The sequence below is a fragment of the Cotesia glomerata genome, unplaced genomic scaffold (genome assembly GCF_020080835.1).
Source record: "Cotesia glomerata isolate CgM1 unplaced genomic scaffold, MPM_Cglom_v2.3 scaffold_21, whole genome shotgun sequence".
Lineage (NCBI taxonomy): Eukaryota > Metazoa > Arthropoda > Insecta > Hymenoptera > Braconidae > Cotesia > Cotesia glomerata.
The window spans coordinates 4,550-69,389 of NW_025402552.1; the positions used below are offsets into that span (position 1 = coordinate 4,550).

The 64,840-nt window shown below is 32.7% G+C and overlaps 3 protein-coding genes across 4 annotated transcripts; 1 reads left to right on the forward strand and 2 right to left on the reverse strand.

The window, feature by feature from the left end:
- Positions 1-18,409: 18,409 nt before the first annotated feature.
- On the forward strand, positions 18,410-36,553 carry LOC123274066 (rab proteins geranylgeranyltransferase component A 1). 2 transcript variants are annotated; one of them, XM_044741565.1, is made up of 10 exons: positions 18,410-18,695; positions 18,775-18,898; positions 18,984-19,050; positions 19,149-19,340; positions 19,431-19,599; positions 19,676-19,913; positions 19,986-20,415; positions 20,490-20,614; positions 35,582-35,910; positions 35,987-36,553. In XM_044741565.1, the coding sequence occupies exons 2-10, from the start codon at positions 18,850-18,852 to the stop codon at positions 36,143-36,145; spliced, it is 1,758 nt and encodes a 585-aa protein (XP_044597500.1). In that variant the 5' UTR covers positions 18,410-18,695; positions 18,775-18,849; the 3' UTR covers positions 36,146-36,553. The 2 variants fall into 2 exon arrangements, with proteins under 2 accessions (XP_044597500.1, XP_044597498.1); XM_044741563.1 differs by having other exon boundaries at positions 18,781-18,898.
- LOC123274067 lies at positions 32,232-33,178 on the reverse strand. Its single transcript, XM_044741566.1, has 2 exons — positions 32,875-33,178; positions 32,232-32,792 (listed from the first exon to the last, which is right to left on the reverse strand). Exons 1-2 carry the CDS (start codon positions 33,119-33,121, stop codon positions 32,239-32,241), a joined length of 801 nt encoding a protein of 266 aa, XP_044597501.1. The 5' UTR covers positions 33,122-33,178; the 3' UTR covers positions 32,232-32,238.
- A 3,015-nt stretch (positions 36,554-39,568) lies between the features above and the next one.
- Positions 39,569-40,512, reverse strand: LOC123274068 (trafficking protein particle complex subunit 6b). Its single transcript, XM_044741567.1, has 2 exons — positions 40,129-40,512; positions 39,569-40,050 (listed from the first exon to the last, which is right to left on the reverse strand). The coding sequence occupies exons 1-2, from the start codon at positions 40,288-40,290 to the stop codon at positions 39,637-39,639; spliced, it is 576 nt and encodes a 191-aa protein (XP_044597502.1). The 5' UTR covers positions 40,291-40,512; the 3' UTR covers positions 39,569-39,636.
- Between the last annotated feature and the right edge of the window lie 24,328 nt (positions 40,513-64,840).

A 64,840-nucleotide genomic window follows, 5' to 3' on the forward strand; every position in this document is an offset into this window, starting at 1 on the left:
GTAGCGAGGATCAGTTAGAGGTACTAGGCAGCCATGAATGAATTTTTATTTTTATTTAGAATAATTTGAGTAATTTTCAATAAAAAATCGGTAGCGAGGGTTAGTAAGAAAAACTGGGCGGCCATGAATAAATTTTTATTTTGATTTAGAATAATTAAATTAATTTTAATAAAAAACTTAGTGATTAGGGTCACCCAGGTAGGGTTTGCCAATGCTGACAAATGGCCCAGCCTTGGACCATTTGTTACTTTGCCAAGCCTTGGTAAGTTACCAGTGGCCCAGGCCTGGCCCGAGGCTTGGCCCAATGGTTCAATATTTTGGAACCAAGCCTTGGGAGATCACGACTGGCCGAAGCCTGGTCCGAGGCTCAGCCCAATGGTTCGACATTTTCAAGTCGAGCCTTGGGGTACACCACTGGCCCAAGCCTGGCCCGAAGCTTGGCCCAATAGTTCAATATTTTGGAACCAAGCTTTGGGAGATTACAACTGGCCGAGGCCTGCTCCGATGCTTGGCCCAATGTCTCGATACATTTCAACCAAGCCTTGAAAAATCACCACGGACTTAAACCCGGTTCGATACTTGGCCCAATGCTTCGAACACTGATAGAAGAATTTAATAAATGACTTGTCAACAAAAATTTTAATAAATATAGTTATTAATCGTTGACCAATTATTTCTAACTATCATTTCTTTGTTGCTGAAAAATGTATAAAACTCTCGAAGCTGCTCAAAAAATAGTTTTCATGTGAATAAAAAATGATAAATTAAATACTGATACATATTGTGAATATTTTAAAAATGTTTATTTTTCTCCACAAAAAAAATATTGAAAAAAATTGTTAACAAGTAAGTTTGCTTATCACTCTCTTACACATATACAAATTACTTCTAATACAAATATATCTATCAGTGAAACTATAGTTTTGGGAAGTCACTGACACCCGAGGCTTGGCCCGGGTCTAGCTTGAGACTTGGCTCAATGGTTCGATATTTCCAAATTGAGCCTTGGGAAGTTATTACTATCGGACCAAATATAAATTCAGAACTAGCTTGGTGCTTTAATTGAATCATAGAAAAATTTTTTTCAATGATAAAGAATATTAATTTTTTATGAAGAAAATCTAACGCTAAAAAATGCTTCAATTATTCATTATTTATAGTCACATTATCTTAAATAATAGTAAGAACATTTCGTAAAAAAAAATTATTGAATGAAATTATACTAAGTAGTTACTTTTCTATAAATTAAAAGTGACAATTTCTTAATTTAGATGTACTCAATTATGATCATGTATTTATTTTTGGTAATAGAAAATTTAATTATTTCGTTGAAATCAAATGAATTAAAAAAAAAACATTTCATAACTGTATTCTGTCAACAAATTATATTATCTGAACTATACAAAATTTTTAGCAGTTATAAGTTCAATTTTAATTATGGAACATCATGTAATAAAGCAAAATGACTGAGTGATGTTTAACTTAACTAAAACTAATCTGTTAGTGTTACTACGAAGTGCAGCGAAGTCAGTACGGTTCGAGACTTCAACGCGGGTTACCCAGGTTCGATTCCCATCGTGAGCAAAGATTTTTTCAAGGTAATCTGGTGTAATCGCGAGATACGATAATGTAAAGCTGATAATAAACCGTAAAATCGCGAATACAATTAAAATCAAATTTAATTTTTTAATAATGTTTGCATTTTTTTTAGTCCTGGTAAATTAGTTCCCCAAGGCTTGGTCCGAGCCCTGGGCCATTTGTTTCCCAAGACTCGGCCCAAGCCTTGTGTTTTTGTTTCCCAAGGCTTGGAACATGGCCATCATCCAAGGCTCGGACCATTGTCCGCCCAGTGGTCAGCCGAGGCTCACCCTAGCCTCATGCCAAGGCTTGGAACACTGGCATGACGGCTGGCCAAGATCTGGTCCAGGCCTTGCCCAATGGTTCCCTCCAACCAGGGATGCAGAATAAAAAATAATGGAAATTTCTCACCGTGTAGTACTTGGTACCCGAGGTCAAAACGTGTTACGCAGTTACAAACACCGGCGTCCATTTTTGGCGCGCAAATTCCTTGTGAATTTTAGTACGCAGTAAATTGTGAAATTAACAACTGGACCATTATTACAATTTATACAATTGAATTATCATTTATTAATATAATTTATTATTGAAAATTATTTATATTTATATTGTAATAATTTTGGGAACTATTTTATTACTGAAAAATTAATTATTGAGAAATTGCGACGCAATTCGAAATTGAATTACCCGTGAATAATTTTTGGAAGTTATCTTTTACCTCGAGATAAATTATTGTTAATTAATTATCCAGTCGACAATAACAATAATAACAATTATCTAGTCAAAAATTACACGGGTCATTTTGATGAAAATTAATTAAGAACTGTAATTTCATCATCTTGGAAAAATTCCTTAGAATTTAATTAATTACATGGATATTAATTTCGGGAATTTATCATTCGCTAAATCAATGGATGGACTTTTATAATAATATTTTATATAATCAATAATTAAATTTCGAGCAAAAATTGCATTAAATTATGCGTCGAACGTTTTGGAAAATTTGTCAATAACTTAATATCATCATTCCGATAAAATTCTTTGTAAAACTAATTGTCAGTGTGGATTACGTCCGAGAAAATTTAGTTAATTTTATAGAGAATATTCTAAAAATTTATTTAATGTACTGAGTATTAAACTCGTGTTAATTTTAGAAAAAGCTTAGGCGTCGTTTTAATCCGAAGTTATTGAAGGTTCTGTTTTATTAATAGTGGAAATTGTTTATGATTTTAATTGCGAGCTAATGACTGAAAATTAGTAGTAAAAATTAATGTTGTCATTTTTGGAGTAATTTTGTAATCCGGAAAATAAAAGTTAAGTAGAGCCAGTGTGTGTGGGTGAGCGGGTTATGTGTGTGAAGAAGTGTGGGTTAAGTGTGTGTGAGTGTACGCGTTCTCTGCTTGTTGATGAATTGCCGAGTAGAGTAACTCGTACAGTCCTAGAAGCCGTTGTATAGACGCCAAGTGGGGTACAGCGGCAGTAAGTTAGAAACTGCGGTATAGACGCTCCATAAGAGGGTACCGTCAGGATTAGGAATTTTTTTGGACGACCCCTACTTGTTGATGAATTGCCGAGTAGGGTAATCGAGTCTTGGTGCGACGTTTTCTACTTGTTGATGAATTGCCGAGTAAAGGACTAGCACTGAGTTGAGGCGACGGTTTTAGCCCGAAATCCTCCGGTAGTTATAATCGGTAGTGTTAAGTTAGTTGTAAGTGAGTGGTATATGTGCAAGGGCACGAGTTGTTATCATATTTTGTTGTTAAATAAATACCGGTCATTTTTGTTAAATAAAAATTTATTTCTTTCAGATCACCTTCCTCCACTCTCTCTCCCTGTAGATTATAAGCTCAGCTCTGGTTTCTGGTTCCAGGAACCGAGATACAAAATCCTGGTGGCGCCCTTGTTAATTTAGAATCATTTATTTATTATATTGCATTTATTTAGATTAATAAAGGGGCCAATGAGCGGTAAGTAAAAACAACCCGTTACAATGTTTAATTTTCCAAATTACAAAATCATATATCGATGGTTTTCTGACGCAACCTCGTATCTCAAAAATGTCAATTTTAGAGATGAGGTGAAAAATAACTTATAAAAAATTAATATTCATCTAAAAGCAATATTTATCAAATGTATTTTTTAAAAATACTATCCAATTTATTATTAATCTGGTTAATATTTTTTTTTCAGTAACGCGTTTATAATTAATTATTAATTTTTCAGTTGAACCCTTTCATCTTCAAAAATCGTGATACGTGGTTGCATTAGAAAACTCTCGATATATATGATTATTCCAAGAAAATACCATCGATATTATAAAAATCTGTGGTTTGATGATGGTAAAAATTGATGAATTTGTTTTAAGATTAAAGTATTTTTTAAAAGTTTAGATTTACAAGAAATATATATTTATTACTTTTTACTTTTAGAAGCAGAAGATAATGATAATGGAGACGGCATCGGAGTACCCATACAAAAAATGAAGATCGGCCCGATACTGGGCCAAGATTGGTAACCGATCTTTAAGTATCGGCCGAGTATCGTGAAATATCGTTGGGCCAAGACTGGGCGAGCATCGGATGGTAACACCCAGCCGATATAAGCGACTGAGCATCGGCCGAACATAGTAACCAAGCATTGGCCGAGCATCGGCCAAGCATAAGCAAAAAATCAAATTTTAGGTAAAATAATTAAAAAAAATTTTTTTTCGTTGTTTATTTTTGAATTATTATTGTTCTGAGGTGATGGACTACTGGTTGATAGAAATTAATTCTGAAAAAATCCGGATGCGAAGGGATTTGAACCTGGTCCGTCTGCGTGGAAGCCTCGAGCGGTGTCACGGGCGCTGCTAACTGATCTCAGTGTAACGTTCTTAGTTTAATCATTTCAATGTTCAACAATCAATTTTTCTCAGTATAATTGAGTTAACTTGTTTGTTGTTACGAATTTTTCTATTTATTTCATAATTGAACAATTTCTGAATTTTAATAATAAAAAAAAACTTCCTAGTTTTTAAAACTTCATTTTTTAAGCAAGAAGTTCAAAATTAATTAAAAATAAATGATTTATTAGTAAATAAATATATATATTTATATTTGTATATTTTTATTTATATTCATAAATCTATTTGTGAGTAAATAAATCATTCATTAAAAATCATTAGTTTCTTGCTAAAATATTTTTTTTTTAATACTAAAAGAAATAGGTTCAACTGATTGAGTAATGTAAGAATTTATTGAAAAAGTTTTCCAAAAAAATATTCATTAACTTATTAAGTCTGTTTTAGTGAAAAAAAATGTTGATTTAATTTTAATAGAGTTTGTTAAATAATAAAAATGTTAATTAAAAACTAAAAAATGATCAATATAATATTTATAAAAAAAAACATTGTTAATAATTTAAATTGGTGTTTTCTCCTAAAAAAATCTCTTAAGATAATTTTTAAAAAATTGATTTACTAATTTTAAGTACATATTAGTTTATAATTTGGTCAAACGTTAAATTAAAAAAAATTGAAAACAATAATACATCATAGTAATGACTAATACGTATTAATTGTTTTCAAGTGTAATAAAGAATTAGCCAGAGCATCGGCCAAGCAATGGCTGATAATCAAATCACATACCTTTATACTATAATAAATATCGTGCGGTAGCCGATGGCTTACCTAGACTAGGCCAGTACAAATCGCCAATGCTTGGCCGAATATTAAAGCCGATGGTTTACCGAGGCTAGGCCGATACAAAACGCCGATACTTGGCCGAGTATTAGTAGCCGTGCCTTGGCCAATGAACGGAAATTGTTGAGCATCGGCAACTTTGTATGGGTAGTGCCTAGCTAAATTGATATTTTTGTTTCTTTAATAAAATACTTATTTTCTTGAAATAATTATATAAATATAAATATAAATATTTATTCTCTTCAAATAAAATGAGTAGAGGAGTCTATATAACTGTTATAACTTTTTTTTTTTTTTTTAAGGCTGATAATTAATTATGATTAAAAAAAAAATTATGCGCCCTTATGATGATTATAGATGTTGAGATGCGACCTTCCTGCATTAGTAACACGATATAGTAGTCCATTCTTCAAAGGATCTAATCGAGATCTGATAGATAGATTGTTTAAATTTTGTAGACAATATTTGAAAAATTTGTACCATAACGAATAATCAAAGCTACCAAAAATGTTATGTTCTGTGAAATAAAATAAGAAGATAAAAAGATGGTATACATAAATTCGATGGCATTAATATCACCATGTAAAACTACAAAATTGATAATAGAAATAGCATTAACTAAAAGTGTTAAACTTATTTTTCCAGACGTGATTCTACAGCCACCAGAATACTATTAGGTATGCAATGGAAGTTTTTCATGAAATTGATGTAGTGTTTGAATAGTAGAGAATTGTCTGAAAATCTAACTATTGCATTGGTCCTCATGACGAAACTTTTGAAAAATTTGGATATATTTTGACTCAGCTCGTCAACTAATTTAGAAAATAATACATATGTCTTAAAAGTTTATATAAGTATGTATATATATGTTTAAATAAAAATTACATTCTCCTATCTTTTTATTAAATTCGCTGTTGCATTGGTTATTTTTTTCGAAATTATTGAAAATTTTAATTGATTAAGTGTGTGTTCTCTATGCTACAATCAAATGGTCCTGTGACTTTCAACTATTGTGTTCTCACATGAAAATTAAATTAGCCGACATTTAATAATTTTTAAATTTTTGTAACAAATAAATTATGGCAAAAAAAATTAGAAAAAAAAATTGACATCTAGACATTTAAAAAAATTAAAAATGCAATTTTTTTGAATAATTTTTTGTAACAAATTTGTTTGTTAAAAAAAACTTTTTTAATTGTCAAGTGACTGCTAACTTTAAGGTCATTGTTCTCACAACTCAAAGAGGATTTAAGTTTGCTCATCAATATCATTCTGACTTGAATTTTTGTCAAATAAAATTTTTGACGTTTGTACATGACAGTGAGATTTTATAGACGAAACCCTGATAGCCACGCTTTGAGTAAAATAACCTGCACTGGCGGGATTTTAGCCAAGTCGTTTCAAAGTTCACTTAAAGTCACTCACTGCAGAATCCTGTATTGAATCTGTAGTGAAGTTGGTTAGGAAATTCAAATAAACCTACGCCGACATCTGAACTAAAGCTGTTGACAAGTTTTTATTTGCAGAAGGTTAGCTAAAAGTTGTAATGAGATTTGCGTAAAAATAATGTCAAGTTAGACTGTAACATTTTTAACAAATTTTTAGCTGAAGTTGTATAAATTTTAAACTTCAATTTTCATTTAAAATACTAACAAATATGAAGACATATTTAGCAATCAAGTTTTTAACTCAGAAAGTTCAATCTACAACACAACAAATTTTGAGGCAATTATTTCGATATGATTTTTTAAGAAAGATAATGCATAAAATTAAGAACCTACGATTTTCTTAGTCATTTGATGAAGTATTAATTACTTATAACTCATAAATAAGTAACTAAATGAAATTAAATAAAAATTTTTATATTTTAATTGAAAAGGATAAATTTGAAAAAGATAATTTTTTAACCTGATGTTTTTTCCTATCGTTAAAAAACATTTATTCGAAGAAGTTTTTCACCTACGGCAAATATAGCACCAAAGTTATATTTATACGCAAAATAAATATGAAAAATAAATTTACTGTTAATTTTTTTTATTTGATTTTGTACAAATATATAAAATTGATTACATTGGTCTCAGAATTAATATATATTTCTTATAATTTATTAATAATTATAAAAATAGTAAAAATAACAATGATAATAGTGATCGTAATAACAATTATAATTGTAGTTGTAATTTATTAACAATTGGCCATAAGATTGAATTTCTCTGATGGCTATAAGGCTTATACCGACAAACTATCATCAATTTTCGGTAATTTACCGATCGTAGAATGCAAATGGTAAAATTTTTGTACTCTGCCGCATTAACAGACATTGTCTCAAAGTTCAGTGCAGGTTCACTCAAACTCCTGCACTACAAGATGTTTAATGAAACTGTCGTTAGATTCGAGTCGTAGATTTTTCACAACTTGGAGTCCAGTCTAAAGCCAACTTGTATTCTGCATGGCTATCAGGGTATGTTTGTAGATCTCTGTTTTATTCGTTGATCTATCGTAAGTCTACATTATCAACAATCATTAATAATAAATTATGTCGTCTAATATTTGGTGGATCATAAATATTTCAAAATTTTTTTCGAACGATTTGCCATTTAATTAAATATCATTCGTAATATTTTTTTCGGACTTACAATATTATTAATTGGTGAGTGATTCGAAAGCTATTCAATTTTACATTTAATTTATTCTGACAGTTATTTTACGGTAAATTTACTTTTTTCTCTTTTTTATTTTTGTACATATCGTTTTTCATTCTCTCTTCCACTGCAAGACGTCTCTGGCACCCCTACCGATTATGTTTACTGTAAGCAGAACGGTATTTCTAGATTGCAAAATTTTATTTAATTCTACGGTACTTCTTGTTCCTAAATTTTATATTATAACAGTAATTCATGCTTTATTTTACTGATATTAATTAATTATATTTAATTATAATAATTAATCCACTTGAAATTATTAAATTTTATCAGCACAAACTATAGCAAGCTCAAAAATTTCGATTCTGACTTTTTTTCTATGTAAAAAGTGACATGCCACAGACTAAATAATTCGAGAATGCATGGTAATCTTCCAATAGATGGGAAACTACAGTTAAAAAAATACATTTTATAGCTTGCATCTACATCCGCCAGGGTGCGCTGGAATTGTCTTTACATAAACTGTAGCTTCAAGAGGATAGTTTGCTATAAAAAATGCAGCCAACGCGAGATTTAGGTTGGTACCAACTGTAAATTTTTATTATAATTACAAAAAATACTAAAATCCGAACAAAAACAGTTTCACTGTAAAAAAAATCGCGCCGTCCACGTTCATAAGACTATTAAGAAAAAAAAATTTCTTATTTCTTTACAAAAAGATATAAAATAAAAAAATTAAAAAATCCAAGTAAGCGATATAATTGTATTTGATTTTCGGAAATTAAAAAAAATTTTATTGTAAATTTGAAAATTAAAAAAAAAATTTTAGAACGTACTTGGTGTGCGTCATTGTGTATTTCAATTTTTTTAAAGTCCTAGTAAATAGATTTTACGAATTTCATTAAAAGTAAAATATTTTGCAACCACGCACACTAAATACGTTCCAAAATTTTTTTTTAATTTTCAAATTTACAATACAATTTTTGTTAATTTCCGAAAATCAAATACAATTATATCGCTTACTTGGATTTTTTAATTTTTTTATTTTATAATTGAGGTTATAATTGAGGATGGTTTTACTTGTATCACTGTAGAGTGTTTTACAAGGGAGGGTGGGGAATTATTGTCTCTCTACTTTTTTCTCCGCAATATAATCTCTCAACCCCGTCATCATAACTCTCAACCACTTTTTCGTCCCCACCCCCCTGCATGTCGGGATTTTTTCTTTCATGCCCGTGTGGCGGCACGATAAGCTCGGTCACGCCACAGCGACGGGAGTTGCAACTAAACGTGCCTCGACGGCACCTACGACCAGCAGAGAAACTACCTCAGCAACAACAGCGCCAAGACCGATGGTGGCCAAGATATATACTAAATCGCACGCTACAGCTGTAGATGCATATAATACAAAATATCTAAGCAATTATCTAAATGATCTAAGTACATTTGTTAGATATCGTTAAATTATTTAAATATTTAATAAATTATATTAACCTGTCAAAATATACCTTTGTATTATTTATTTATATAGTGGTAGTGTAAAACCCTCCCACAATTGGTGACCCCGACGTGATAGTACAAAAGGGTTATACACGGCATCCCGCCAAAAAAACGCGAAGTAAAAAATACCGGCATCATATCAACAACGACGCAGTTATTAAGACACTGTGACAAATAATCGACAAAATGGGTACCGAGCGCACTCCTGAGAAAAAAACAACCGATGACAACAACATCATACTCGGTTATGATTCCCAAGGTAATCCAATCTACAAAAGAAAAGATTCGCTAGTATTGGACGGCGCGGTTTCCCAAGAAATTCTCAAGGACCTTTTGTCAATGGATCCCTTGCACAACAACAACAACACCAAAACGGGCACAATACCTAAAACACAACAACACACTCCAGGTAATCAAAATACGTCACTTATTCTTGAACAATTACTGGCTGGACTTTCCCGCCAAAACCCACCAGCGGTCGTAAAACCAAAGTTGCCGCCATTCAACAAAACCAGACCGGATTTATGGTTCATCCTGGTCGACGCCGAGTTCACCACGACAAACACTGACGATGATACCACCAGGTACCTCACCGTCATACGAGCGCTGGACCCAGACATCATCGAACAACTCGCAGACGTCGTTCGCCAGGAACCGACAACAGATAAGTACAAAACACTTAAAAATGCAATTATCTCGCGTCTTACTGATTCCAGGCAAAAACAAGTACACAAATTATTGCGGGAAATCACCCTCGCGGGTCGAACCCCGTCTCAACTACTGCGCATAATGCGCGAGCAAGCAGACGGTGCAATTGATGACAGCATTTTGCAGCAGCTATGGTTAGAACGGCTACCTCCAGAGGTTAGACCGCACTTGATCACGACCAGCAAGCTCCCACTGGACACCATCGCGGAATTCGCTGACCGCTTCGTAGAGCTGATACCTAGTACGCAGGTCATGGCAACTTCGGTACGTCCAGCAACACAACAGAGCCAGAACAACCTCGAGCTGAAGATCACCGAACTACAACAAACTCTAGCCACTTGTATGCAGGAAATTATCAACCTAAAAGCAAAACAGGAACAGACATAACAACTGATAAATAATCAATTTATCAGTCAACAACAATTGAAACAACAACAGTCGCAATTTCAGCAAGCAACTGGTCATCCTCAGAAGTATCAACAACGCCGCGGAAGATCTCCAACTCCAACACGCAATGGCATGTGCTTCTTCCACAACAAGTTCGGAACTGAGGCACGAAAATGCATCTTACCATGCACGTTGGCTTCAGACTTCCTTGCAAAGCAAAACCAGGAAAACTAGAGCCGCTGTCAACACTAGGAGCAGTGAGTGACAGCGATCCTCCGTGTCCAAAAGAGCTCCGCCTGCACATCATCGACAATATCACCCACCAGAAATTCCTAATTGATTCCGGGTCGGTGGTATCAATACTGCCAGCAAAAACCTTTCGCAAAAATCGAAAGGCAGAACAATTGACATTATACGCGGCAAATTCCTCACAAATAAGCACATATGGCACAACAACTATCAACCTGGAGCTCAACCTACGCCGAGATTTCTCTTGGTCATTCATCGTAGCTGATGTCGACACTGCAATCATCGGTGCCGACTTTCTCACGCATTACAACTTACTGATAGACTTGAAAAATCAACAGCTGATCGACCCAACGACGCAGCTAACATCAAAAGGTCATACCAGTACTACGCAATTTCACACCATCTCAACGATCAGCGCAGATCTACCGACTAAATATGCTGAACTGTTGAAACAATACGTCGTCATCACGAAGCCCATAAGCAAGCCTCGTATTACGTCGACGGAATTTGCGCACAGAATCATAACACGTGGTGCACCTGCAACAGCACGCGCACGCAAGCTCGGTGGGGAAAAAGCTGCATCCGCAAAACAACAAATACGAGAACTTCTCGACTCCGGCATCCTGCGACCATCGAAAAGCAAATACGCGAGTCCAATCCACATGACTCGTAAAAAAGACAACTCATGGAGGATGTGCGGCGATTACAGAAAATTAAATGAGACCACTGAGCATGACAATTATCCACCACCGCTAATACAGGATCTTTTTCCACGTTTAAAAAACAAAAAAAGATTCACCAAACTTGACATGGAAAAGGCCTACCTGCAGCTGCCAATCCACCCGGACGACATCGCTAAAACTGCCATAATCACACCATGGGGCTTATACGAGTACCTAGGTATGCCTTATGGTCTCAGAAACGCCGGGCAAGCTTACCAGAGATACATGGACGACCTCTTCAGGGACCTCGACTTCGTGTTCGTCTACATAGACGACATCTTGATCTTCTCGGACAACGAGGAAGAACACTTTGAGCATGTCCGCACCGTCTTTGAACTCTTCAAAAAACACAACCTCATCATCAACCTCAAGAAATGTCTTTTCGATCAATCAGAAATAAATTTCCTGGGATTCACGATCAACGAGCACGGCTATGCGCCCACTCAAGAACGTGTTGACGCTATCCTGGGCTTCAATAAGCCAGAAACTGTTTGCGAACTCCGCAGGTTCCTAGGCATGATCAATTACTATCGACGAAACATTCCTCACGCAGCGCAAATCATGCTACCTCTTAACGCCTACCTGAAGAAGTCCATAAAAAATGACAAAACCAAAATCGATTGGACACCAGAGGCCAACGATGCATTCCACGCCTGCAAACGAGAACTAGCAAAAACCACGCTACTCACATTTCCGTCGTCTACTGAACCACTGGCTCTCACCACCGACGCTTCATCCACAGCCATTGGAGCCAAACTTGAACAACTCGAAGGTGATACATGGAAGCCTATAGGATTTTTCTCCAGGAAACTCTCCGAGACCGAGAAAAGATACAGTACTTACGACCGAGAACTACTAGGAATTTTCGCAGCTACAAAATTCTTTCGTCATCTTCTGGAATGTCGCAACTTCATCATAAAAACTGATCACAAGCCATTAACATACGCATTTAAACAGAAATTGGACAAAGCATCGGAACGTCAACTACGACAACTTGACTATATCGCACAACTTTCAACAGACATAGTCTATGTGAAAGGCGAAGACAACATCGTTGCAGACGCTCTATCACGAGTCAACACCATCAACATGCCATCAGTACTCACACCCACAACAATTCACCAAGAGCAAGACAACGATGAAGAACTGGTGAACTTGCTCCAAAATTCAACGTCGTTAAAATTACAAAAATTATCAATTGGAAACTCCGATGTCTATTGCGAAATTTCATCTGGAATTGTTAAACCTTACATTCCTCAGACTCTCCGAAAAGCTGCATTCGACTCAGTGCATAATCCGTCGCATCCTGGACGAAAAACCACGTCGAACAATCTACGAGCTAAATACACATGGCCGGGAATAAGGAAAGACGCAATTAAATGGTCCCGCGAATGCTTAGCTTGTCAGCGAGCCAAAGTACACCGTCATACAAAAATCAAACCAAACCATCTCGAAGCTCCAGATAACAGATTCAACCACATCCACCTAGACATAATCTTCTTACCAAAAGTTGGTGAATACCAATACTGTCTCACCATCATTGACCGCTTCACCCGATGGCCAGTCGCCATTCCCATCAAGGATATGACAGCTGAAACCGTCGTCACCGCGCTCTTCGATCATTGGATTGCTCACTATGGTACTCCCACGCAAATTACTACTGATCAGGGAACCCAATTTGAATCGGCCCTCTTCACAGCACTTGCACAACTTGTCGGAGCCCAGAAAACCCGGACAACACCGTACCATCCGCAATCAAACGGAATCGTCGAACGAATGCACCGGATTTTAAAAGCCGCACTCATGTGCTCTCCAAAACCCTGGACCGAAATTTTGTCAACAGCTCTACTTGGACTACGAACCAGCTTCAAAGAAGATATCCAGGCCACTCCTGCCGACCTTCTATACGGAACATGCCTCCGAGTACCTAGCGAATTCTTCACTTGCGCTGAAATGCCATCCGAGCCTCAAATTTTCGTGGAAAAACATCGCGAGTACATGCGTGGTCTTCGTCCAACAACGACAGCCCACCACAACAAGGCACGCATATTCATCTTAAAAAACCTGGACACATGTTCTCACGTCTTTGTCAGATGCGATAAAGTCAAAGCACCACTGGAAGCTCCACACATCGGACCGTACAAAGTCCTCAACAGAGTCTCTGATCGAGTATACACTCTTGACATTGACGGCGAGGAAAAAAACATATCAATCGAGCGATTGAAGCCGGCATACATTGCCAAAAATGACGACTCTCATCCAGTCACCGACGAAGCATCAACTCCTGCACCGACACAATCGCAGTCGCAATCGCAGTCGCAATCACATCACTGGGGATCAACCATGGACAGATCACAAAAGACTTACACACGAAAAGTCACTTTCAAACTTCCCGCGGAAACTCACTCGGGGGGGAGTGGTTGTGGTGGCACGATAAGCTCGGTCACGCCACAGCGACGGGAGTTGCAACTAAACGTGCCTCGACGGCACCTACGACCAGCAGAGAAACTACCTCAGCAACGACAGCGCCAAGACCGATGGTGGCCAAGATATATACTAAATCGCACGCTACAGCTGTAGATGCATATAATACAAAATATCTAAGCAATTATCTAAATGATCTAAGTACATTTGTTAGATATCGTTAAATTATTTAAATATTTAATAAATTATATTAACCTGCCAAAGTATACCTTTGTATTATTTATTTATGTAGTGGTAGTGTAAAAACCTCCCACACCCGACACACATGTGCTGCGACTGTGGCCGACTTACGCGTTATAATCAGTACCTGCATTTGCATTACGGTCTTAAATAGTGTTGTATAGCCTCAAATTGGCTATAGTAAATTTATTTTGTTCTTTTAATTCGCCCGTGGGAACGCGGTAGGGCGTTCAACTCGCTGTAAATTGATAAAAGCGGGAGAATAGGTTTAAATTTGAATAGGTTAAATCGAACAATATACGTTTAATAAATTTAAAACACTCTGGTTATTTTAGTTTAATTTAGATTTGCTTTGCGCGCGAATCTATTATTTATTATTCAATAGGTTACAAAATAAAAGTACCGACAATAATTTTGGTAGAAGTAAATATTCGCGTGGCGTGCTAAGGTATTGCTTTTTTTTAATTGTGTCCTCCTGTTCCTTGGTTTTGGACTCCCTTGGTTGAGATCTTCGTGCTTTTGGAGTGGGAGAGTCCTAGAGGGTAGTGAGGGTAGTTGCGCGCGCCTCTACAACTCTCGTTTTCAGCTAGCATCCCTTCTCAAGTTCGTAAAAATGGGACCATGCAGTAATGACGTCACGATGACCCTTGACGTTCTCAGGTAATTTGCACCCTGCCCGGATGTCTGGATTTTATGACCTAGTGTTGGTTACTCGAGTAATCCCTTTTTAGTGAACGTTTTGGAAAATAAGCTTCTCAAAAGATTATGACAATAAAAATTAATAAAATAAGGATTCTCTGGGTTTTCTCAGAGTCGTAAAGAATATTCCAAAACGTTCAGTATTTTATTCTAAGTGACCATTACCTTTAACGTAACTTATTTTAACATAGTAATTTTTTTCCGGCATGTCTAGACTAAAAGGACTGTACTAAAAGTTTCGTGAACCTTGCCTTGGGAATTTTCGGTAATTATAATTCGTCTATACCCTAAAATTTATGATAGAAAAATTCCCATATTTAACAATAGAACTTAAAATAGAAAAGGTTTACAATATTTTAGAGATTCTTATTTTTCTTACTGATTCTATTACAAATAAAAATACATATATTTTAAATCTTACTGGGTTTTTCCCGCTATTATTTATTGCAGCTATCTGCTCATATGTAATTCTATATTAATATACAGAGAGCGTTGTGATAAATCCTTTCGGATTCACAACAATAGTATGGAGGTACTTCTATAATGACATTTTACCTCCATAACTATATGGGAAAACCACAGAAAACCTGACCGGTACAGAGGCTGGCAATGAAACGCACATATTCTTAGTTTATAGTCATTGAAAAATATTGGTGCGCGCCGGAATCGAACCCTGGTCCCACTCTTTCGAAATGCAGGTACCGAGCCGATTAGGCTATTGCCAACCTTTTTATTTTATATTTTTTTGTAAAGAAATAAGAAATTTTTTTTTCTTAATAGTCTTAAACTAGTGAAACTGTTTTTGTTCGGTACGTAATATCTTGAACCAGACCTTTTTTTTATATTTTTGTCAAGTCAAAATTAGAAATATGAATTGCGTAAAATAAGACATCCTCGGAGGAATTCAAATAAATTTTTGAGATTAGGTTTCTGTCTGGTGCAGAGGATACCGTGATCAATAATTAATAATATAATTATTACTATTTTAAATTCAAAAATTTGTGTTTTCAATTTTTTATAAGCTATATAATTCAACTTTTCATTAAATTTTTCAGTTTAAATAAATTCATTCTGATTCATTGACCTGAAAAGGCCTAAAATAATGAATTCTTTAAATTTGGCATTTTTTTCGAGTGATCCATTATGCCCCACGTATCACATCATAACTTGATGAAAAATGGAAAAAAACATTTTTACCTAATTTATGAGAGGGGTCGTTATGCCAGGGACTGTTGTGTACCACTCTCCCCTGTATGACTCAATTTTTTGTAAAATTTTTCAGTTCAATTAAATTTTTTCTGATTCATTTTACCACAAATTTATCACAATTTAAAAAAAAAAAAAAATTTTTTTTCGTTACAATTTTTTTTTCGAGTGGTCCATTATGCCCCACATATCACATATTGGCCCAAAATATAAAAACATTACAGAGGTCGTAAGTTGAGGGAAATTAAAAAAAAAATTTTTTCCCTAATTTTTGAGGGAGGCTTTCGTGCCCCAGGTTCCCCTACTTATTTTTTAATTTTTTAATTTATAAATATTGTATTTTTTTTTTTTTATTTTCTTTAATGAGAGATGTCCATATTGAGAGATTTCCGAATTTTCTTGTCCATAATTAGAGATGTTCATTTGTAAAGCTTTTCTATATTCAGAGTTGTTCATTTGTGTATATGTCAAATAAACTTGATGTCTTTTATTCGAATTGTCTGAATTTAGGTTTGTCACTATTTTTTAATTTCCTTTGTTTCTTCTGTTTATATTTCCATTTTTAAAAAATTTTAATTGCTTTAATGGACTATTTTCTAATTTTAGGCCTTTTAAATTTTAATTTTGTATAATGATATGATCTAATATTTTAGTAAATGTCTTTATATTTAGCTATAGTTATTTGATATTGTTTATTTTTTTTATTTTCCAAACATATTATTAATTGAAATTTTTATTGAGAGATGTCCAAATTGAGAATTTTTTATTTTACTCGAATCATTGCCAACCGTTACAAATCAATGACGACGACTGTACTTAGAATAAATATAAAAAAATAAAAATTCACTTATTCTTCTTTAATTTTTTTATTTTACTTACTATAAATTATCTTCATTTTAGTTTATTACTTCGTTTCATATCTGCATAGTTGTGTTTAATTAAGTTTAAAATATATAGTGTTGCCAACATTACAGAAATTGTCCAACCTCACAGTGGTATTGTTATGTCCTGCGAGGTTACTAGATTCGCCGATGATGACACCTCGTGGACAAGTGGGTTGTTTATTGTCACGCGGGATTTTATTTTATAATTTAATTTGAAATATACTTAAAAATGACTGATTGAGATTGTGTGGCAAGGTATGATTTTAAATGATAAGAGTTCAATTGAACTTAATGTTGATGTTTATTTAGAAATCGGAGAGATGGAGTGAATAGTTACAGCTCTCGGGGAGAAGTGAAGTCACAAAGTCTCAACTCTGACTGCTCAGCTTCACGTTCCCCCACTATTGTTACACGTATACACCTATACTATTTCTAGAACTACCCTTATACATAGTGCGTAATATACTATCTTACATGTACTTATATAAACTTATTTATATATAATACTTATTATTTGCGGCTGCGGCCGGCTTACATATTCATGTACCTGTATTTACCTGGCTTTAAATTCAGCACAGCGACCTAGGGAAACCGCAGAAAACCTGTTCGAGGTACAGACAGTAATAATAATATAATATCAGATCGTTGTTAACAATGATTATCCTTATCTATTATTTATTATTATTTAATTAATATATATTCATTAGAATCAATTAACGTGTTATAATTTTAAAAGGCTTTTAAGGTATTATCTGCTCAATAAATTATATCAGATGCGGAATTTACTTTAATATTTGCTAATCATTTCTAAATTCAATTTAATACCATTTACTATTCAATTATTCCAATATGTAATTAAATTTGTCTAAAACCATTGTGACATTAAATCCATACATACATACACATGTTGTAGCGTCTAAATACTCATTTATTTATGTTATTTAGTTACTTAAAATAAAGTGGATAAATAAATTATTATTGATTTATTTTGTTGTTAAATTTAGTTGTAGTGCCTTGTTTTTTAGAGAACAAGAGACCGTTGAGTTTCCACACGTGTCTTTTATGGCTTTTCTTTTAAGGACTTGAAGTTGTCATGTGGCAAGGACACGTTCTGTGTTTACTCAAAGATTTTATGGTTTTTCAGAACCTAATACAATATTCCTTTGTATTATTTTCTCGACATTAAAGTTTCTCTTTCGAAGACACGTGTGCACTCAACGACCAAACTCAGCAATTAAATAAAATATTAAATCAACTAGGAATTCTGAATCTATTTAAAATATAAATATAAATTTAAATTATAAATGTAACTAATTAACACATTTAAATCATGGTTTATCTGACAAGTAGTGTCACCTGCCAGATGCAACCCAAAGCATTATAGTTATTACGACATAACAGTATTTTTTTGGAAAGAGTAAAAAGAGCATGCGCGCAGGTTAAAGTAGTTATTGGGTATACTATACTTATATATAACAATAATTAGGTTATTCTCCGTTTCTACGTTTATGTAGTCTGTGTCTAGCTGTCAACTCTGAGAAAGTGTATGAGAAGGGTTGGATAATTCCTAGAAAAAGTACTTGTATTGTCAATCATCTCTTAATAATTTTTATATTAATAGTCAAATTTTATTATTCTGAAAATTTGATACTGTGAAAGAATCTATTGGTCAATCAAATTTTAATTTATCAAATGTGTATAACATGAATACTTTTAAGTAAAAAAAGAGAAATCGGATCGATGTACTCGTAAAATAGAAAAAAAGTATTCATTATTGGTAAGAATAAACTTTTTCAATAATTAATTGTGTTTGAAATTTATCTAACCAACTCAATTGCTCACTTACTTTCTTGCGGAAGAAGCAGCTGGATTGATTATTTGTATGTATTAGTAATTTAATATATTGTGAGAAATCAGGAATATTATAAATTATGGAAGACGATCTTCCGGCCGAGTATGATGTCGTTGTGGTGGGAACTGGTATTGATTTTTTTATTACAATTATCATTTTAAAATATACTATTTTCATGTAATTTTAATTTTATTTTTGTAAAAATTTTTTTAGGCATGACAGAATCCATTGTCGCTGCTGCTGCCAGTCGTATTGGTAAAAAAGTACTTCATCTGGATAGGTAACATCTATATTTCGATTTTATGTGAATCGTAACTTTAATGTAAAGTTTGAGTAATTTGTTTATTTATATTTTTTTTTTTTTTTTTTTTGTAATAGTAACGAATACTATGGAGGCTTGTGGGCTACATTCAATTTTGATGGATTGCAAAAATGGATGGAAGACTTGAAAACTCTTAAAGATACCAGTAGTGATGTTAACATAAGTCTTCAAGATGGTGAAAAATTTTTAAGAGCAAGTAACCAATATTCCACCGTTGAAAACATAGAAGAAACTTGGTTCATCTCCAGGTAACTATTAATATATTTATTATATTATTTTTAAAATAAAATAACGAGTAAAATAATATTAATTAATTGGACTGGTTATAAAAATTTCAGTGACGCTGATTTGCCGCAGCTTTCTTCAAAAGATACTCAAACTGAAGGTACTGAAGAAAATAAAGAAAATGATGCTGATCCAAGTAATCATAAAGAGCATGTTCAACGTTGGTCTAAAGATCGAATCAAAAAAGAATACAGGAGATTTAATATTGATTTAGCACCAAAAGTAAATAATTAAACTATTAATTTTAATTTATTGGTTAAATTTTTAGATAATTATTTTAATTTTTCTGTATTTTTAGTTGCTCTTTGCCCGAGGAGAATTAGTAGAACTTTTAATATCTAGTAATATTGCACGTTACGCCGAGTTTCGAGCTGTTTCTCGAGTTGCTACATACATGGATGGAAAATTGATACAAGTACCTTGTTCAAGAGCTGACGTATTTGCTAACAAAACTGTCAGTGTTATTGAAAAAAGAATGTTGATGCAGTTATTAGTTTCTTGCATGGAACAAGGCGCTGAGAGTTCGGAATTTGATGGTTTGAAATAATCAAATAAATAAATAAATGATTTTTTATAATTTTTTGTACAACTAATGATTTGTGTTTTAGGATACCGCGATAAAACATTTATTGAATATTTAAATACGAAAAATTTAACACCTATTGTAAAACATTATGTAATGCAAGCCATAGCGATGGCTACTGACAAGACTTCATGTCGTGATGGTGTAAATCGTACAAAACATTTTCTAAATAGTCTTGGTCGATATGGAAATACACCATTTTTGTGGCCTATGTATGGGAGTGGTGAATTACCTCAATGTTTTTGTCGACTATGTGCAGTATTTGGTGGAGTATACTGTTTAAAACGTCAGTTTGACGGAGTAGTAGTTGAAGGAGATAGATGCAAATATATTGTAACTGGAAAACAAAAACTAGCTCTCGAACATTTGGTTGTTGGACAAGGTCACTTACCTCCTGAAATCGTTGATTCTGCTGGAGAAATGAAAATTTCTCGTGGAATTTTCATCACAGACAGGTAGTAATTTATTTTATAAGTGATTATATTATTAAAGATTAATCATTTTTTTAATTATCTTATGATTATATTAGATCTATCATGCAAGGAGAAAAAGAAAATTTGACTTTACTTTATTATCCACCTGAAGGGCCTGATCAAGAGCCAGTTACTTTGATTGAATTAGGACCATCTACTAATGCTTGTCCTCAAGGCCTTTGTAAGTTATAGCTCTATTTCGATTATTATTTGTTTACTAGAAACCTGCAGTCACTATGTGACTGCCAAGATTTGTAGATTATGAATAAGAAAACTTTGGCTTAATGATTTTTTGATATTTACAATCACAGTATATATAGTTTGGGTACTTTTGAAATCAATTTTGAAAATAATAGTGCTATCACAAGATCAATTAAAATTAATTTAATGGATAAATGTGACGGAACAAATTTATAGAATCAACAAACTGTTTAAAATTACTCCAAAATCTTAACATAAGAAATTTACAAATGAAATATACAAATACACCAATTCTTATCAAGACCTTTCTGATCATACCAAATTTAACTATAAAAATTCCTTTAAAAATAATAATATGCTCGTCATAAAATTTTCCTTACTCTCTCAATATTTCCTTACTCTCAATACAAAATTTTTCTTAGTCTCTTAGGGCCAGTTCTTCAATCCGGGATAAAATTTTATCCGAGATAAAAGTACCGCCAATAAAATAAAATAAAAAAAAAAATTAGGAAAACGGTTAACCCTGAAGGCCATCCCTGCAACTTCCCGCTAATTCCATACTTAGGCGCTTAAAATTGCACCAATGGCGTTTTTGAGCTCTTCGAGCTCAAAAATACAATTTATGGGTTATTTTGAGCTCTCCAAGCTCAAAGAGATTGTTTTCCTATGCTTTTGAGCTCTTCGAGCTCAAAAGTCTGATAGGGATTTGATGACACTATTTTTTGAATTTTTAAACCGCAATAACTTTTGAATGAATAAATCGATTTTCACGCGGTTGGTAGCATTCGACACAGTTTTTTAAGCCTCACAAAGAATCTTAAATTTTGAATTGATCGCGCTAGAAATTTCGGAGTTATTCCGAAAAAACACTTTTTTCGGTTTTCTTTCGTTCACGATATCTCTCGAACGAATCAACCGATTTTGACCGGACTGATGGCGATCGACGTGGTTTTTTGAGGTTAAGAGCTGATTAGTTTTTGGAATTGAACCATCAAGCCGTTTAAAAGTTATTCCAAAAAAACCACATTTGAAAAAATTTTTTTTTTCAGTTTTTTGAAGATTTCTCAAAATCTATTGATCTGAATCGGTCCAAGTAGTTTTCAAAATCTAAGTTTGGTCAAGCCCTTTCGAATGGCACCAACCACGATGAAATCGGTCAAGCCATTCAAAAGTTATAAGCGGTTCACATACTTTCACACACACACACACACACATACACACACACACACATACATACAGACGCCGTGACAACCTCGCGGGGATAGTCAGGGAAGCTTCCTGTGACCTTCAAACGTCGAGATCTGATGAAAACTCGGTTTTTGCATAACGGGGTGAAAACAATAACTTCCCGATTTTTAAAAATCTTCGATTTTCGTAGCGGGAAGTTAAAAATAATTCAGCGACGTGATATTGCTCTCAATTAGTTCTCCATGAATTTGGTCGTTTATTTAAATAAAAATAAATAAATATATCATAAAAATAATAATAACCTCTTATTGTGTCATTTAAATTATTTTAAATTGATTAACACAATTATAAATTAATAATATATATGTCAAACGCAAGATATGAACTCGAAGGGCTCAAAAGCATAGAACAGCTACCTCTTTAAGCTCATATACTCAAAATAATACATAAATTGTAATTTGGAGCTTGAAGAGCTCAACAACATTATAAGTGCAATTTCAAGCGCTTAAGTATGGAATTAGCGGGAAGTTACAGGGATCTCCTTCCGGGTCATCCGTTTTCCTAATTTTTATTTTATTTATTTACAATCAGGAAGTTGTCACAGTTGGAGGTGAATATTTCTGTGACATGTGGCTAATGTTTATTTATTTTAATTCAAAATAAGTTACTGAATTCAAGGAGAATTACTCGTAGGCAATATCACTGTGCTGAATTATTTATTTTTTTATCATAATGGCAGTACTTATATCTCGGATAAAATTTTATCCCGGATCGAAAAACTGGCCCTTAATTATATAAATTAATCTTTGACCTATATATAACCACATTCACATGTATGTACAAGACAAAATAAATAAATAAACAACCCGAGTCGAAATTTAGAGCCTATATAGAACCCTTTAGCCCGAAATAGATCCGACTGAGAGCCCTGTAGTCCCATAGCTCCGATTTTGAACCCACAGATCCGAAAATTCACCGAGAGGTCCGGTTTTGAACCCTCAACTCCGACAACATTAGCCTCTTCATAAATTTTTATTAACTACAATTAAATTATTCATGACATAAAAAATTTAAAATTAAAAATAAAAAAGTAAAATAATATGAATTAACCCATGTACACAGAAAGAAAAATTTCTTGACTGGAGAACAAAATTCTTGGCTCAAGAAAATTTTCGGGTGCCTGAAGGAAGGCCGAAGTTGTATTCGCCGAAGTATTGGCCGAAGTAAAAATTTTTCTTGAAATTCTATTCTTGGTGGAAGTCATTTGTTCTTAATTCAAATTATCATAAATACTCGTTACAATAAGTTTTTGTATTTGATCAAGATTTTTAGATACTATAGGGAAGCAGCGCCACTTACTTCAGCTGAGAAAAAAATTTTCTCACCTTGAGAAAATTTTTCTCTTGAATATTTGATACCCATTTTATATTATTTTAGCGTGCAATTATACATATTAAATGGAAACAAATGATGCAATATTATTTGATCTTCCCATTTGACATGTTAATCAATAAAAATATTAATAAAAATTTACTTCTATCTTTATATTTAATTTTTTGGAGTAAGAGAGAAATTTTCTCAAGACTAGAAAATTTACTTCTATCAAGAACTAAATTTTTTGGAGCAAGAGACCGAATTTTCTTAAAACAACACGATTTTCTTGACTTAAATAAATTTTCTTGGATCAAGATACGTATTTTTTAAAGCAAGACAATGAATTTTGTTGGAATAAGTGAAATTTCTTGTGTTGAAAAAAAATTTTTTTTTCGCTTAAGAGAATAATTAGGAAGAAAAATATTTTCTTGGCTCAAGTGAACCTTTTTTTCTGTGTAGGAGTCCCCAGAGTTGAACGACGGGGCCAAGCTTGCGCCAAGACTGAACAACTCAGTCTCGGCCGTTCCTTTGGTGAACCAGACTTGAACCAAGACCCTTGTAGCAATTTGGTAAAAGCCTTGTGCCAGCATGGATCAAGATACTTTAGAAAGATTTTAGATCAAGAATTGTACAAGAATTGGTTCAGATTCTTGACCAAGATTATTGGTCAAGACTTGAGAGACTGTGGTCAGAATTTGTCAAGAATTTGACCAGAAATCTGGGGCCATCTATTGCTAAAGTTTGGGACTATACTATAGAGTAAAAGTTCTCATTCTGTTAAAAAATATTTTACTATTTCTTGCGATAATTTAATTTTTTTACATATCGTAGCAAGCTAAATTAATTTTTTAAACTTGTTGACTAAACTATAAGTAAAAACCACTGCAATACTATACTTTTCACATTCAAGTGGAAAGGAGGGAAATAGGTGCGCGCTCGTCGTTTTTTGCGTTTCTCGCGCAAGTCTATGTCAGGACTCTGGGCCAAGAATCTGGGCACAGACTGTCCCAAGTCTGTCACCAGTCTGGATAAAGAATTTTGATCAAGTGTCTTGGTCGAGAATTGTCCAATTCTTTACAAAGTGCTTCTCCAAGTATCTTGCCAAAGAATCTTGCTCAATTCTATTGCTACTAGGGGACTGGCTCATCTAGCTCTGGCTATTTAATGGTGTGTTAGGCTTGGGTCAAGACTGAATAACTTAGCCTTGGCCATTCAATGGAAAATCTAAAGTTAATTAATCATTAAGTAAGAGAAGGGGGAGGGGGCAAAACGGACCTATTAAGACAAAAATGTTGAAATCCTTAATGTTTTTCTCTGATTTGACGTTTTTTTTAGTGTCCTTTGCCAAGTATTTGACATTAATTTGTTCTGTTTATTGAAAATAAAAAATTGAAAATGTGGGGCAAAATGGGCCACCTTCAGAAAATATTATCATATGAGTTTTTCAACTTGTCTTACTATTTTTGGCCTTTCACTGAGTTTATGGTATTAATTTTTTTGTGTCTATCGAAATTAAAAAATTGAGAAAAGTGAGAAATCTCAAAAAAATTAAAAAAAAAATTTTTTCAAATTTGGTTTTTTTGGAATAACTTTTAAACGGATTTACCGATCGATTCTAAAAACTAATCAGCTCTTAATAAAAAAAACCACGTTGATCGCAGCCAGCCCGGTCAAAATCAGTCGATTCGTTAGTTAGTTATCGTTGTCGAAAGAAAACCAAAAAAAGTATTTTTTCGGAATTACTTCGAAATTCCTAGTTCGATCAATTTAAACTGAGATTATTTGTGAGGCTTCAAAAACTGCGTCGAATGCCGCCAACCGTGTAGAAATCGGTTCATTCATTCAAAAGTTATTGCAGTTTAAAAATTCAAAAGATAGTGTTTTATTAAACTTCTATCAGATTTTTGAGCTGGGAGAACTCAAAATGACACGAAAATTATATTTATTAAAAATTGATTTTTCTATCAATTATTTAATTAAAATTTCCATCAATAATTAAAAAATTAAATTTATTATTATTAACTAAAAAAATTTTTCTTCTTGATCTGAAGAGAAAAATTCTTAAACTAAGAAATTTATATTGGTTTAAGTGAATTTTATTTGATTCAAGAATTTTTCGTCTTGATTCAACACAATGAATTTATTTAAAATTATTGTAAAAATTTATTGTTTAACGAATATTTGTTAGCAAATGCTAAAATTTAAAATTTATTATTCAAGCAAAACAATTACATATTGTCAAAATTGATACACTGTAAAAAATCCGGAGTGAATTTCATTCCCATTTCACTCCCATCACTCGGAGTTCCGGAGTGAACTAATTAATCACTCCGCGTAGGGAGTGAATCCGGAGTTTTTATTTGCGGAGTGATTTCGGAGTGATTTCGAATTTCACTCCGAAAAACATCCGCGATCGGAGTTTTTAAAATAGATAAAATAAGGATGAATTTTCGTTCTACAAAAAAAATCTCAAAATTAATCTTTATTCTTTATATATATTAGGGTGGCTCAAAAAAACCGACTATTTTTTTTTTTTAGTCCCGAGTGAAAAAATGTTAGTTTTTGATGTTTTAAGAGCCCTCTCCAAGAGACAGCTTAAAAAAAAATTTTTCAGAGGTCACTCCAAATTTTTTAAAATTTCAAAAATCGTCAAAAATCGAACTTTTTTTTTTTTTTAATTTTTTTTTCTCGTTACGGTATAATTTTATAGACTAAAAAGAAATGAGATTCTGAAAATTTCAGTTCAAAATTTAAATTTCGAAAGGTCGCTCATAATTTTTTTATTTTTCTTTAATTAGTCATATCGCCGACTTTAACTGTTGGGAGTGGTACGGTGGGGTTTTTGGTTTGTAAAAATCTCAACCTACGCGGCAAGGGTCAAATCTCAACCAAGCTGGTTTCTAAGACCAGCTTGGGATTCGAATTCACGGTTGGAAGTTTATTAAATAAAATTATTAAATTAAAAAAAATTATTTTTCTATATTGTGCTTGATTTTTTAGTTCATCTCGTGATGTATTTTTATTGATTATGGTACTAAATAAAAAAAAATTCATGGAATTTTAATTTAAATAGTAAAAGGTCGCTCGAAAAATCTAAACTAATGTACTAATAAATTGAAAAAATTATGAGCAACCTTTCAAAATTTAAATTTTGAACTGAAATTTTCAGAATCTCATTTTTTTAGTCTATAAAATTATACCGTTACGAGAAAAAATTAAAAAAAAAAAATTCGATTTTGACGATTTTTGAAATTTTAAAAATTTAGAGTGACCTCGTAAAAATTTTTTTTGAGCTGTCTTTGGAGAGGGCTCTTAAAACATCAAAACTAACATTTTTCACTCGAGACTCAAAAATAGTCGGTTTTGGGCCACCCTAATATATATATATATATATATATATATATATATATATATATATATACTGCTATATATATATATATATATATATATATATATATTTCTTCTGTGCGTGTGTTTGTCACTGAACTTCTCCTAAACGGCTGGACCGATTTTAATGAAATTTTTTGTGTGTCTTCCGGTGGATTCCAGAATGGTTTAGATTCACAATTCAGTCCACGAGAAAATGTTTATTTAATAGATTTTTTATTTATAAATTGTTGTTGATCTTGACTACCCACATACACTTTTCATATATTTTATAAATATCATATATATAAGATATATGAAAAAATTCATGTGGGTACTCAAATGAAAGGTCTCGATGAGTATAAAATCATAATGGACTTATATTTATGAAAATGTTAATAATTAACGAATGATAATGTATTTTGTTAACTAATGATGTTTTTAACGATATAAGCTCATTCCGATGTTACACTCATCAAGAGCTTTCATTTGAGTAGCCACATGCATTTTTGATATATTTTTCATATATACATATATATAATATATATAAATATTGATGTGGGTACTCAAGTGAAAGGTCTTGATGAGTGTAACATCGGTATGAGCTTATTTCTTTAAAAATATCATTAGTTGACAAGATACAATGTCATTTCTTAATTATTGAAGTTTTGAAAGATATAAGCTCATCCCGATGTTACACTCATCGAGTTCTTTCATTTGAGTACCCACATAACATTTTTTATATATTTTATATATATGTTATTTATGAAATATATAAATATATAAAATATATCAAAAATGCATGTGGGTACTCAAATGAAAGCTCTTGATGAGTATAAAATCAGAATGGGCTTATATTTACGAAAATGTTAATTATTGAAGAATGCCCATTGCATATTGTTAACTTATGATGTTTTTAACTATACAAACTCATTCCTAAAATTTCTAAATTTAAGACGTGTGTACATGACAACGTCTGTCGGGTCCGCTAGTATATATATATATATATATATATATGTCTACATATTTTTTTTGTCAATTTTTAATTATAATTAATTTATAAAAAAAAATAAATAAAAAAATTATAATAATCATTAAAATAAAATATTATTAAAAATAATAAATTAAATTTTTAATAATTAAATATAAAAAGGGTTTATAAAAATATTTTCTTTACAAAAATTTATTTATTTCTAAATTCATTTATTTTGGGAGTGAATGCGGAGTGGATTTTATTAGTAATAAAAATTAACTCCTTCTCGGAGTAAATATCACTCCCGTTGGGAGTGAATCAATTAAAAATCATTCACTCTTCATTCACTCCGCGTTCACTCCGCAAATTTTTTACAGTAAGATTGATAATTTTAAATATTAAAATTTATAATAAAATATTGAAAATCCACAGAATGGTGTACAAAGTCTAAAGTAATATAAGGACTTGACTTTTGCATTTTTTTAAATTAATAACCATGTGTAAAAAATAGTTCATTTTCATCAAAACACAATATTAAATAACATAAATTATATAAATATTAAACCGTCACATTTCATCATTATATAGATTTAGCTTATAAGAATGATGAGATGTGTAGCAGCTCATCGGTCGTATAGCGTAGGGGTTAGGTATCGGTCTAACAAGCGCGCGGCTCGGGTTCGAATCTCTGATAGAACGGATGCGATTTTCACTTTATTTTTATGATTAGCGAAAGTTAGGTTTAAATAAGAGTCAAACAGTCTGAATTTTCGTTGGCCTCTGCATCTAAAATCAAATAGTAAAAAATTAATTTTTTTATTATTTCTTATCAAATAGCATGAGGCAGACTTGAAAATTGACTACTGTACAGTCCTGGTAACCAGGCATGGGCCAGTCGTGGCAACTAAGGGAAATAAAAATTAATTAATAAAAAAATAATAATAAAAGAGGACTCAGGGGTTCAAAATTGGATCTAATTTTTATTTTCATCCGGTCCGATTTTGAGCCCTAAAGCGCCGAAAACGGAAATTTGTAGCGCTTGTGGGACCAAAACCGGACCTACTTAAACATGGAAACAGGCTCTAGTTTGAGCCCCTAAGTCCGAAATAGATCCGATTTTACACGGAAAAAATGAAACACGACTGGTTACTGTGCTACACAAGAATGAGCGATAAGTGTATAAAAAAAGTTCTTAGCACATTACTAGATCATGTGATAATAAGAATGAGTCGTTTTTACATATGACTGAGTATTGTTCAGCACAGTAACCATTCCTATGTTACACATTACACTGAAAACACGAGTGATTCTCATGTTCACAGTCGCTGTTAGCTTTTAGGACAATACAGATTCCCGTGAGCAGAAGAACCCTTACTATATAAAATAAGTATGAGTACTGCGCAAGCGTACGAACCAGTCACCTGACAAACGTTTCTCATTCTCGTGCAGCACAGTAACCATTCCTGTGCTAAATGAGAACTGTTGCTTTGGATCACACGACTAGCTACAGCCAACTAAATGAGTTGCCGCTTATTCTAACCTTAAAATTAAAAAAAGTTTAAATATGTAACTATTTTTTGTTTATTTATTTATATTTTTTCTATTAATTTAACTTATTGTATTGTACTATTGTGAAAAATGTATATATAAAGATGTACTATAATTTTAAATGATTAATTCCATAAGAATATATATATATATATATAACGTTCTTAAGTTATATATATATATATATATTTTTATATATATATATATATATATATATATATATAATTTAAGAACGTTATTGATAAATATTTAAGTTTTCTTTTCCACAAAAATTGAAAAGTTATTTTCGATTGCTAAAAATGTAAATAATACAACTGTGAAATTTCTATTTTTGAAATGTCGATTTAAAAATTGACATCAGTTTATGCACTTTTTATCTGGTCTATTTAATCTATCATATGCAGAATTCGAAATAAATTTTATTTATTTTTTTTTTTTTTTTAAGTCACTGATGACAATTCAGAAACATACAACCGTATTAAATCTTAATATATTTAAAAAAAATTAAAGAATTATTATTATTTATAATAATAAATTAATTTTATTATATTATGATTTCTATTTGTAAACCATACTAAATATAATTATAAAAATATGAGTTAATATTACAAATATTTACAAATGAAATAAATTTCGTTTTTTTTTACTATTATTACAATGTGATCCACAGCAACAGTTCTCATTTAGCACAGGAATGGTTACTGTGCTGCACGAGAATGAGAAACGTTTGTCAGGTGACTGGTTCGTACGCTTGCGCAGTACTCATACTTATTTTATATAGTAAGGGTTCTTCTGCTCACGGGAATCTGTATTGTCCTAAAAGCTAACAGCGACTGTGAACATGAGAATCACTCGTGTTTTCAGTGTAATGTGTAACATAGGAATGGTTACTGTGCTGAACAATACTCAGTCATATGTAAAAACGACTCATTCTTATTATCACATGATCTAGTAATGTGCTAAGAACTTTTTTTATACACTTATCGCTCATTCTTGTGTAGCACAGTAACCAGTCGTGTTTCATTTTTTCCGTGTAGAGGGTTCTAAATGGGCTCTAAATTTCGACTCGGGAAGTGACGTTTATCTTGAAATTCGAATCTATTTATAACTACTTCGAAAATTTATCATAATATTAAATCAATTATTGTTAAAAAGCAAATGAAACATTGAAAAAGCACAAATTCAGGTCAAGACCTTTCCATTGATCCTGAATTTAATTAAAAAAACTCATTTTATCATATAAGGTAAAAGCCCCAATTATTGACGGGGATCTAAATATTGACACCCTAAATTATTTTTAAATATATTAAATTATCTGTAATAAGAATAACGATAAAATAAATTTTTATTAAATTCTAGTTAATTAAAAAATTGAAAAAAATCACATTCAGTTCAAAATATTAAATATTATTTATTAAAAAAAAATAAAGTTAGCACCAGTTCATCAAATCAGCTTACGAGCGTCTATTTTCTTAACAACTTTGGTTAGAAAAGCATTTTTTTTAACTGCCGAGTTTAAATTAATTTTTTCATGTAATTATATGATCTATTTTTTTTTTTTTTAATTAACAATATATGAAATATTTATAAAATTAAATAATCGAAATTAATTGTATGCTTCACGATATTTAAATAATGAGAGTCAATAACTAGTTCATAATTTTTATGGTGAATCCCATATTGACAGCCAGTCGACAGCGCTATGACGCCTTTTTTTTTTAAGTATAAAATACGTTATATACGCGATTATATTCAAGGCTTTTAACTGTCAAATAACTCGGCGTGTTTTAGTGTTAAATAAGTTTTTAAATAAATTGTTATATTTTTCATAATAATTATTCATTCATAGAAATTATTATTAATTAACTTTAATAATATTGATTACTTTATACCAAGTTTTTGATAAATAACAATATAACCAAATGATTCGACGCATGTGCAGTAGGGGCGTCAATAATTGGGGTTACTGTACGTCAATAATTAGATCAATCAGTTTTTTAACCCGTCAATAATTGTTGTATCCAGATCATATATTTAATTATTTAAAATTAATTAGTAAATATCACTGATTATCATTTTAAAAAAAGAAATTGATTAGTTAAAACATTACTGAAGACATTACCACAAACAAAATTCATCGATATTTATATTTGATTGCTTAAAAAAAATGAAATCATAACTTTGTCTCTTATAGCGTCAATAATTGGGGCTTTTACCTTAAATACCTTATAGCCAAAATTTTCCCTATTCTTTTGATCATACATAGAAAAAAAAAAAACTAACTTGAATTAAAAAAATAATTTTGAAGAACTTTATCATTATGGTTTGAGTAGAAAAATTCTTAGACTAACAAGGAAACTCTCTCCGGTGTCCCCCTCCGATTTTGATGAAACTGAGATATGTTATTCTCCGTCGAAATCTAAGAGACACGTATTTTTTTTTTATCTGCGGAAAAACATTTCTAGGGGGTGAAACTACCCCTCAAAGTTTAGCCTCCAAAGGGGTGTTTTTCAAGTTTCGCATACTTGCAGTTTAAATAATCGAATGGGACCAATTGCATAATTTTCAGGGTGGAAAATCATGAAAAATGCTTTTGGTTTTATAATAAAACAATGGATAGAACAAAAGTTATGAGGGTTGAAAATCACAAAACTTTTATAAAAAAAAAACTATTCGATGGATTTCAATGAAACCAACGGCAATCGGAAGAGGAAAAAAAAGTAGAGAATACGTCTTTCGGGGTTTTCCGAAAAATTAAGTTTAGGGGTGAACATCCCTTAAGCATATCTACATTGACCACCAAGAAAATATCGTTTTTATATTAATTTCGATATGAATTCATCAATAATAATTTGTTCGTACATTTCTAGCATTTAGAAAATAATAATAATATTATATCTTAATATTTTACTTACTTGTTTACTTCTCATCCCAAACTTTATTTTGTGTATCGGGACATCAAATATTATAAATGTCATGTAATGTGAATCTGTTTTGGAAAAAAAAGAAAAAAGAAAAAATGCTTACAATATATGCTTTACTATAATCAAATTAAATTTAAAAATAATTTACAAATGATTTTTTACAAAAATATTTAATATTTCTGATGTTTATGAAATTTAATACTTAAATTCATCATTTTGTCATATGCAGATTTATTCAATATATGTTTTGCAATCGTGATGTTCATGAAAAAAATGTTGAAAACACAACGACTTTTTGCACCATGAACAGCGGATAATTGCTATATTTTGACAACCAGGAACCTCACAATGAGAATTGCATGATCCGTGAAATGCAAAATCCACAGGATTTTCGAACTCATCTGGTTTTACTTCTGTGTAGCCACTTTTGTACCACGAGTACTTGAATAAATTTATGTACCGAGGAGATGACAATTGGATATGTGTAAGTGATTGTAATTTTATAATGTTATTTCGTAAATGCAAGTTTATGTCCAAATTCATCAAAACTGTACGATCCGAAAAATATCGAACAAAATTTTTCCATACTCGGAATCCATAACCATCAAGCGGTTGAATTTTCCCAGTTGTACCTTTTGGTAAGATCATTACTTCAGTATCTTTATTTGTTGGTTTAACGCTTTGTACAACTTGAGGACAATGCCCATTCCATGAGTCAATTAGTAATAAAGATTTTGGGCCCACATTTGGAAAAAACACCCTCTCCAACCAAATTTTGAAATGATCTGAAAATTAAAAATATGAACTATTTGTATCAACAATAACTTATGCGCAAAACCAGAAAAAAAAATAAAGAATAATTCGTACCTGATGTAAGTTTTCCTGATTTTGATGCTTCTATGTATACATTATGAGGTCTAAAAAGTGTTGTTTCAACTATTGGTCCAAATTTACCACTTGGTTCTTTTAGAACCAAAAAAAGTGGGGATAAAAGCTTTCCATCAGGGGATACAGTTGGTTGAACTGTGTAACTATGAGTAGTAGAAGTAACAGATTGTACAAGACATTCTACTTGCTTCTCTCCTTCAACAGCTAAAGTTCGACCGGAATGCATTTCCAACTGAAAACCACTTTGATCTGAATTATATACGTTTGCTAATTCATAAATTTTAATTTTTGTTTTACATTATTGACGAATTCCTCAGCTTGCTGTTTTAATGATTTACTATCTTCAATGGTTTTGGACGTGATAAACTTATTTATTTTTCTTGATACGATGCGATGTGCTCTTTTGAATGACGCGATCCACTTTGTTGATGCTTTAAAACGGAAATCTTCCGCACCAATTTCTTTTTGAGCTTGTAAGGCCCATCTTTTTATGTCACAATCATGTACGATTAAACCTGCATCTATAGCTGCTTTGAAATTTTGTAATGTATATTCACAAATTCTTGCTAATTTTTCCTTATAAGTCCCTCCCTGATTTAAAGTAAGAGCCCATCTTCGTAACTGTCGCACAGATTGTACCTTTCTAAATTTTTGTCTAACACTGTCTAAACTTAAATTTCTTTTTTGCCACTACGCCAGTACTCGACGGCTTTCAATTTATATTCATAAGATAAATCTTCAACATCCTTAGTGCATTCGTCGATAGGTGTTTCTTAATCAACTAGTGCATTTGCCCACTCTTTATCTTCCACGACTTCCATCGTCCAATCTTTATACGGTTCTTGGAAATGCAAATAACTTTCTTCGAACATTTCGACTCCGGAGTATTCGTTCATAGCATTGAGTAAAATATTTTCAAAACTTTCTTTGATTTGTATTTCTTCGTCATTTACTGGCGATTCTGGAATGTTCATGACTTGAAATGTTGTTAAGAGTAGTCTTATAACATTTATAGGATTGACTTTCATTTTGCTCTATGTACTAAAATAATGATTTTCGTACAATTTTAAATTATTCACTTATTAAAAAAAAAAAAAAAAACACGATTATAATATTGAATTATAAAAGATGAAGTACATCGCAGTAACTAAACTAATCTCGAAATGATACATTTATTTATACTATGTTGTTTTTCACATTACTGACTCATATATACTAAAAATATAATTATCTCTTTTTTTGTATGAGATAACGATGAATGATTATTATGATTATAATAAATCATTATAAGCATTTTTTTTTTTTTTTTTTTTTTTTCCAAAGCAGATTCACATTAAATGACATTTGTAATATTTGATGTCCCGATACACAAAATAAAGTTTGGGATGCGAAGTAAACAAGTAAGTAAAATATTAAGATATAATATTATTATTATTTTCTAAATGCTAGAAATGTACGAAAAAATTATTATTGATGAATTCATATCAAAATTAATATAAAAAACGATATTTTCTTGGTGGTCACTGTAGATATGCTTAAGGGATGTTCACCCCCTAAACTTAATTTTTCGGAAAAACCCCGAAAGACGTATTCTCTACTTTTTTTTCCTCTTCCGATTGCCGTTGGTTTCGTTGAAATCCATCGAATAGTTTTTTTTTTATAAAAGTTTTGTGATTTTCAACCCTCATAACTTTTGTTCTATCCATTGTTTTATTATAAAACCAAAAGCATTTTTCATGATTTTCCACCCTGAAAATTATGCAATTGGTCCCATTCGATTATTTAAACTGCAAGTATGCGAAACTTGAAAAACACCCCTTTGGAGGCTAACTTTTGAGGGGTAGTTTCACCCCCTAGAAATGTTTTTCCGCAGATAAAAAAAAATACGTGTCTCTTAGATTTCGACGGAGAATAACATATCTCAGTTTCATCAAAATCGGAGGGGGACACCGGAGAGAGTTTCCTTGTAAGAAAATTTTCTCGGCTTAAGTAAATTCTACTTGATTCAAGCATTTTTCGTCTTGATTCAAGACATTAAAACTTTTCAAAATTATTTTCTCGGCTCAAAATTTTTTTCTTGATTCAAGTTGAATTTTATTAATTTACAGTACAAAACAAAATAGATAAACAAATGACGTTTATCGCGAAAGTCGAATCTATTTCGAACTTCTTCGAAAATTTATCATAATTTTATTTATTTATTTTTCGGTCATAGAGCTTAGCTCCCTGTGACCATATTTCTTAAAAAATTACAAAGGTAGTTATAGTTACAAAGATAATTATAATGAAACGCACTGACAACAGTATTTAATATAGTAAACTAATAATACTAATAACAATTTAAAAGAATAATAGCTAATGAAAATAATAATAGCAGTAATAATAATAACTATAGGACATTTCCAACTTCATCATCAAACCGCATATTTCAAAATTCACTCTTAATCATGCTCATTGACTTGCTCTAAGTGCTGCAAGAACCGAAAACAAACATTGCGAATCATAATAAATAAACTTTTGTTGAAAAGTATATGAAACATTTAAGACGCACAAATTTCGGTCAAGACCTTTTCCATGACACTAAATTTAATTTAAAAAACTCATTTTATTATATAAATATAATGGAGACAAAATTTCCCTTATTCTCTTAATTGCTTAGATTATGTTAAATATTTTTTTGTTTTAGTTATGGTTCAAATGACTTGCAAGCGTACCAAAACAGCCAAAGAAGACTTGGACTATGTTGTGAAAAAATTCTTGGAACTAGATATTGTTGAGACGAATGTACGTTATCCCACTGATATGCATACGCAAACTATTTCAACGAATGATGATCATCTCCAAGAAGGGAATGTTGATCGAGACAAAAATGAAAACCTGAAACCTCATGTGTTATGGTCTTTATATCTGAATTTACCTGCTAGCGATATAAAACTGAGCGAATTAGCACCAAATAATATATACCTTTGCTCCGGACCTGATTTAGATCTTGATTTCGATTTTTCTGTAAATCAAGTAAGTTATTCTAACGTAAAATTTTAACGTAAAATATTTTAATTTTTATCTTTTCATACTACTTTTTATTTTTTAGGCTAAAAAAATTTTCAAAGCCATGTACCCAGATGAAGATTTCCTGCCGCGTGCTCCAGATCCTGAAGAAATCGTTCTGGAGGGTGATGAAACACCTGGACCTAAATTTGATGACCATATACCAGAAGATGAAGAAAAAATAAGTTCTGAGAAAGAGTAGCGTGAATAATCTCATTTAATTAATTTATAATTGATGCTTTCATAATGAAAAAACCGCACAAGTGTAGCCTCAATTCATACGGTATTATTATAATATAATTATTTTGGATTTTTCTATTTTGGACTGAAATTTTTAATTACATTTCTATTCTCTGCGTGGTCTAAATGGTATGTGAGAGATAGATTAACTTGAAATTGTCTTTTTAAATTTATTGTTGTTTAACAACCAATAAACAAAATAATGTGCAGTTTGTATAACAAATCGCCATAAAAAATATCTTAAATCTTTCTAAAGGATTTAATTTTTTCAGCTATGAATTAGTATATATCAGTTTAATTGAACATATGCTTATGAAATATTATGCTTACATCGACACAAAATAAAATAAATATCATTCCATATAAATGATCAAATTTGACTTGAATTTATCTTTAATTATAGCATTTATTATTATGATTATTGTCATTCTTACAATTATTTACTTGAATAGCCATTTATTCACATTATTTATTGTTATAGTGTCGATTTTAAAGGTAAAAACAAATTTTTCATTCGTGTTTGAACTATACAAATCTATTAAAAATCTCAACAGTCTGAAAATTAATATAGATCATGAAACATCTATGAATCAATTATTTACGATTTTAAAATTTGTTTTTGAAGTAAAATAAGTTTCTTGACAAAATATAAAAATTTTTAAAAGCGTCTGACATCTGATTTTTAGTAAATATAATTATATTTAAGGTTCAATAATATTCCAACTCGACACTTTGATCGTAACAAAATGTATAATTTTTGTAATTTATATTTCACTCCATAATTTTTTGTTTACCATGAGTGCTTAGAGATAATTATTTGTCATACTCGGCATAATGACTTTAGAATTTTTGTAAACTATTTGAATTATGAATCACATATGCTATTATTAATAACCGAATATGAAAAATAATTTTTATTGGTACATTAATATAAGTAATAATAAATTATGTAATCAATTGAAACCGATTTAATGCTGTAGTCTGAAAAATACATGTTAATGTGCAAAAAAATTTGTATTTGTTTATTTTCTTACGATTTCACATGCTCAACTCTAGTTTTTGTATTATTAACTTTTTTTTTTTTTAATTTCGTTGATAAATTATAAAAATGATTATCTTAATATATTACTAATTTATAAAAAAAAAAAAATGATTTTCATTATTAATATCTAATTAAGTTTATTATTGAGCAAGATCACGTGAACTGGACCCCCTATTTTCCACTTGATCATGAAAATTAAGTTCATGTATCTTTTTTATAAGTACATACCAAGATAAAATGATCCCCGAAACGATTTTTAAAAATTTCGATTTTAACAATAATTTTTTTTGCAATGAAAATTTTAGGTACTTTTGATTAAAAAATGGATTGTAAATCAACCGTTAAAGTTAAATTAATGGGACTTCAAGGATTTTTTTTTAAAATGTTTGTATTTTAATAAAATATTAATAACTAAAAATTATTTGTTTATTATCATATTGTTAATTAACTTTTAAGTTAACAAATGAAAATTTCACTAACTTCTCGGTGAAAAAATGAAGTATTTTTTTATCGGTTATATGCGTTATTTATTAAAGTTTAAGATTTCAGAAAAAAATTTCACTGCTCGCGATTTGTTTAAACAATATAAATTAATTTATCACAGTGCACCGAGCGCCAGGCGCTGTCAGAATACCGCGCCGTCGAACGTCAGACTATGTTACAGCTTCGATTAATTGTAATTAAAAATAACAATTCAAAATATAATTATCAAACAAATTTTATTATTATTATGATCAATATTATGATTAATAAAATAAGTAAATTCTCTATTATTAAAGAAAAATATAAAAAACGAACTAGTAATAAATATTAAATTTTGTAGACATTTGTTAACTTTATTTTATTTTTTTTTTAAACTTGGTTAATAAAAACTTTTTTATCTTCCGACACATTATTATATTATTAATCTTTATATATATTTATATATATATATATATTTTCTCTGTGCGTGTGTTTGTCACTGAACTTTTTCTAAACGGCTGGACCAATTTTAATGAAACTTTTTGTGTGTCTTTAGGTGGATTCGAAAATGGTTTAGATTCACAATTCAGTCCACGGAAAAATGTTTATTTAATTAAATTTTTATTTATAAATTGTTCTTGATCTTGGAATGTTTTACATTGGATCTGACAGACAGTATCGAATATTCATTTGAGAAAAAAAATTATTATCGAAATTCAAAAAAATTTTGTGTTATTGTGTTAAAATCAATCAGGTGCTAATTGAAATATTTCATTATAATAACGTTTTAATAATAATTTTCATCAAAACGGTCCAAACTGTAACAGCTCATTCAAATAAACTTGAAATTTTTTAATTTAAGACGTGTGTACAGGAAAACGTCTGTCTGGTCCGCTAGTAATAATATAGTAATATATTATTATATTATTAATAATAATATAATAATGTTTCGGAAGATAAAAAAGTTTTTATTAACCAAGTTCAAAAAAAAAAAAAATAAAATAAAGTCAACAAATGTTTACAAAATTTAATATTTATTACTAGTTCGTTTTTTATATTTTTCTTTAATAATAGAGGATTTACTAATTTTATTAGTCATAATATTGATCATACTAATAATAAAATTTGTTTGATAATTATATTTTTAATTATAATTAATCGAAGCTGTAACATAGTCTGACGTTTGACGGTGCGGTATTCTGACAGCGCTAAGCGCTCGGGGCGCTGTGATAAATTAATTTATATTGTTTAAACAAATCGCGAGCAGTGAAATTTTTTTCTGAAATCTTAAACTTTAATAAATAACGCATGTAACCGATAAAAAAAAAATTCATTTTTTCACCGAGAAGTCAGTGAAATTTTCAATTGTTAACTTAAAAGTTAATTAACAATATGATAATAAACAAATAATTTTTAGTTATTAGTATTTTATTAAAATACAAACATTTAAAAAAAAAATCCTTGAAGTCCCATTAATTTAACTTTAACGGTTGATTTAAAATCCGTTTTTTAATTACAAGTACCTAAAATTTTCATTGTAAAAAAAATTATTGTTAAAATCGAAATTTTTAAAAATCGTTTCGGGGATCATTTTATCTTGGTATATACTTATAAAAAAAATACATGAACTTAATAATCAAGTGGAAAATAGGGGGTCCAGTTGACGTGATCTTGCTCATTGATAAATGTTTTTTAATAAAGACACAAAAATTTTTTATTAAATTCCGTAAGCATTCTTTGAATGTTTGATGTTACTAATTGAATTTTTTCTTTACTTTTCCAATTATTTAATTGACATACAATTAAAGTTTTAGTCTTGACTATTAAAACTTAAATATTAAGCTAAATTTTAATCATATTGATAAATAAATAATAATCACCTCAAAATAACGTAATTTTTATTGATAATTATACATTTACAAAATAAGAAAATTTTTAATAATGAAAATTTAAACTCTCTGTACTTCGACATGAAATTTGCAAGTTGGAATTAAAGTTATTTCAGCTTTGACAATACTGCTGATACCAAGATTAGCTAGACTTCCTCGTAAAAGTCCGCAGGTGAATGCTATTAATCGTGGACATTCACGTAAATATTGTTTATTGTTATTATTACTATTATGATTTGCTAAATGTTTCAATAATCTGAATTCATTGTCTTGTAAAACATATGTACCATGATGATTCGTTTTTAAATTATCAATTTGTTTGTGATATAATGATGACCAATAATCTGTACAAATAAATTTAATCATATCCAGTTCGTCCTTAAAACGTACCCATTCACGAGTTAATCGTTCAATAATACGATATCCAACTCCAAAACCCATCCATTCTAATTCAGATAAATTCTCTTCAGTATTCTGAAAATGAAATTATTTTATCGAACAGTTTTAAATTACTCAATGTTCAGTTGATGATAGCAAAAAATTGATACTTACTTTTACGTTAGAATCACTTGCATTTTTTTCAATAACATAGTTCATTATTTCAGCATGTAAAAATTCGAATAAACATTCATTGGCTTCACCTAATGTTGACGTAGTTGATGATACTGAAGTACCAGATGAATTTATTTTGGAATCTGCTACTTGAGGCTTCATAATTTTATTATTAGTTTAAATAACTTCACCAATAATGTCTGAATATTTTATTAATATAGATTTTAACCATAAATTATATTTAGTTTCGATTCAAATTTATCCTCTCAATTAGAATTTTATACAATTTCGTTTAATTCTATATCACAAGGTGTAAACAAGACGAACAATAATTGGTATTGACTTATAAGAAAAATAAAATTCCTTTCTTGACAGGTATTCTAACCTTTATTGTACTCGAGGATATCAATAATGCAACTGCAGTTGACCCCGCGTTGAGCAGATAAGGAAGCAGCCGTCGGTTAGAAAGATGTTAAAACGATAATAATTACCACCTGGTGCTTGATGGAAACTCTTAAATTATCTTAATAAAACATAGATAAAATTCGAATATTATTAGGGCTACCACTTGAAAATATCACGAAGTCGGGAGATATACTTATTTGAGTTCTTACTTAAAAATTTGTAAATTATATTATGTATATGAGTGAACAGTTTTTAATTTTTAAGTGTATTATAATTAATTTAGTACTCAAAATCTAGATAAATCTTTTATTATTGGTAAAAATTTTTAATGTTAATAACATTAATTAAACATTTATACTGCTTACAACGTATTTAAGAAAATAAGTTACCCATACGAAGTTACCGATGCTAAAAAAAAATCTACAATCGTCCGAGGCTCGGTCGAGCGTCGGTGCTCTATTGCACACCTCATAGCGCGAAGCGCGTGAGGTTGTGCTTTATACTCGACTCGTCAAGGTCAAGCAATTTTGTGATCTTTAAATGTCTCTATCACAACCGTATTACACTTATACAATAATATAAGTAGATGTACACGGAGAAAACACTTAAATTAAACCACATGGAGAAAATTTTATAGTAGAGTTTACTATCTAGTTATGATAAAATTTATTAACTGAATTCGATAGTAGTAAAGATTATTTAAATAATTATGTAAACCATCTGAATTGTAGTAGTTACCATCCTGATGGTAACTACTACTATTATGATGGTAATCAATAATAATAGCTATTATTATTTTAACTAGTTACTACTATTATCAAAATCGTAATTCCTAACATAACCTGATGGTTACAATTACTATCAGTAATAATAATAGCTACTATCTAAGCTAGTAAAAAATATTAAAAAAATTAAAAATTTGCGTTAGCGTGAATGCATTTCTGAATGAACTAAAAGCAGTTGTAGCGCAGTGTAGTACACAAAAAATCGGGATTAAATTCGGATTGAATGTATATTTAAATTTTCGTTTGTCTAACACAAGTTTCAACACCAAATTTTTCAAAAAAAATTTGAAATTCCCAAAGAAATCAAAATTTTCAATAAAATTCAAATTTCAAAAAAAAAATTTTAATCTTACAAAAAATTTTTAAAAAACATAATTTTCAAAAAATCTAAGATTTTCAAAAAAAAATGTTGAATACAATGAAGCTTTAAACTAATTATTAATCATAATTATCTAATTATTTAAAATAAATTTTTCCCTTTAACAATTGCAATTAAAGAGAGCATACTCGTTGCTCCAGTTGATGGAATCGTATTTTGAAATGCATGGAATCAGCTTGACTACATGTAATTTTTCTTCTGCATTGAATTAAATGATATTCTTAAAGCTAGTAGATGAAATAAACTCATTGACCTGTTAAAGTTATGCATTCTGTTGAAGAAATTCAATGCACAAATTATTAAAACTAGCAACCTGCAGTCCCTATGTGACTGCCCAGAATTGCGAACTATAATAAATAAAATTTTGCTTAATTGTATAATGATTTTCGTTAAAGTATACTTTACTTTCTTAACTATTGACATTTATAAAGATATAAGCTCATCCCGATATTACAATCATAACGAGCTTTCATTTGAGTACCCACTTGCATTTTTGATATATTTTTCATATATACACATTATAACCAAATTTTCAAGGGGGGTATACGGGAACTTAACTTAAGGTAATTTTTAATCACTAGAATTACCAAACTAGTGAACACGGAACGTAAAGAATTTTTATTCGCTAGGAATTCTCAAACTAGCTAAACTTAAACGCAAACTCAAACAATATCAGAACTCAAACTTAAACTCAAACGTAATTAGATAATTTTTATTCGCTAGAAATTATCAAACTAGCTAAAACGTAAACTAAATCGAAAATACAGAAAACTTAACAAAATAAAGACCAAAAATCAGAAGGACAACGGAATACCTCGGGGTCGCTCAGTGTGCTGGTTTGTGGAGAGAGGGGGTGGTTCGGGTAGAGAGGATCCATAATTGTAATAATTTTATACGCAACACTAAAAATTTATCATTAAAACAAAATCGGTATTTATTCAGTAAACCATAAACTTAATTAACAAACTTAATCTCAAATCCATATAAAATTACTAGAACGATATAGCTAACAATATCAACGCTATAGCCAAGTTACAGTACCTTATTCTTATAAAATAAAACAAATAAATAAATAAATCTTAATGACTCGAATAACAATCTCAATTAAATCTATCAACAAAACTCTAAATTCTTTATAATACAAAAGTTTACTATAAACGAGACTATCCGAGATCTCAAGACCAAAAACTAAATTATTAACGCTCAAATTACAATAAATAAACTAAAATCATACCTGATATAAACAATGCCGATGCTGAGTAACTTTTTATACTAACTTAAATAAACCTCATAACTATATTCATTTCTGTAACGTAAACTAAAATGCAAGAGACTAAACTCTTAACCTGTAGCTGCAATAATACGCACATCCGATCACTTGAAGTGATCAGAGGCGATTCTCCAACTCGACTGTCCTCTACGAGGTCTAAGACTCAACTCTGCTTAACAAAATCTAAAATCCAACTAACTTTAACAAAATCTAAAACTCAAGTATTCCTAAACATCTCACTCCCAACTAAAATTTCTATATTCAATTAATCCCCATAAACTTTTTGATCTCTAAATCAAACAATTGAGGCTCGGAGTACGGATATTCCTTTAGTGGATGCTCTCCGGGAACTGACTACTGCTGGGATCGAAACCAAAAACGTAACTCAAAACGTAACTTAAACTCAAAATTAAAATATCAAAAACGTAACAAAAACTTAACGAAAAACGTAAACGTAAACGTAACTCAAACTGATCCCATATGCTTTCGTCATGTTCCTCTACATTGGAGCGCTGGCGGCTCAACCAGACCTAGGCATTCCACCCGGAAGTCTCAAAGGGTTAGACCAACGTCTCACATCAAACGAAACCGGGTGACTTATAGTCCCGTTCCTCGGTAACGCTGATTTACCCACATACTCTGCAACCTCCAAACTCAATAACTCAAAACTTACAATTCGAAACTCAAAACTAAAAATTCAAAACCCACAAATTCAAAATAACTCAATGAAACCCATAAATAACTCGACCTCTATATTTTCCAAAAACTTGACTCTAAAACTGACTCTAATTTCAAAAATCTCAAAAGCTCGACTGTAACTATAACTCTCTAAATTCACACTAAAACTGTAGCTCCTCGTTACTCGGCATCTACACTCGGACTCTACTCACTAAAGACTCGCTAAGAACTCACTGAAGGTTCGCTAAAGACTTACTTTTAATCCTCACAATTATTTTCTATAAAATTTTGGCCTTGGAATATCGGCTTAAAATCACAAAAAATCCGTTGGCGCTAGTGACGTTCATTTTAAAAAGACCCCGGTCGATAAAATAACGTCACAATATATATTAGGTACAGTAAAGTGATAAATTAGACTATCTGTATCTGTATACATTAATTTAGAATCGTCATTTTTAAAATTTTTCTTTACGTAATTATAATGAAAGTCGTATATATAAGTTTTTGACATATCTAAAATACAAAACCCAGCATAGATTAGTTTATTAAAATTAACTTCAGCACATTTCATTTCAATAATAACCATATTTTCATCAAAAACTGTAAGACTATGGAAATTTGGTTTGCAAATCATATCAGAAGCACCATATCTACCAGACCATCTTGTAACTATTCTAACATCTTTATATTTTCTAACATTTTCCATAGTCTTACCAAAAACTGCATTATTCATTAATTTATAAAAATCTTTTTCAAATTCATTTTTTGCAGCCTTTCTACAATCACTATTTTTATCTATATACGGTTTTAACCATGGTGACTCTCTAAACTTTAAAATTCGGTGTACTTTTGTTAATTTTAATCCCAAGTCTAAACATTGTTTTAAATTTCTATAGTGTACTAGCTGACCCGGCAAACGTTGTTTTGCCATATAAATAATTTCCTAGTAATTTCTAGTGTAGACAAAAAATAGCTTACTTATTGTAAGTATGTATGTATGTTAGAATGTGTATATTGTATGTATGTAAGAATGTGGTATATGCGTGAAATAAGCATGGAGCGCTGTGAAAGATGAGGGAATATAAAAATAACAAAAGGCAAACATTATTTTTAAGTTATTATAATTTATTCCTTAAAATTATATATCATTAATTAAACAATTACGACAGTAACACTATTAAACAATATCAATCTCTTAATGCTATAGCGTGAACAATATTTTTTGTTAGTCCATCTTTAGCTAACACAAACAAACTGGATGGTTTACCCACTCGAGAGCATGCCACGTATAATTGTCCGTGTGAAAAACATGGTGTTCTCAAATCTAATCCACAAACAGACATCGTTTGACCTTGGGATTTGTTGATAGTCATTGCAAATGCCAATCTAATCGGAAACTGAATACGTTTGAATTGAATTGGCACATCTGTAGGTATAATAGGAATCCGTGGTATGAGTATATTTTCACCTCTGAACTTGCCATTTAAAATCCTGGCTTCGATCACGTTTTTCATTAATTTTTGAATGACTAATCGCGTACCGTTGCACAGCCGGGGCGGGTTCAAATTACGAAGCAAGATAATTGGAGATCCAACCTTTAATTGTAAATTATGCGGTGGCATGCCTGGAAAATCCAGTGAGTTCAAAAACTCTGTGGGAAAATTTACTGCTTCGCTGTCGTCACAAACTGTATCAATAGATTTATATGATACCAAGTTCCCTGGCAACAACATTTGTATCTTCAGATTTAAATTGTCAACGTCTACATTTTTTGCCGCTAAAATCGTTCATTCTGCAAGCCACTCATGATTTATGTACTGTGTGTACATCGGGAAATATTTGTTCAATGAAAGTATCTTGCGAATCAGCGATTGTGCAGAAATCGGTCGGTAATTTTACGTATCCAGTTTCATCTATAGCAACTTTTCCATCACCGATATCTAAGAGTTGTTTTGAAAATGTTTCAGCGGATGGATCTTGAAGCATTTGAACGCGCATATTTATTTTTAGCTGTAATTTTTCAACATTACGCCACAATGGAGATGATTTTAAGTAAGCGTTGATCTCATCAGCGTATGTTGAACGTGGAATGACTGGAAGTGTTTGTCTGAAATCACCTGAAAGGACCAACAGAGTTCCGCCAAATAGTTTGTCACTGTTTTTAATATCTTTCAATGTCCTGTTCAACGCCTCAAGTGAATGTTTGTGTGCCATAGTACATTCATCCCAAATAATAATTTTACACCGTTTCAGCACAGTGGCCATGGACGATTGTTTCTTAATGTTGCATACTGCGTCAGGGTTATTCTGAATATTTAGTGGCAGCTTAAATACTGAATGAACTGTTCTACCTCCATCCAATAAAGTTGCTGCAATGCCCGATGATGCAACGGCCAATGCGATGCCATTATTTGATCGTATTTCAGCAAGAATTAGCGAAATAACGAATGTTTTGCCAGTTCCACCCGGTGCATCCAAAAAGAAGAACCCACCTTGTCCAGCTGAAACTGCGAGCATAATGCGATCATAAATGGTTCTTTGTTCCTCATTCATTAGTGGGACATTGCGGGCAACAATCGCTGCCATTTCTACAGTACTGTACTGCAGTTCACGATTCATTTCAGTATTCATTAAATCAGATGCAGTTTGATTTGGCGAATTCATACCGAAATTACTAAGTGGTAAGTTGGCAATGACAATGCAAAGATCCTCAATAGCAATCAATGCTTCATTGTACATTTCGTCACTGAATGTTATGGTTAGATCGTGGCACCGTATACGATGTTGATGCAATATATCATCAGTCATTGAATCTTTGTGATTTTCCCATAATATCTGTGCTCGGGCTGGGAAACATGTAGTCAACACTATAGCGAATAGCAGCTTCAGCAAGCATGCATTTCCACTGGTTGTCGTCTTCCAGCAAGCCGAGTGCAAGGCATGCATCTTTATACGTTGGATATTGTTGCCCATTCACTTTACGTATATCTTGAAATGATAATGGGCCAGTAACATTAATCAACAACAGTCAAAGATCAAAGCACTCCGTGTGTCTTGGATTGACTGTAAATAATCGCCCCAAGGCGTTTGATTTAAATAAATTGAGACATGCAGCAACTGGTGAGCCTTGCTTGCGGGGCATCCATGTTTTTGTTTGAGTCCATGTGAAATAGCGTGGTACTTGTGAATAGAGTAATGTTCGTGCAAAGGCACCAAAATCATCCGCACGATTACACAATTCAAAAAATGCAGTGAGTGTAGTTTTAGGTGGATTTATTGCACGATCAATCGCTGTCTCGTTCGTGAAAAATACACGCTGACCGTTTTCAAGATGGATGGCTAACTGAACAACTGCTGGATCCCGTTCATGAATTGGAAAACCAAAGATACGCCAAGCAGCTTCATTGGAGCTGATGTACCGACCAATTTGGTAGAGCGTTATTTCATCGTTTTTATTCACTGGAGGAGCATTCACATTAGTATTTTCCACTCTAAACACAGCCATATCACTGCCTTTATGGACATACTTGCAAATGTATTTGATGCTCTTCACAGAACTGCAGAACTCAACATTAATATGAGGATTATATGTCTTGCTCAGCAGAGGCGAATATGGCACCACCCAACGATTGTCAATATCAATGTCTGTGTTGATGATATTTTTAATAAATGATTGTCCGCCATTTTCAGGATTTCTTCGAAGATATATTGGGTATCCGTCGACATTTGTGACCGTATCATTGGTAAAATCTTTAGGGAAATTTTTAGTACATTTTCCATCAGCCATGCAAGGCGATGAACTATTAAGAGTACCACATGGACCATGAATCATGTTTGTTGTAACAATATCAAACAGCAGTTGGTCAGTGGATGGGTCTGGAATTTCCGCAGAAATGATACTATCGATTTCTTCAGGACGGATTTTGTCGATGAATCAAACCAAAATGTGTGCATGAGGTAATCCTTGCTTTTGCCACTCAACCGAATACATCCAGCAACGTGTGGGACCAAATACATGTGATTTAGTAATGAAACTTATTAAAGACTTCAACTTTTGTCTGAACACACGTGCTGTAATGTCATGGCGATGTACTGCATTTTGGCAAGGCAGTAGCAAAGATGTAATCTCTGGCCATTTTGGATTACATGTGAACGTGATAAATAAACATGGTCGTCCATATTTGCGCACGAAAGTCAGAGCATCCTGTATATATTCTTGCATATGACGTGGACTGCCTACGTACGATGATGGTAAAATGACATGGTTACCAATTTCGGCGACGTCGGCGTTGTTGTTGATAGCGTCTCGCAAATGAATGTACTCTTCCGCGCGCAGCTTTTGTTGATTATATCGTAAGTATCGTAGTCGTTCGCTCTTAATCTTCGCGTACATGTCGACCATGAATTGTTGACAAAGCTCACGACATCGTAAAATGACGTTGTCAAGGCCACGTCTAATCATTAATCGGTACGCATAATAATCCTTTGAGCTAACGTTCTTGTTTGTTTCAGCTCCTGTAATATTTGTTCATAAAAATTAATTTAAATTTATTACGTTCAATAATTTAATTGTTTTGTTAAATGATTAATGATCAAATTAATAATCAATCAAGTACCTGATACGGGATCTCTTTGTTTTATGTTTATGCGATATCTGTCTTGTCCCTTCCAGAATATTAGTGGATATTGGAGAGCGTCATTTGAACGATGTCTGTCAGCAATGAACTGAAGATTATTATTTCTTCTACGAATCACAATTTCTCGTGCAGCTGTACAATCGCCAACCATGATTCCAGCAACATCATCAACAACGGGTGCATTGAATCTACGAATATGCTCTCCAGCTGGTGTTTTATCAGGATTAATGACGATAGCGTGATTATCGCTTTGTAATTGGTGCATATGTGATTTGAATATTTTCAACAACTCGTTGTGCTCGTTCAAAAGAGCATCTAGCTCGCTGACGATGCGCCTGGCATAAAGTGAATCAAGGTTATTATAATCACAACGTGCATTCACGCGATTGGCAAGTGCGCTTCCGGAATCCTCGCCGCCCATAAAGTAGATTTGTAAGAATTTATGTGGTTCGTTTGGCATTGGCAGCAGTGAGCCCATTTTATGATAAACTTGGCCTCTGATTTTGAATGTAGAATTGAATTGTTGACCATTTGCATTAGTATTTTGAACTATTTCTGTTGCTCCGAACGATGTCATTTGAAAGCATGAATTGAATCTTCGAATTGACTTCAGGAACACGATAGAATCTGGATCCGTGCCGATAAGTAAGCCGTTCAATGGTTGAGGTGGTGTTTCAATTTCAGGTAGTTGCACTTTTCCTGATGCGCAACACATCCCAGCTGGCTCATTTTTGAATTTCAGAGCATGACAATGCGGACATTCCTTGTCCATAGCACCAATTACCACTTTTGAATGAGCATAATATTCAATATCGGGCTCATACTGGAATGCTAGACGCAGGAATGAATCAGATATAAATGCTCGATGTACCTGTTGTCGTTGTTGGTCATTTGTTCTTCGTCTATTGACTGTGAAACGGCGTGATTGTCGTTGTTCTAATCTTCTGACTTCATTGCGTTCAGCTCGTGTATCTTCTGGCTCTTCTTGATGCAATTGCGCCATTCTGACACGTGCATCAGTATTTTGTTGCTGGATTTTTTCTTCTGTTCTTTCGGATCTGCTATTTCGCAAGTTTCGAGCTTTACTTGTACTGCGGCTCAAATCAGCCCCTTTGCGTTTTCTTGGCATTGCTCACTGTACAAAACATACATGAATAGAATTAATGAAATTATTTAATGATGAAAAATGTTAAAAGTATAATTAGGGCCAGGATTTTTGCCACAGTTTTGAAATGATTAGTTTTAATTTATGAAATTATAACAAAAATATAAGTTTATGTTAGGAATTCAGGATAACTAGTGATAATAAACCTTACGCAGAGTTATAATGACACGTCCGAATGAATCGGTTTATTGTACATAACTAACTAGGAAAATAGAAAATAAGTATATTTAATAGAAACTATATGTGATACTGTATATTAGAACTATAGAGTAATACGACAATGACTTCATTGTCATTGACTTCAACACTTCCCCTCAATGACGTTACTCTTGGAGATCTGTTACAAGTCCAATCATCTTGGCTAGGATTGATGTTCGTTGTGGTCCCAATGGTTTGGTTAATAAGTCGGCTTGGTTAGATTCTGTTGGGCAGTAGGTTAAATTCAAGATACCTTTTGTCTCTAGATCTCGAGTATAAAAGTATTGTGTATCGATGTGCTTACTGCGAGAGCTTTGGCCGGGAGAACGGATATTGCTTATGCATCCTTGATTGTCTTCAAAGATTGTTGTTGGAGATTTCTGTGGTTGATTGAGGAACTCGAGTAGTTTTCGGATTAATACGCATTCTCTGGCGGCTTCGGACAATGCAACAATCTCTGCTTCTGTGGATGATATAGAAACACAGGTCTGCTTCTTGCTTGTCCAACTTATAGTGCCGCCGAACAGCTTAAATAGGTATCCAGTGTTCGATTTTCTCGAAGTCCTATCTTCAGCCCAATTCGCATCTGCAAAACCAATGAGTGCTTCATCATCGCTGGAGTTGGAACAAAGACGAAGCTTGTAGTCTCTAGTAGCTTTCAGGTACCTGCAGACTCTTTGGAGCTCATGCCAGTCGATCTGTCGGGTGCCTCGAATATGCTGAGCTAGTATGGATACTGCTGCGCTAATATCTGGCCTCGAATTGATTGAGATGTACAGTAATTTCCCGATAAGCTTACCGTAGTAATCGTTTTTTATTTCAGGGGAATCAGTACGATTTTTTTCGTACTTGGTGTCCATCGGGTATTTAGATGGTTTTGCATCCTCAAGTCGGGTTTGATTCAATACCTTGTCGATGTAATTTTGTTGTGATAAGAAAAATTCGCCAGATTTGTTTCTTATAACTTCCACACCAAGGTAGCATTTTATTTGGCCAAGATCAGTGATGCTGAATTTTTGGTTTAGTACAACTATGATGTTTTCTATCCTTTCTTCTGAGGCGGACGCGATTAAGATGTCATCAACATGCACAAGAAGATAGGATAAAGTATTGTTTTCGTGTTTGTACAGACAAGGATCATTATCGCAACGTTCAAAACCATACCCTGTTAGGACTTGGTCTAGCTCGTCATACCAGGCCTTGGCCGACTGCTTTAGTCCATAAATGCTTTTGTACAGTCTGCATCCAAATTCTTCGAATCCCGTTTTCACGAATCCAGGTGGTTGTTTCATATATATTACTTCCTTAATTTTTCCGTTAAGGAAAGCAGTTTTAACATCTAAATGTTTGACGTAATATTTTCGTTTTCCTGCAATAGATAATACAGCTCGAATGGAGGTGGATTTGGCAACTGGAGCAAAAACTTCGCAATAATCGACACCAAATTTTTGTGAAAAACCTTGGGCAACCAGCCTGGCTTTGAATCTATCTATAGTATCATCTGCGGTTGTTTTAATTTTAAAAACCCATTTGCAACCAATTGCTGTTTTATTTCTCGGTATTGGTTCAAGGTCCCAGGTTTCATTTCGCTCTAATGATTCGAGTTCCTCGGCCATTGCTTTATTCCATTGCTCAGCGTAGGGCCCACTCAGAGCTTCTTCAACTGACTTTGGTTCTTTGTCATCGTAAATATCTTCCATTGCTGCAGGGTTATCATCAGGGTCTATCAGTGGATCTTGGGTTTGGTTCATTGGAACAGGTAGTCGTTGTATCAAAGGTACATTTTCGGCATCATCTGGAGTTGGTTCTTCTCGAGCTCCCCCTAACTGGCACGGTACTTTGTTAAATGAATGTTCATCCAGAATATCAGTGGGGATGTATACAATTTCTTCTAGCTTCTCTGATGTCGGTGTCGATGTCGATGTTTTATGTTCTAAACAAAATTCAGTCTCAAATACATCCTTTTCTTCAGTACGGGAATTTTCAATAAATTTAACATCTCCACTGATGATAATTTTGCCCGATGATTTCTCCAGTAGCCTATAGCCTTTTTGATTCTGAGGATAACCTATAAAAATACAGTCTTTAGCTTTAGTGTTTAGTTTATTTCTTAATTTCTTTGGAATGTGTACCAAAGCTCGGCAGCCAAATTCCTTGAGGTGTTGTACGTCAGGCTTCTTCCGAAAAAATAATTCATACGGGGTTATGAGTTTCTGTCCTGTTAACGTGCGATTTTGTAAATATACTGCAGTGGCTGCCGCTTCTCCCCAATATTTGTTTGGTAATCGTGCATCAATTAGCATTGTTCTAATAGCTTCTACGATGTATCGATTTTTGCGCTCAGCTGTGCCATTTTGCTCAGGTGTGTACGGCATGGTATGTTGAATTTCAATTCCATTTTGCTGGAGATAATTTTTTAAATCGGAGTTGACATATTCTCCACCAAGGTCGGATCTGAATGCCTTTGGTTTGCTGTTAAATTGAGTGAGACAGAATTGTATAAAATCTTTTAGTACTTGAGTTACTTGAGATTTTTGCCTCAACAAGAATATATATGTATAATGGCTGTAATCATCTATTAAAGTCGTTAAATACCTTCTTCCCCCTGGAGTTTCGGTTGGCATCGGCCCACATAGATCAGTGTGAAAAAGTTCTAACGGTTGAATGGTGCTCGTTGCTGATTGCTTTGGAAAAGGTTTTCTGGTCAGCTTCCCCTTGATACAGGACTCGCAGACCTCTTTGACTGGGCAGTTTTCAATTTTTAAACCGTTTACGGAATTGCTATTAAACATTTTTGAGATTATTTTTGGGTCTCGATGGCCGAATCGAGAGTGCCAATGGTGAATACAATTTTCAGAGTGATGTGAAGTAACAGCAAATGCAAATTCAGGTGTCCGTAATTTATAAACTTGGCCTAAACTATCACCAATTGCTACTTCTGCATTGTTGTTGTTAAAAATTAACATGCGATTATTTTTGATTTGTACTATAAATCCTAATTTGTCAAGCGCGCCGATAGAGATTAGATTACAATCGAAGTCCGGTATGTATAATACATTACATAGTGTTAGTGTATTGCATTCTCCTACGTTTGTGAGGCATTTAATTTTTCCTTTTCCTATGCCATAAACTTTGCAGGAATTGCCGTTTGCTACACGTACACTAGATGAGTATGATCTGTCGATAGCGTCGAAAAAAATTCAGATCATTAGTTATATGGCTACTTGCTGCAGAATCCAGGAACCAACTTGTTTTGGTGTGTTTTTTAGTTGCAATGTAAGCTTGATCAAGAACTGTTTCCGTACTACTAAGAACGTCATTTTCACTGTCTGAACTGTCTTGTAACACCGCTCTGGCTTTCTCTCTCTTCTTTTCTTCTTTTTGTTTCCTTTTTAACTTCATTTTCCAGTCAAGATACTTAGGACATTCTTGCTTTACGTGCCCGTATTCATGACAGAAGAAACATTCAATGCATGTGTTGTTGTATGTGTTGTTGTTGTTGTTTCTTTTATTTGTAATTACTTTTAATGCGGTATTAAAATCTTCAGTATTTGATAAACATTTTCGTCTTTTATACTCACTGATTAGTGTGGCTTTCACTACATCCATAGTGAGCTCATCTTCAGATTTACAAGCTATTACTGAAATGAGGGTGTGGTAAGACGCCGGCATACTGTGTAAAAGAATCCATGGGCCAAACTCTACAGCACTTTTATTTCCGAGTGACGCCAAATTATCTATTAATTCCTGGGCTTTAGCAATATGATTTTCAAGGTCATCATCCTCTTGGCATCTCAGTTGTAAAAGCTCAACAATCAGGGTAAACTTATTAATCCCACTGGCCTTTTCATGGTAGCTTTTTAGAGCGTCCCACGCACCTTTTGCCGTGGCCTTGTCTCTGATATGAGAGATTTGGGCATCTTCAACGAGAAGACAAATTGTTCCCAAAGCTTTATCGTTGTTTGTATCCCAAGCGTCGATTTCAGTTTCGTTTGCAGTAGGCCTAGCTTTTGAAATCGCTCGCCATGTTCCTTCCCCTTTTTAATAATCGCTCGACCTTGAATTTCCAAACTTGATAATTGTTGTTATTTAATTTACTTATGCCAAAAGCCGTCGTGCTGCTTTCAGCCATCTTTAACACTGGTCAAAAAAAAACTTAACTTAATTAACTTAATTTTACTTCGCTAACTTCACTTTTCTTTACGAACTTTATTTTACTTTACGAACTTTTACTTGTCTACCTCATGACCCAAACCAGGTTCCTGGGCCCATAACCTGTTAGGAATTCAGGATAACTAGTGATAATAAACCTTACGCAGAGTTATAATGACACGTCCGAATGAATCGGTTTATTGTACATAACTAACTAGGAAAATAGAAAATAAGTATATTTAATAGAAACTATATGTGATACTGTATATTAGAACTATAGAGTAATACGACAATGACTTCATTGTCATTGACTTCAACAGTTTTATGGAAAAATTTTCCAAACAAAAGTAAAAAATTAAATTTTATGAAAACATTGTCTCTTATAATTTTTTCATACAACCAATATTTCCATTGACATTTCAAAATAAAGATTCATAATGATTGATTTTTTGGAAACTATGAAAATCTTAATTGTTCAATTACATTTTTTTAATAAAATTAAATTAAAATTACATTTTTATAAGATCAACAACATTTTCGATATAAATAAAAAAAAGTATACTTACAACACAAAATCCGTTGTTATTGGAAGCTCGTGTCACGTGTTGAGTACTTTTGAGGTTATAAAATCACTTGATTAACTAATCGTGCAAAATACACTCAAAATTGATAATTTAATTATTATTGATAAAATAGGAATGATTAAAAGTTAATATGAGAGTTACACTGAGATAGCAAAATAATAATTGTCAACGTTACTACTACACTTGATGCATAAACAATAATGATGGCCGACAACTGTGTAGGGAGTGAGAAAGAAAGGAGACCGGCTTCATTCTCATCCCTACTCCGTGCTGTTCACTGGGTCAGAAGTGACACCTGTAGACATCTGGCGGGGATAACTAATTAAATGACGATTGATTAGTTTTCGACCGGAGAGGAAAAATGATTAAATTACTAAAATGGCTATTAAAAAATAAGGGTTGATCGTAGAAGGGTGAAAATTGAGGATTGTATGTATTTTTGTATGTTGTATCATAAAAAAATAGAAATTAAAAATTTTGTCTAAAAAATAAAAAAAAAATTTAGGGGTGGACTACCCCTAACATTTAGGGAGATAAAAAATAGAGGTTGGCCGATTCTCATAGATACCGGATAAGCACAAAAAATTTCATCAAAATCGGTCAAGCTGTTTCGGAGGAGTATGGCAACGAAAACTGTGACACGAGAATTTTATATATTAGATTACATACTCTTTTTTATCATACAAAGTAGTTGCTAATTTTGTATGTTTGCTGTCTGGAGGTAAAAAGTGTTCAGGACATCAGGTAAATCTTTATGTAGGTCATATAATTCCTCCGGATATTTTAGATCAACTTCAAGTATATAGCCAAAACCTTCGGTATTATTTAAAAATTTATCAATTTCCTGATTTATATCGAAATTTAATTCAACCCATTCAAATGAGCCTGTTGGTAAAGGCATACTCATAGATGCACCATACAAATTATTAACATCAAAATACATTAAATAGGATTCTGGTTTATTTGAATCAAAATTATCACCCATATATCTATTATTTGCTAATGCATATCTATTTGTACACTGAGAAACACCACCTCTGACACCTTTTTCAATGAATAGCATCATTTCTGAATCAGTTAATAATTCCAACTCAACACCAGTATACTTTAACATTGCATCAAAAGCTAGCCCTGGTACTGTATAGTAGTGTAAAGGATCTAAACGATAAGTTTTTAGCAGTTAAACAGGGGGGTGCTACTCAGTCGGTAAAACAGATTTTTGGGTTCGTGTCCACCCGTAGATATGGGTGACCTGTTTTACCGACAGTAGGTGTTGCAAACTGTAGATATGGATGGCATGTTTTTACCGACATTTTGAGGTTATGGACGAGGTTTTTATCGAGGTTATAGGTGGCGCTGGTAGTGAATTTTCCCGCCATTTTTAAATTTTACAATCTGTCATTTTCCCGCCATTTTTAAATTCTGCTATCCGCCATCTGGTGGCTGCTATCCGCCATTTTGACTCCGCCATTCTGAGTCTGGTAGCAGACATTTTGAGCTGTGAATCCGCCATTTTGACTTTGAGTTCAACATTTTGAGGTTAGAAAAAAGCATCCTCAACTATTAACCTGCTTTAGGCTTGCCATTACAGATCAATAGTTCAGGATTACGCATTTGTAGTATGATGTATCCATGTTTTATATATTCAAAATGAAGTTATGACAACTACTTGCGAGAAGGATTTTATAAAGCGTCATCTGGTGGAAGCTTGCATTACTTGTAACTGCGTAGTAGATGACGTCATCCGACAGGTCTGAACCTGTTCAAGGTCACGGTAACTGCGTAGTTCTCTTTGTTCTATTCCTAACTGCGTAGTAGATGACTCATTCTGTTCTAGAATTTTCTAACTGCGTAGTAGATGACGTCATCAGACAGGTCTGAGCCTGTTCAAGGTCGCGGAACTGCGCAGTTTTCTTTGTTCTATTTCTAACTGCGTAGCAGATGACGTCATCAAACAGGTTTAGACTTGTTTTGTGAAAGGGGTGGGGGAAATTTCTACGAATCAGATGACTCATACCATTCTAGAATTTTCTTACTGCGTAGTAGATGATGTCATCAAACCGGTTTTGAGGTAGAGGACTGGGGGTAACTGCGCAGTAGATGACTCATTCTGTTCTAGAATTTTCTTACTGCGTAGTAGATGACGTCATCAAACTGGTTTTGAGATAGAGGAGTGGGGGTAACTGCGCAGTATTTTCTGCCTATATAAGCAGCTCGCCGAGAGCGTACTTCATAAAAACGAAGTACACGTCTCCAGTGAAGTACCAGTTTGACGGTAGGCAATAGTGAAGTACGAGTTCTTGGTGATATACATCTTCTACCTATCAGTATTACTAATTGTAAGTATTCATTTACTGTCTAATTAAAATATAAATTGAATGAAGGATCATTTAATCAATTGATCAATCACTTTGATTAATTAAAAAATTTTTACAACTATCAATCATGGATCTTACCAAGATAAATGAGGTTAATTGTCTTACTGGGGTTCTTCCTGTTAAAAGAATGATCGAGTTGGAGTTTAATCGAGAATATAAGATTAACGGTATCAAAGCTATTACAACTCAGTATGGGACTAGGATTGTTGTCAATATAAACGATGAATTTAACATTTATTTACCATCTAGAACTATTCAACATCTAAAAGATGGTAACTTCATTAAGAGTTTGAATAAATTAATAGATTCAAACTACCTGTTTCTGCGTTTCCTAGGTGGAAAATATAATAAATTTGAATTTATTAATTCTAGTCTTGATGTAAAAATGACCAGTGGAATTATTTAATCAATAAAATATTGTATTTCAATATAAATAATTCATTGTTTTTATTTATAATCCCTCACATTTTTAATTTAAGATTAATATTTATAATTCAAATTCCATAAGTTATAATAAATTACTTAAGAAAAAATAATACTTTTTTTTATCTACGATACTATTGTTGCAGTTATAACTATCGATGTTGTTGATATTTAATTGCGAATACTCTGTTATCTATAAATCTGATAAACATTTATATATATATATATTTATTAAAAAAACTTTCACACTTACAAAATATATTATAATTAAATAATTATTATTAATTATACACAGCAAGACTTAAATTTATTTAATATTATTAATATTTCAAATATCACTTACGATGTTGTCGCTGTGACTATTGTAGTTGCTTTGTGCTATTTCACTAAAATACTGACCCCTAAGATCTTCCTAGAAAGTTCTTTCTTCCTGTAGAGCCAGAGGGCCCTACAATCCTCCAATAGTAGCTATCAGACCGAAAACGCATGATGCTGATTGGTTCTTTCATTGAGCACACACTATACACAGCTGATAAGTTGGTATTTTTGATGTTAACATAAAACGTTTATAAACGTTATTATGTAAAAATTATTGGATAAATATAATAATCATTTTTCATTATCCCTGAATCCGAAATTTCATCAAAATTCATTAATTTCTTCGATTAAAATTTAATCACTGAAAATTCTACATTAAGGGCTCATTTGGCGCGTGAAAGTAGTCAGTTCAAAATATTAAAAAATTTCTTTTCCAGTTATATATCTAAAATAATTAGATCTTCATTATAAAATTAATCAAATATTAATAATAAAATATTAGAAAATAATAATAATTATTATTTATCTTTATTTCAAAATTATTATTATTATTTAATAAACTAATATAAGACAGATGTGCCATCTATAGTCAAATCCAAAAATCTTCTATTGATATATTTTAAAAATCGATACACACTTTTTATTTTCAAATGACTTATAAAATAATATACAACTTTTAACTTAAATAAAATTAATAATAAATATATTAAAATAAAATATTAATAACAAAATATTAGAATATAATAATAATTATTATTATTATTTCAAAACCCAGATAGCAAAATGACGTATTAAGTTATTCCGAATGAGCTCAGATTTCTGATTTGGACGTCAGAGTCTACGTCTAAAAGACGTCTTTAAGACCTTCTGAAGAGGTCGAATGCGCCGCTTATTGTAGACTTTAAGAACTCATCAAAACGAGCTCTTAAAGAGCTCTTTTTTCTGAACTCGCACAAATGAATGATTTTTGATTTCTATACGCTATTATAATGATAACAATAATAAGAACACAACAAAAATAATATTAACAATAATAATAATAATAATAATAATAATAATAATAATTATTATTATTATTATTATTTTGCGTAATAGAAGATCGCTTGTGCCGGATAGAAGGCAGTCTAATAGACTTTCCTTTCCGGCGCAATTACACCAAGAGCGACGCCGTTCCTCCTTGGATGACAACAATCCCTTTATAGGACGGCAAGTAAGTATATCTAAAAAGATAACTTACTCCCAACAACAGCTAGAAGCGGTAAATGAAGATCTCCGTGCAAACATCCTGGAGGATTCCACCCTGCTCACTGTGAGCCAGGTTGTGTATGGTGCAGCAGTTTCGGCTTTTCCGAGAGAGAGACATTGTCTCTCGATCGAGGCAAGGTTGAGACAGCGCATCTCACAACTTGGACTCAAAATTGACAGATCCCGGAAACAGGTCTCCCGCATTCAGTGTGTGATTGAGTTTGAAACAACTCAAAGAGCATACACGCCCCGAATTCGGCGCATTGCTGCTGAACTTCGGTGGCGTCATCACACACTGAATAAGAGTACTCTTCTTGTCATCAAGGAAGAGTCTCTCAATAAATTGCGGGCTTTAGTGACTGCCAAAAAGTCACTAGAGAAAAGGCTGAAGCGGTTGGTCGACAACTCGTTGTTTCGATCCAGCCCTTCACGCTTTCTGACACCAAAGACCGATGTTACCGGGAATTATCCAACACCTGAGCGGGTGGAAGCTTTTTGGACTGAGTTGTATGGAGATCAACCAAACGTGAACGCCAATACTCCAGCTCTGCACGACTTTAAAGCATTATGTCGGGAACACCGTAGATGGCCCGTATATTTACATCGTACATTAGAGCTGACGAACCGATTCCAGACTGGCTCGTGGAAGGGCGAACCGTACTGATACCAAAAAAAGGTGACTTGTCTGACCCAAAGAATTACAGGCCTATCACCTGCTTGAATGCGGTTTATAAAATTTTTACAAAAATTTTAAACAACCGTATTTTGCATGAGATAGAACCTGTATGGCAACAGATATATGAACAGCGTGGCAGCAAAAGAGGCCTGTCAGGTTGCAAAGAGAACTTGATAGTTGATCGATGTGTCACACAAGATGCGATCTACTATTAACGCAACCTGTCAATGGCCTGGATCGACTATCGCAAGGCATTTGACTCAACTTCTCATGAGTTGATTTTATATCTCCTCAAATGCCTGGGGGTCAATCCTGAAATAGTGGAATGCATTCGGCGTACAATGCAGCTCTGGCGAACGCGTTTTCACATTGGAAGTGGAAACGCATTGCACATAACCGGAGTTGTAGAGTACAAACGAGGGGTCTTCCAAGGTGATTCCTTGAGCCCTCTGCTGTTTTGCATCTCACTGCTGCCTATATCTGTTGCTCTCCGTAAAACTCGTGGGTACTCTGTGGGGCCTCCGGGTGATCGAAAATACTCGATTACCCATCTGCTTTATATGGATGACCTGAAGCTGTATAGTGCTGATGAAGATCATCTACAGGCGGCCCCTTAACATCGTAGCAGAGTACACGCAGGATGTCGGAATGTCTTTTGGGTTGGACAAATGTGCGGTCGTACATCTGGCGAGGGGTAAGTGCTCTGTTACGGGTGATGATGTCGAGTTGGTAGATGGGAGCGTTTTAAGACAATTAGACGCCGGAGAGTTGTATAGATATCTAGGAATGGAAGAGCACCGCATGCATGCGGTCTCCGAAGTCCAAGCAACTCTCCGTAGCGAGTATTTTAGGAGACTCCGGAAAATTTGGTCCTCCGAACTTTCCGGCAAAAATAAAGTCTCCGCTACCAACACGCTCGCTGTCCCAGTCTTACTATACTCTTTCGGTGTCTTAAAATGGGCCCGAAAGGATCTGCGAGATCTCGACATCAGAACCCGTAAGACTATCAACATGAACCGGAGCATGCACCCCAATTCATCAGTCGCCAGATTATACCTCTCCCGGTCGATCGGTGGGAGAGGTTTGCAGAGCTTGGAGCGGCTTCACGATCGTTTAGTCCTGGGTTTAACACACGAAGTTGTCAATTTCACTGCAGATGAGGATGACTTTCTTATGCAAATTGTTCATAAACATGAGAATGCACATAAGGGGTCGTTCTTATATAAGGCAGCAATATATGCGGCAAGAACCCTTGGTCTTGGAGAAATAAACGCTCTTATGGAACTCCGAAAGGAGGAATTCAAGAGCGCCATCAGGAACGCCGAGGAAAAACTACTCCTAGGCAAACTGATGGACAAGTCTACGCACAGCGTGTTCTTCAAACACGTGCGTGATCATGGCTTGTCCACCCAGCTGACGTTTTCCTTCTTAAAGTCAGCTGGCCTGATGTCCGAGACTGAAGGGTTCATATTTGCTTGCCAAGATGGTGTCATTAACACTCTAGAGTACCGTAGCAAGGTGCTCCAGGTGCAGCTCCCGGACACGACCTGCAGGGCGTGTAAACAACATCCGGAGACGCTTATGCACATTTTGTCAGCATGTCCTGTGCTGGCGAGAGGTGCATACATCCAGCGTCACAATGCTGCCCTGAGAGTACTGTACTACTATCTTCGTCACCGTTACGGTATTGACGTGACACCGGTGCTGCCTTATCTGCCAGGAGATATTCCCCAGGTTGTTGAGAATGACAGTTGCAAAATTTATTGGAACATGCCGTTTGCAACAACTTGGCGGATAGATCACAACAAACCTGATATTGTGCTCTTCGACAAGGCTACTCGTGACATTTATGTCATTGAGTTCTCGGCCCCGGCTGAATACAACATCTCAGCCAAAGAAGAGCACAAAAGACAGATATATCAGGATCTCCTGTTTGAAATTGGCAAACTTTACCCAGGTTACCGTGTCAAGCTCGTCGTCCTGATTGTTGGCGTCCTCGGAGGGATGAAACAGTCTTTTGTATCCTCACTTGCCAGAGTTCCAGCTTGCTCATCAAAAGCTGAATTCTTGGCGGTCAGGATGCAGAAGGCTGTCATACTAGGTTCCCTCCGTCTACTTAGGAAAATGACTTTGGCCTGCTGTGATCACTAACCGCCTTGTTGTGCGGAGTGGTACAGCAGTAATGGATGGAGCTCAGGCTGGGCCCTCGGAGAATCGGACTCCGGGGACAACCCCCCTGAGCATTTAAAAACAATAATAATAATAATAAAAGTAAATTATGAAAAATAATTCAGAGTTTCATGAAGCACTGATGCTGATTTCGAATGTTTATTATTATAGTTAGACCTAATATTGTCGGTTTAAAGATAGAAAGTGAAAATCGCAATTGCCGTAACTAAGATTCGAACCCGAGCCGCGCGCGTGCTAGATCGATACCTAACCCTCTACGCTGTTCAAACGAACTCAGATGTTTTTTTTTAAATTCCTATTTTTTAACATCTTCTAAACTACTAGTGCTAACCATTAAGTGTTAAACCAAACAACAAAAACATATCAAAATATTTTAGTTTTACCTATAAAACAATTTATATAAGCAACGAGATCTAGCAAGTACTAGCCAGTTGTTATTTACCTTTAATTTAAGAATAGAGGATTAAGTTTTTTTATGTATTTTTATGCTTAAGTAACCAAGATTGTATTAAGGAAAAATAAAAATAATTTTTTCAAACAAAAAAGCTGTTCAAACGATATGTCGTTACACATCTCATTATTCTTATAAGCTAAGTTTATATAGTGATGAAATGTAGCGATCATTGTCTATATTATTTATTCTATTTGATACTGTGTATCGATAGAGAAAAAGTAACTTTTACGAATATTTATATACTAAAAAATATTCAAAAGTCTACCTGTAATATTTTTTTAAATAGTCTATATAAATTTTGTTTACTTTTCACAGTATAAAATCTAATAGATAAATTAATGAATATTAAAAATTCAACAATAATTAATAAGTATATAGTTATAAGATATCGTTAAATTCGAATAAAATGTTTAAAATTGATACATGCAAAGTACTCCTTAAATGTAGAAAGTTCACATAATTTTTTTAGATTAGAATCCAATTTTATTATTTTATCTAAATTAGTTTGATTACGAACCAGATTTTAACATTATTGCCTATTACTTCATAATATAATTTAAAATTTTTGAAAAATTTAATTAACCGGGATTAAGAGAAAGGAGTTACCTATGCCAAGTGTATATCTATATATTAATCTATTCAAATTGTTTTAAATCATTTAATTCGAATTATTTTTAATCATTTTCAATTTAATTTCTCAATCGGGAAAGTAATAAATGAAAAATGAATAAGATTTTGACAGCTTTATATTAAAAAGAAATTTGTGTTTTTGTTTATAATGTCTATAAGCTCATTATACGCAACTCAAAAAGAAGTCCAAAAAAGGGACTCAGTTAGATGTCAGAAAATTGACTCCAAACTTATGAGTTCATTAAGAGCTCTTAGTTCTGACCTCGTAAAAAAGAGCTCCTTAAGACGTCACATTAGGACTTCTATAAGAAGTTTTTTAAAAGACTTCATACTAAAATCTTTCTGACTTGGATGCTGACTGGGAAAATTATTCAATAAACTAATATAAGACAGATGTGTCATCTATAGTCAAATTCAAAAATCTTCTATCAATATATTTTTAAAAATCAATATTCACTTTTTATTTTCAAATGACTTATAAAATACAACTTTTAACTTAAACATAATTAATAAATTAAAATAATGAATATAAAAATAAAAATAAAAACTGATTATTGATTTTCATAATTAAAAATCAAAAACATTTACACCATCTACAGATGTTTATAGGATATTACAACCAATAACAGTACAGTAAAATTATTTGAATATTCAAAATAAAATACATTTACGCCATCTGTAGATGAGTACTACTATCAACAACAGTGCTGTGAAATTATTTGAACTTAATGACTAACAATAATTAATTCTATTTTAAATTAAATGTAATAGGATATAATAATAACAACTATAATTCATTTATTTTAGATTTATTGGGTGCTTACAAACCAATCTTTTAAATTTTTTACATTTTCCAAAGCGCATAAATCAGATAAACAATCATGATAATTACAAAAATGATTATTACATATTTTTATGCTTTTCAAAGATGGACATTTGAAATTTTCAAGATCGATTACAATTTTATTGGTACAATCAATTAAATTTTGGATCCATAATTTTTTTTCGATACCTTTGAAATAAATAATTTTTTTATTACAAGTTAAATAATTAAGAACTTCTTTGAGCTTGTAATATGAAGTTGTTCCAGCGTTCCAACCGATTCCATGATAATTTCGGATCAGCCAGGTATTCAGACGTTGATAGCTGGCAGGTAGTACTTTCCAGTGATATGGTGGTTGAAATAGTGTGCATGATAACTCTTCAATATTATCAATATCATGTTGAATTGTTATTGAGGCCAACTCCTTAACAATGAAGCGATTATCAGCTCCTCTGAATCCTTGAACGTCTAGAATGATCTCCATTTTTACTTGTTAATTATTTTTTCTTGATTAATTAACAATTTGATTGGTTATTCAAACTACACAGTATAGTTTTGAACTGCGTAGTAGATGACATCATCAGACAGGTTTGAGCCTGTTCAAGGTCGCGTAGTTCTCTTTGTTCTATTTCTGCTGCGTAGAAGATGACGTCATCGGACAGGTTTGAACCTGTTCAAGGTTGTGTAACTGCGCAGTTTTCTTTGTTCTATTTCCAACTGCGTACTAGATGACATCATCTCATTTTTACAAGTTATATCTTTCCCCGCCATTTAACTTATGATTTTTAGGTTATGTTTATGCTTCCCCGCCATTTAACTTATGATTGATAGGTTATGTATATGGTTTCCCGCCATTTAACTTATAATTGATAGGTTATATTCCATAACTGCGCAGTTTCTATTTTTAGACTATGACTCATAATTTCTATTTTTAGATTATGACTCATACTATTCTAGAATTTTCTAACTGCGCAATAGATGACGTCATTGCCTGGCTATAAAAGCAGTGCGCCGCGGGGCATACTTCAATACAGTGAAGTACGGGTATACAGTGTGAAGTACGAATTTACAGTGAAGTACAGTGAAGTACCATAGTGTTGTGTCAGAAAATATCTAGCTTTTGAAATCTGCTGTCTGAACTCTGCTACCTGGACTCTGCTACTTGGTGCTGGAATTCGCTACCTGGAATCTGCTGACGAAATCTCAATCATGGCACCTCACCGTAAATATCATGTTACTGACACCATGTATGAACTTATTAGATCGACAACGTTCAAGCGTGTCAATACTCAAGACAAAACCCCAAGCTCACTGATGTTCAA

Bases quoted from the DNA above. Each gene is read 5' to 3' on its own strand.
- LOC123274066 (XM_044741565.1), top strand. From the start codon at position 18,850: ATGGAAGACGATCTTCCGGCCGAGTATGATGTCGTTGTGGTGGGAACT. The intron at 20,416-20,489 runs GTAGTAATTTAT...TGATTATATTAG, and splicing joins GGAATTTTCATCACAGACAG to ATCTATCATGCAAGGAGAAA. The intron at 35,911-35,986 runs GTAAGTTATTCT...TTTATTTTTTAG, and splicing joins TCGATTTTTCTGTAAATCAA to GCTAAAAAAATTTTCAAAGC.
- LOC123274068 (XM_044741567.1), bottom strand. From the start codon at position 40,290: ATGAAGCCTCAAGTAGCAGATTCCAAAATAAATTCATCTGGTACTTCA. The intron at 40,051-40,128 runs GTAAGTATCAAT...TTTCATTTTCAG, and splicing joins CAAGTGATTCTAACGTAAAA to AATACTGAAGAGAATTTATC.
- LOC123274067 (XM_044741566.1), bottom strand. From the start codon at position 33,121: ATGCATTCCGGTCGAACTTTAGCTGTTGAAGGAGAGAAGCAAGTAGAA. The intron at 32,793-32,874 runs GTACGAATTATT...TTTAATTTTCAG, and splicing joins ATCAGGAAAACTTACATCAG to ATCATTTCAAAATTTGGTTG.